Raw genomic sequence first — 72,089 nt, 5'->3', positions numbered from 1 at the left:
TTATGTCCACCTATAACAACAACAACAAAAAAGATTATCAGCACAACTTTGAGAGATGTCACTGAAATTTATTTAGTATAATCACTTCAGAGCCAAGCTTAATACTATTCAACCTTATGAAAAATAATTAAAAAAAATTATTGGCATTGCTCTCCACAGTTCCCCAAATCCAGGTATGAACTTGTAGGAAAGTTCTAGAATAGGCTGAAAAATTAGTTATTAAATTTAACAAAATTACTATAACTTTAAATGAAAGCTAAGGGTAGGGGGTTGGGTAAAAGAGAGAGGGAAAAAGAAAGAAAGTATAGAAAAAGAATAATACACACCAAGGTAGTAAGGAAAAATAGATGGATGGTAGGTATTTGAGCTAGTAGCAGATAATATAGAAAGGCTAATGGGGTGTAACAGGAGCAAGAAAAAACTAGAGCTAGGAAAACTGACATACAAAAATCCATTCTAATTAATGCTTTACACCACCATTATATTCAAATGGGTTGAAGGTACAGTGTTAGTTATTAAGGTAACAACTATCAATCAATATAAAAATGATATATATATAATAGAAGTTGACATTTGAGTTGTTTATAATAAACCATGTCAAGGTGAACAAAATTCTTGTTGAATCTTGGTTTGGATTTCATTGGGGTTTGAATGTTTAGCAGATGATCATCATTCTTTGGCTGTGGATCCCTCCAGAGTTGCTGGAGCACAGGAACCACTTTCCTGGTTGCTATGGAGCTTCCACCAGCCAGTTCTGCTTTGCCAGTTTAGGGGTCTACAGCTGACTGCTCAGAGGGTACAGTGTTGTGTCTTGTTTTTTTTTTTTTTTTTTTTTTTTTCCTATTTTGTGCAGGAGTTCAGGATGCAGGCTCTGGAGTTTCCCTGTGATTGCTGTGGGCCACTGTGTATCTGCCCCCTACAGGATCCTTTTCATGTAGTGCAGAGCCTCATGGCTGTCTGTAAGCACAGGTCTTCTGGTTGTGGGTTTTGCACAGGTGTCCTATAGTGTATAAGCATTCTCCTGCCAACACCACTCTTTCTGGGGTACTGTAGTAAAGGGACTCAGGTGGTTCACTTGGGTTTTAGTTTCTACTGCTTCAGATTGTTAACAGTGAGTGCAGTTGACTATGACTGATGAAAGGTCCAGCCAGTGTCCATGGGTCAGGCTGGGAGCAATCACTCCCTGCTGCCTTGGATCAGCCAATTTTCCACCTGAATGACCTCTCTCTGGCTATGGTCGCAGGTGTCTTCCACTTATGTTTCCTGGGGTACTCAGGGAACTTCTCCTAGCAGCCTTCTACCATTGGCTGCTACCATCTGGTAACTGGATCTCTATGCCACTGGATATTCAGGCAGCCTCCCTCTAGTATAAGCTCTACGATCAAGAGGACAGTTCCTAGGCTTCACTTGGTGCCTTCCCCAATGTCAGTGGTCATGGCTGGCAAGGTCTAGATGGATATGCTTTCTTCTACTCAGGACCAAAGCAGTCTTGCCACTCTTCTTTGATCCTATGGAGACTGCACAGAGTGCTGAGCTAAGTGCATTTCCCTGCATGGATCTGCTCCATCCTACTCTCCTCCTTCCCCATGAGGGCCAGAGGGTTCCATCAATTTGGGGCTAGTATTAATCCCTCAAAAACTTCTTTCTAGTTAGATTCTAAAGGTATCCCATTGCAGGGGACTTCCCTCTGGTTTAATTTTCAGCTGTCTAGAAGTGGGAAGATACCATGTTAATTTAAGGGGGTGACTATTTTGCTGAGGACTCCACAAGATGGTTGTGAACCCCAGCACAGCTTTTCTTTCATGATTTGGTTTTAAGCTGCTTCAAAGATATTGCTGTTCCCATCATGCTTTAAATTTTATCTTGCCTTTCTAAATGTTTTAAAGTGGATGAGCATAAGAGTTTTTCTCTACCCCCATTTTGTTCTTCCTCTCTTCCCCTACCCTGGCTCAGTTTCTGGGTTAGGGAACCCTGAATTTATTTTCTACTCTGGTAACCAATCTTCAAGTCTCTACAGGTCTCAGACTTTGTAATATTGAGTCTTCAAGCATTTATTTTGTTACTCACTTCTCAATTCTTCTTTTCCTTCACTACCCCCTTTCTGGTTGTAAGCAGATCAGGAATCATTGCTTACCTCCCTTCTGCCATCTTCTCTACCCTCCTAATGCAGATCCTGTTTGAAAACCTCCAAAGATTAGCCCCATCCTCATGGGGTAGGGATTATTGTAATTGGATAGCACAGTAGCTAGCAAGTTCTTGCATTGAATCAAAATCTGCTTTCTTAACTTCCAGCTTTTTTCCCAGTCCTGGCCTCTGGAGCAACATAGAATTAGTATGCTTTTTTTTTCCATGACAATCCTTCACATATTTGAAAGCAGATATTATGCCTTTCCTTATTCTTCCCCTCCCAAGTTACTTGAATAATTTATTAAATTTTATAGCATCTCTAATTCACCATGACATTTGCCTTTTATTATGTTCTAATTGACCAATGTCTCTTTTAAAAATCTAGCATCCAGAATTTAATATTATAGATGTGGTTTAACTAGCCAGAACTACAACAGAATTGTCATGGATAGTGATTTTGGGGTAGTAATTTATTAGGAAAAGATTCATCCTTCAGATAGACTAAGTCCCTTAAAAGAGAAGCTGGGAGCTGAGTGCAGTAGCGCGTGCCTGTAATCCCAGTGACTTGGGAGGCTGAGGTAGGAGGATCGAGAGTTCAAAGCCAGCCTTAGCAATTTAGCAAGGCACTAAGCAACTCAGTGAGACCCTGTCTCTAAATAAAATACAGAAACCCCTGAGTTCAATCCCCAGTACTGAGAGAGAGAGAAAAAGAGAGAGAGAGAGAGAGAGAGAGAGAGAGAGGTTGGAAATATAGTTCAGTGATAGAGCACTTGCCTATCGTGCATGAGGTCCTTGGTTTAATCCCCAGAACAAGTGCATGCTCCTTAAAAGAAGGGCACTTACATGAAAACACTTGGTAAACTGTGAAGTACTTTATAAATGAAACAATTTTTGATATACTCTTTTAAGCCTTTAACTACAACCAATAATGAAAGAATATATTTTTTTACACTTCTTTTACAGCATTTTATGAAATAGTGATTTCAACCTTTGTGTTCTCAGAGTTAACAAAAAAGCTAGTATTTTTTCCCTTCATAAATGTATAAAAATTCTTTTAATCTCAGCCATTATGCAGAATTACTGGGTTCTCTGAGTTGAATAAATTTTAAAAAATCTAGTAGTTTTTGTGACTTTCTTAAAAAAAGAAATGATGTCATTTTAAATCTGTATATATTTGTTTAATGTTCCTACTGGCAATATTTTAAAAGGTAGAATCATTTTCAAAGTAGAACTTTAAATATGTAAAGTTTATTTAATTTTAATGTATGCTTTATACTTTTCTGATTTTAACCAATTTTGGATAGAATGAGAACCTGACCTGAGTATTGTTTTGTATTCATTAATTAATATTGTTATGTGTTCATTTATTTTCAATTGCTTGAGTATTTACTATGTGTTAAGGACTTGGAAAAGACATCTGAGTAATCATTTATCCTTTTTCTTTCACTAACTTTAGAAGAGTCTTTGAAAAGAATACTTTTTTTTTCTAATGTGCTTGGCATGTAATTATATGCTGAATATTCTTAGTAAGGATTACAGCATTCTAACTATAGGTTATAGTTGGTGAATAGAAATATAATAAGTATAATCATAAAATATAAATATGATGCCCAATGGATAACAGTAACAAATGAGAGCCCAACATCTATTTTCCACTTCTATAATAAAATTCTCAAGGCTAAATATTTATAAAGAAAAGAGGCTTAATTAGCTCACAGTTTTACAGGTTAATGCTCAAGATTCCTTGGCTCCATTGCTCAACTTCTGGTCAAAACTTTGTAATGTTTGGCATCATGGCAGATGTATGTATGAGAAGGAGAGACCACATTGCAAGACAAGAAGCCAGAAAGAGGGCGGTGGGTCAGGCTCACTCTTTAATCACAATCTTCTCATGACAACTATCCAGGGTCCCAGGAGGACTATATCAATTCCTCCCAAAGGCAACACTCTTAGTGACCTAATTACTACCCACTAAACTCAACTCTGAAATGTTCCATACCACCTCACAAAACTATCACACTGAGGACCAAGTTTCCTACACATGAATCCTTGAGAGACACCCAAACCATATCAAAACCATACTATAGTAGATTCTTAATCAATGTCTGCCACATTAATACTGCATATTAAAGGAGTATTACTCCTACCCTTGGCTTTGAATCTGGTGTTATAGTTAAAGGTTTAATCCTATAGATTTATGTGTCATTGTTCAAATAAATGAGACACTTTGGCACTGTAGTATTTAAAGAACTCATATCTCCTTTTTAGGGACATTATTGGTTAAAAGAAAATTCTATATTTTCTAAACCATGACAGTATTGTGGTGATTCTGATTTGATGTGTAACATGTCAAATCTGTAACATGTCAACACTGAAGAACATAAATTACTTTAAAATACATATATATTTAGGATAAAAAGTAGTTGTTTAGCATTCTCTATACTATAAATTATTAAAAATCACAGTATATCACTTCCAATAATTACAGTACTCTGTTATGTATTTAGAAAAACTAGAAAAATTTGAACCAGTCATTTGTTGGCAAACTTTAAAAAATTATGCAATCTAAACTTTATTATTTTTGTTCTTGCTACAAATCTTGGCAACTGAGACCATATAAATTGGAGAGTACCTGCTTTATAAAATTAGAATTGGAGTCACATAATTTATATTAATACTACTAGGTCCATAATTTATTTCTACTAGATTTACTTTATTTTTAATAGTTTTTTTATTTTTTTATTGTTGGTCGTTCAAAACATTACATAGTTCTTAATATATCATATTTCACAGTTTGATTCAAGTGGGTTATGAACTCCCATTTTTACCCCGTATACAGATTGCTGTATCACATCAGTTACACTTCCATTGATTTACATATTGCCATTCTAGTGTCTGATGTATTCTGCTGTCTATCCTACTCTCTACTATCCCCCCTCCCCTCCCCTCCCCTCCCCTCCCCATTTCTCTCTCTACCCCCTCTACTGTAAATCATTTCTTCCACTCGTATTATTCTTCTCTTACCCCTCATTTCCTCTTATATGTAATTTTGTAAAACCCTGAGGATCACCTTCCATTTCCATGTGATTTCCCTTCTCACTCCCTTTCCCTCCCACCTCTCATCCCTGTTTAATGTTAATCTTCTTCTCAAGCTCTTCGTCCCTACCCTGTCCTTGGTTACTCCCCTTAAAATTGTAAAACAAATAGGTAAATCTTTGTAAAGAAAGACTGCTTTCTTTTTATATTTTGTAAACTTAATCTTCCTAAACTAGTTATTATTTGGTTAATCATACAATTTATAGCATAGATAGGCTGAAGAGTTATAAAAATTCTAGTAGCGTCTAGTGGTTATTGTTTTTGGCTATGTGAATATGTGGGCTTTTATATCAATATTAGTTAGTGTTTCCCAAACTTTAAGTATTTTCCTCCAGCAAAGAACTGTCTCTTTTCTGAGAAGGGAGAAAAAAACTTTGCTTATAAAATGAGGCTATTTTGCATATTAATTAGGGAGTCTTTGAACTCTAAGAATAAAATTCCTTAATGCTTTGGGTATGGAACAATTATACATTCAAGGACATTAATTTTATGCTAATAATGTGACAGGCTTTACATTTTCTTTGTTTTGTTTATATTTCCTAAAGATAATTTAATGCAAATAATCCATCCATATACTGCATAGAGCGTGTCGGATGGTTTCCCTATAGTTAAGATTGTATCAGAACTCCTATTATAAATCTCTATTACCCATGGTTTATAATTTAATTGAAAAAACTGCAGGCAGAAATTCTACACTTAGAGTTTCAGGCTAAAAGCAATATTTCTCTTTTAAAAATTGCCTCCTCTATTTAATTTCATAGATAATGGAAATATAAGAAGGATCATCCTGGAGCTGATTTTGAACAAAGCCAAACAGATTATTGTCTATAACTAAAATCATTTCTAAGCAAAAAGTAGTTGATATCTTATCATTAGCCTAACACTACAATGTTTAATGAAATAAAAAAAACCAATTGAATCCGTTTATCATTTTTCTACACACAAAAAAATCTACACTTATAAGGAGAACAAGAAAATTTATATTTGATAGTATTATCTGAGGCATTAGGTTTTTGTTTGATTCCCAAGTACATACTTTACTTCTTTCAGTGAAACTGAGTTAAAGCTGTGGGATCTGCTTTTTGTCAAACTGAGAAAGGAAGAGGGCATGGGGTAGAGAGATGTGTGCTCCAGAATTCTTTACTTTATCTGCCATGTAAGTCTTCATCTTAAGTTTATGCTTCAATTACCTTGACAGGATTCAGGGGTTAATTAACAGGCATAGCAGTTTCAGCAGGCTTATACAGTAGAATTGAGATCAGTTTTGAGACACATGGTGGTTTTGTCATCAGCTTTTGAACCCAAATCCTGTAGTGTAGAAAGGTTAACTTGCCAGGAAATATGCAATCTCCAATCAAGACTTTACCATAGTTTTATCAAGCCCAATGAGAAAGAAATTGTGAGTTAGAACAAGATATACTACATTTCCCTCAACCTATCAACCTTTTCTTATTTAATTCTTACTTGTAGTGCTTCATGTGAAAAAAAATGCCATGATTTCTTAGCCCTAAGTAGCCATGGAAACTTATTTAAAAATAGTCTGGCTCTGTCTATAAAATGTATTATGTTTCTAAATCAGTTGTCTTTGACATCCTAAGATACATTATTGAGGACAGTAATATAAGCACATCTCTTACAACACTTTGCCATTTACAAAGGGCTTTAATGCATATAATATACACAACTGTTCAGATGGTAGAGAAAGTCAAGGCTTAGATACTAAGTAACTTGCTAAAGATCATGCAGCTCACATGTTGTGGCAACACTCACATTTTGTCTTTGATCTAGGGGTTCTTCTCCAATAGCCCAGTAGCTCTTTAATTTTTGTGGGATAGCTCATATTTTTAACTTTGAGGAATAGGGTCTATTGATATCCTATTAGTTCATTTATCTTTTAACAAAATACCTTAGGTTGGGAAATTTATTAAAAGTAGGTATTTATTTGTTATGATGGCTAGTCTAAGTTCAAGACACTGACAGATTTGGTGTCTGATAAGGGCTCACTATCTGTTTCCAAGATGGTACTTTGGTACTGCATCCTCCAAAAGGGCAGGAGTGCTGTGTCCTTACATGGCAGAAGGGCTGAAAGGCCAGGCAAGTCTCCAAAATCTCTTTTTAAAGGGTGTTATTCCCACTTATTGGGGCAGGGCCCTCATGACTTAATGACTTCCCCAAACAGTCCACTATTAATACAATCAAATGAGGATTAAGTTTCTACATAAATTTTGGAGGGAACAAACATTTAAATCATAGCAGATACCATGATGAGAATGTTTTGCATTACTTGACACCTGTTGTCAAGCCTATAAGGGAATTTATAAAACTTCCATTCCCATTTCTTAAAATATTCCATATAGCTTAGATTCATAAATAAAGAACTTAGAGTCTAAATAAGATTCCTATTGTACCTCCAAACTACAAAATATATCGGTGATAAAATAAAAGGAAGTCATGGATCTATTGTTCCATTTCTCTGCTTAAGAATTATTCTTAATGTCAATGTTTTGATTATATCAGAAACATTGCTTGAGTATAAAGGGCATGAGAAAAGATTGTACGAAGTAATGTGATTATTCAGTCTTAAGAGATTTTTTTAGAAAACAGTAGGTAATTAGTCTCCAAGAATGTTTTAAGGGTATGACTGGTATACCGAAACGGGGAATATACTAGAAAAACCTCCAGGCCAACTTTGAATTTGGAAGTCCATATTTTTTGTGTACAGTGAAAAGGAGACTATCTTTTCATATTTACAAAGTGATTCAATTTTTTTAGTTTGTATCATAAAGAACTTTAATAAGTTGCTATTTACTTCTACCTTTTTTTTTGGTACTGGGGATTGAATCTAGGGGTACTTTAACACTGAACTATATCCCCAGTCCTTTTTACTTTTTATTTTGAAACCAGGCCTCAGAGAGATGTGAAGACTGGCCTTGAACATGAGCTCCTTCTGTCTCCCCATCCTCTGTTGCTGGGATTACAGGCAGGGGCCACTGCATCCAACTTTTTGTGGCTTTTGAATAGTATAAATTTAGGATGCAATGCAGGTTTTACTTCTTAACTTTTTATTCCAAAAGATGTTTTCCTGATTTAGTGGGTATTGTGAATAATGTGTGATATTGAATTCAGGCACTCAACTTAATAACATTTCATATAACCTGATGGTTAGTCCATGCACCCATGAGACTCAATAATCCCATTCTCTTCTCCTATCTTGTCCCAAGTAAATGTTATTATTTGGTGCATTTTAAATCTTCTCTATTTCTTCTTTCCTCAAAGTTGAACGTGATCATCCTTTTCTATTTACTTGCTCTGAAATACTCTTGTTCAAGGCCACTTGAGACCTCTTAAAGGCAGTATCCAATGCAAAATTTTTAGACAATGTATGGAGAGGCAGTGAGATGTATTTGAAAGATAATGTATATTTGGATTTAGACTAGGGATAAGCAATTTTTTTTTTCTCAGCAAAAGATCAGGTAGTAAATATTTCAGTCACTGTGATCCGCATGATCTCTATGGCAGTACTCTTGCCACTGTAGCACTAAGGCACCTGTAGACAATATGGGAACAAATGAACATGACTCTGTTCCAATGAAATGTTATTTATGGACACTGAAGTTTGAATTTCACATAAATAGTTGTTTGAACAATATGAAATGTAAAACCATTCTCATCTTGTGGGCCATAGATATATGTAAGATGAGTAGGATTTGGCCTCTGGATTTTAGTTTGCAGGTTCTCTGCTGCAAGCAGACCTGGTTTTACATGGCAGGTCTCTGAATTATTGGTTTAGTGTTCTTGGATAGTTATTTTACTTTTCTAAGTTTCATTTTTGTTAGTATAATGGAATTGCATCTGCTTCATGAAGTATTTGTGAGGGTTAACTTTGATAACATGTGGAAAACATGTAGCAGAGTAATTGTTGATAGTGTATACTTTGTAAATGGTAACTATAAAGGCAATACAAATTTTCAATCTTTAATGATTAATTTACCTGACAGTTCTTCCTCAGTCAACATTGTTGGTTTTTTTTCTCTCAAAATGGAAACATCTTTCGTAAGATTAAAAGTAATACATATGAGTGTAGCTCAATGGTATAGTGCTTGTCTGAGTCCCTGGATTGGCCTCCAGAACTACCCCCCACCCCAGAGGTAATACATGTTTTTTCAAAAATTAAGAAAATATGAAATGCAAAGATAATAAGAATAATCCCTTCTATAATATCATCTCAGGTAAGACCATCATCTCTCTCATTTTCTATAAGAAAGCTGAGACTCAGATTGCTTAAAGTTACCATTTACATTGCATTCATTTCTCTTTTTGGGGGATTGTACTTTCTTTACTTCAAACATTTGGTTGTGGTGGGTGGGCAACCAAAATTCTCACATCTCTCCCCTAGTGTGGATGTGTGTTTCAGAAGGGGCCAATCACTGTGCCCTGTCCCTCTGGCTTGCTGTATAATTTGTTCATGATTGACCATGGGGTCCAGTCCTATCCATTGGGCATTTTCTGGGATACTTTAAATTGTAGCACCAGAGAAACTCTTTCCTGTTTTGCCATGAGCTTAAAGAATATAAATTCAGTATTACCCACAGCCACAGAAGGAACTTGTGGGAACAGCTGGCCTGAGAGAATGAAGCCAACATGAAGAGGCAGCACTGAGACTTTGGGAAAGGAGAAAAGGCCAGTGGGTGGAGGAATCCTGGCAGGTGAAGGGAGGCAGTCAGCCCTCAGCAACCTCATAAGAAAAGCCAGGAGAAGAAAGAACCTGATGATATTTGAATCCCTGCATTTGCACATTGCTTAAGGCAATAAATGGCTTCCCCTTGGTCTTTTTCCTTCCTTGCCCTATTTTTTTTTTTTTTTTTGCAGTCCAAAGAATATTGACTGAATAAATAGAAATAGGATGAAAACCCAGATCTGGCTGACCCTAAAGCCTTGAGCTTCCTTCCCAATCCTTTTTAGAGACAAGCATTACTAATGGTTTGATATTTGTCTTTTATTATTTTATATAACTAAACAAATATTATGGTATATGTGAATTGATAAATTCGTGATTTATTGCCAATGATCATCCAATTGGCTTTATTAGTTATAATTAACTAACATATGCTGGGTATCTTCTATTGCTCCCCATGCTCTTTTTCACCCATACCCCTCTCAACCCGGTTTTGTGCTCTGAGAGGCTGGCTTGTTTCTCCTGGCTTTTCTTGTGAGGTTGCTGAGGGCTGACTGCCTCCCTTCACCTGTCATGATTCCTTAAAGCTGAACCTCTGCTCAGCTTCACCCTTCAGCTTGCAGCCCCAGGGACTGTGCTATCCCATGTAGGCTCCCTCCCTCATGCCTATACTCTTTTAAATAAGTCTTTTTAAATGCTCTTCAAATTACCCAATTTGAATATGCTCTTTGTTTCCTGTTTGGACTTTGAGTAATTCTATCTGTATAAATGTATCTTTTCCCTCTACATTTCATGTCAAGATACAGCATTACCCATGTTTTTAATAATTTCAATTCTCATAAGGGGAAAATGACATCTCACTTTAATTTATATTTCTTTGATTATTATTGAGCTTGAACATCTGTTCATATGTTAATTGGCTATTTGCATATTTCTGTTAATTGCTTGTTAATATTCTTTGCCCATTTTTCTTTTGGGTGATCTCTCTCTTTCTCTTTTTAATTCTGGTTATGAGCAGAATTTTTTTTTCTATTAGATTTCCCAACTGATTGTTGTTAGTCTAAATGAAAATTATTGATTTTGTATTTTGCTGTATACTCTGAACTCTTTAATAAATTTTGCTTGATTCTCTTGGATTTCCTTTTATCATTTTCAAAGAATGATGATGCTGTCTCTTCCTTTCCAATTTATGCCACATTTCTTTATCTTGTTTTACTGCTTTGGTCAGATCTTTCAAAACATGATTGGACAATAGGGATATTACTAGGAATCACTGGACAATAGTAGTGTTAGTGGGAATCTTTGTTTCACTCCTGATTAAGTCAGTTTTTCCCAGGGTATGAATCTCAGAACACTGCCACAGAGACCTATCCCTTGAGAAATGTGTAAGGAAAAAAAAAAAGAATAAAAGAAAAGAAGCATTGCACACTCTTAGAGAGTCCCAGTGCACGTGAACATTTTAAAGTCTCTGAAGCTTTCTTTTGTTTTTGTTTTCTTATTCCTTGCCTAATATAGCTCTGAATTCAATAATTTGCACAGATTCTGGAGGGCTGAAATATAACAAAATATTTTGCAATAAAATAGCTAAATCACTGTGGCTTTATGTATAAACTGACTAAATTAACCTAGGGTTTATTAATTATGCCTAATTTCAGTGCTTTTTATTATAGAATCATAAGCCACTACATTTTGTATTTCAAAGATTGTATACATCATCAAAAGAAACAATGAGATGAAAAAACTAACTTAAATGAAGGATATGTTTCAGGAAACTATACTGTTCTCATTATTTTTTTCCCCTCAGCTTTTACACACACACACACACACACACACACACACACACACACACACACTAAATAAACAAATAAGCAAACAAAACCAAACAAAAACCCCATCAACCTAGGCTACCATTTTCTTACATATACACACTTCCTTTTTACCCTCTTCCTCTCCCTCTTTTCCTTTCTTTCAGTTCATGCTTAGTTATTTCCAGAAAAATATTTCTTCATTGTTGCTCTTTTTCTATCCCAATTATAAGTTAAAGGGTATTCTAATCATTGCTGATAAAAAGACAGTTAATTATAGGTTATACCTGCAGCAGCAGACAGAAAAGGCATTTATTTATTTTTTGTTGTCTGAAATTTATTTTTAAAAATTTAATATATATTTATTGTTAATGGACACATAATAATTGTCCATATTTATGGAGTACAAGGTAATATTTCAATACATGTATACAATGTGTAATGATCAGATCAGAGTAATTGACATCTGTATCACCTCAGATATTAATAATTTCTTTGTGTTGAGAACATTCAGAATCATCTCTACTAGCAATTTTGAAATATACAATTAGTTGCTATTAACCAAGATTACCTACTTGCTGTAGAATATCAGATGTTATTTCTTCGATTCACCTGTACCCTGTACCTGTTAACCACTCTCTCTCTGTCTACCCTTACCCTCTCATTTTTCAGTCTCCGGTAGCCACTATTCTACTTTACTTCTATAGATCAACTTTTTAGCTTTTTATATACAAGTGAGAGCATTCAGTACTTGTCTTTTGGAGGTACTCATTTACAAACCTACCATAATTATACAATTAATACATGTTAGTATGTATTTGCTCAAAGTTAGGGCCTAACCTAGAACTGGGGGCAACAGAACAGCCTCAAGACCTTGAAAGAGCTCAGAAGTCCTCTCCAGAATGTTCACAAATATCTGATCTACATTTGCTTTATCTTCTAATTTAATCCATTATTCCTAAAGCATTTAAGAATAATAAATTTTCTTTTAGTTAATTTGACTTTCCATTTTCTTTAATTACTAGTATTGAAACAGTTTTGCTATACAGAACTGGTGGCAACAGCCTCCAAAGACCTTGTAAAAGTTCAGAAGTCCCTTCCAGAGTGTTCACAAATGTCTCATCTACATTTGCTTTCTCTTCCAATTAAATTCATTATTCTCAGGGCATTTAGGAATAATAAACTTTTATTCAATTTGACTTTCCATTTTCTTTAATTGCTAGTATTGAAACAGTTTTGCTTTCTGATATATTTCATTGTGAATCTTTTAGCTATGCTATAAGGCTAAATTAAACTTTTATAGATTTATTTTTTTAAGTTAAACCTAATACCCACTTATTGCTTCTAGGGAAAAATTCATCTTAAGTTTCAAAAAATTGACATGTAAATAAGCTCTTGGAAAACAGCTCACTTATGAATCGACAATTTCTTATATGGTGAATAAAAAGAAATATCAAAAAGTGGACTCACATATTTACAGAATTTTTTTAGTTCAAATTTCTGTGTGTGAATTTAAATCATATTTCTGTGTGTGAATTTAAATCACATTTCTAGGCTAATGTAGCATTACAGAGATTTATTCGTGCCTGAAATTAATTGTTATCATTTTAGTCACATGTTTCTATTTTTCGTTTTATTTAAAATTTTTTTTTGAAACTGGACTTAAGTTGAATAAAATGGTATACTAGAATTATTTTGCTTTGGACAGGGTTGGGAGTGGCATCTGGCAAAATGCCTCTTTCATTAAGTAGAATAAAAAGAAAATTCATTATTGCTAAAGAATTCAGGGATTTAACTTATTAGAAGTAGTCAAGCAGTCTGGTACAAAAACACATATTGCATTATGAACCACAGCATTGCTAGGTTTGTAACGGAAAAGCTGCTAAATATATTTTGAACATCACAAAGACTGTGTTTCTTGCCTGGAGCATGCTCTTTGTTGTATCCTTCATCTCATATTCTTATCTTATTCATGAAGAATAGTGAATCTCAATAAAATCTATGGATTGTATTATGTTTAAAGGCTCTTTACTGAACCAATATGTTCACAGATAAGATCAATAATATATGTGTAAACCTTGGAAATTTAGATTGGAGAGGAAGCTGCCTAATAAAGCTGAATTTTATACAACATATACCAGCCTTTTAAATTTTATATTCAGATCCCAAAGGACCAGAAGACAAACTGAACACATCTGCAATCTTCTGGATTAAACTCTGATGGTTTTATGCAAAAACTCTGAATGCACTTAAGCTTTATGTATTGTAAAGGCATTGCATAATTGTTGCTCATTTCATTTCTCTGTTAAGAGCTTTTGTCTAATGTCAAGATTTTGAATTAAAAGTTCTATGTTTACACCTATTTAGTTGGACCATTAGTTCAAGATGCATACTAAGGAAGTGCTATGGTTCTAAAGTGTGTTTCATTCAGTGTTTTCTTTTTTTTTTTTTTTTGGAATTGGTATCTAATGCTGTATTTGTAAGGCCATCAGTTATCAAACCATGTAAGTGCTAAATTCCTTTTGAAGCTTTCAAGAGGTATTTTAATTAAGTTTTCAAAATTGCTTTTGGATCATACTCACAATTCTTTAGTGCTTTATTTCCATTAACAAAATAGTAATTAAAATTAAATTTTAAAAGAAATAACCACAGTAGGTCATACTTTTATTAACTTGAGATAGATAATGAACCTGTCCTATATAAAGACTGAACTAAATCTGCTGAGAGGCTGGGGATAGTGTATTTTAATTAAGGTAATCCTTATTTGCATCTAACAAACAGCATTGCTACTTAGAAATTTAAGACCTTAGTGATGCATATTAGTACATTACGTCGACAAATCTAATAGAGATTTAATACTTGTGTTTTAAGGAGCAATTTGTCATAAATTAAGAGTATTTGCATAGTAAATTTTAAGGATGTTATTCTTCACAGAGTTTTCTATAATTAAGGAACACATTAAACATTAAAATTTTATAATTTTTGTAGTGCTAGGAATGCTTGCTTTGTTATTAAACTGAGCCTCAGTTTCATCTATGCATAACCCTATGGAAAAGTCCAACTTTAATATAGATATAATGAATGTACTAGCGCTAAGGTTTTTTCCTCTTAAATCTGAGTGATGGCTTGTGTGTTTAAAGAATCCTTTAGCATGCAAAATGCAACTCTGAAGACATCTATTCAGTCGGATGGAGAGTATTTAATCATTTAAAAAGTAGGCCAATGAGACTTAACCCCAACCACAGAGCTAAATAGTTATGAGCTGCATCATATATAAATTGAGAGTTCACTAATTGGAGATATAGATAGAATCTTTCTTTAGTCAACTAAGTGTTTACAGAATTAATATATACTTTAGTTATAGAGTAACAGAATTAAATAACCCATTTTAATTAAAAATGACAACTTTATTTTCAAGTTTCCTTTAATTTTGATGGCTAATAAGATAATTTTAACATGTGCATGTTATTGATCCAGAGAGAATGATTTTATGAAATAGAGCTTATTATAAGTCTCAATAGCAGAGTTCACCTGTGGGCATGGGGATTTTTGACTTGTAAATATCTGTCATTTTGACATTTTTACCTGGGAGTGACTTGAGGTAAAAATAAATTTATACCATATTCTGTTTACCTTAGATTATTGTGGGTATTATCTTCTCCCATAAAGTCACAAAACCCCCTTGCTTTTCTGATACAGAGGAAACATCTAGAAAGTTGCCTCCTCTATCCAGAGAGTTTATTGGCTCCTCTAACTTGTAATAGTTGAAAAGAGTTTCCTCTTGACAGGGGACACAAGTATTTATTCAATATTCATTTAATGAATGGGATGTTTCAAAGGACTCATTCAGATTTTGCAGGTATAGCCATTATATGTCTAGTAATTTTTAAATTGGAAATTATATCAATTCTAATAATGATTATGAAATATTTAGGTACTTAGTTATATCATGTGTTGGAAGTAGTAAAGAAAGTGTGATTTCAAGTTGTTCTTATGATTGACAAATTTTCATGCTATTGATTTATTTTTATTACTCTCACATGATTGTCTATAAGAGTCTGATAGTTATAATGTACTAAAACTAGTTATATTTAAGAAATAATCATATTAAAAGGTGATATTTGAATTCTCTCTTCAGTAGGAGGGTGAACTGAAGTGGAAATTACAGGTATCTGAGGACCTTCAACTCTGGGTTAAAATTTCAATATTGTGATAACTGGGTGATCTCCGGTCTTAAATTTTACATTTGTACATAAAAAGTAATTTTGTGAGGTTAGTTATTGGTTCCCTCTTTCCTCATCTATAAGAGGATATATTAATATGGACTATCTCATGATTTCAGGGGCAAGATTTATGGCAGCTACTCTTTCCTTCTCTGTCTTGTTTTCACTCTTCACTATCCCTTACTATTATTTAAAAGCTGAAGAGCTAAAGCAAAGAAGTTAAAATGATTGATTTTAGGGGAACACACTAAGTAGTTAAAAAATAAAAATGAATTGCAGACAGAGATCAACTCATCTGAGCCATCAGTCATTGGAATTCAAGTATTCCTGTATGGGTCTGAGCCCTGAGTTATATGACTAGAATTTATAATTGCCTAATTACCCATTATGTCAAAGAATTTAAAACTCAATATCTTAGATTAGGACTACTTTCAGGATATTTTGTTGTTTAGGTTGTGGTGTTTTAGATGTTTAAAAATCTTGGCAATTGAAAACTGGTGAACTAATATGCTGGATTGTGGGTGATCAATTCTGCCTTCCATTAGAGCCGTCAGAGCTAAAATTAGCATCTAATCTCAACATTTATTCAGCACTTTCTATTTGTCAAACACTGAGAACATTGTTTTTATTAACTCATTTGGTTTTCACATTTGTCTTACTACCATATCCACTTTACTTATGAGAACATTGAGGCACTGAAGAAGATAATTGTCCACACAAGGAAGTCATAGAATTGGAAGGCTAATGTAGGTAATCTGATGTCATAGTCCAAGCTGTTAACTACGTTGCTCCCATTTATAATTTTGTGCACCGTTTAAGAAGAATTGGTCCAAAGATAAGTAAGGGGCCCAGATCTTTCCTTTGGTATTTATTTTTTTCCCTTTGCAGTAGCTCACATAGGACTAATGGGAAAGAATATGAGAAGAGCACAAAAAGAGAGAATAGTCATGCCCTAGGGGCTTTGGAGTCAGTTACATGACTTTGGCAGAAACTCTGAAACTTGTATGACTTTAGGTGAGTTGCTGATGCTCTCTCAATGTCCTGCTCAGTGAGGTGCTGATGTTGATACATATATCATCATCTACTTCAAGGATTGTTGGTCCATGTCACTTACTAGCAGATGTGTGTTTTAGAGTAAGAGCTTTAAACACTGTAGCAATTACTATAATTTGTCCACTTATTTTTTCCTTAGAGAAGTAAGAAATCTCAATAGTACTGATTTATCTAGAGTGCTACCATTCAAAAGTTAAGACTTGCTTCATTTTTGATAATCTTGGTGGCCTACAATGTCTCTTGTTTCTATGATATGGGTTTTATAGTTGAGTTTTTAAGTACGTATAACTTTTTTTCCCCTGGTGTATACATTTTCCTTCATGATAAAATGGTAAACACCTATCTGCATGATGCTGGAGGCTCATGGTATAAATCCAAAATATTTTATGAGACACTTATTTGCCATTAATCTCTATGATAGGACTTTGCGGGAATTAGTGATTAAGTTGATTTTGGAATGACAGTCATAATATTCTATGTTTTCATTTGGAAAGAGGGGAGGGAGTTCATTTCTTCAGTATGTATTTGTGTAGTATCTACTGTGTGCCAGGTAGTGTGCCAGGGTAGAATGAATACATTTCATTTGAAATGATCACTGAGCAATCAGTGGAGGCTATCTGCAGTACTCTGTCAAGATGGATTATGATCCTGAGCCAGCAGAAAAGAGTATTAGGGGTTGGGAGAGAGAGTAAAAAAGTGGACTATGTATTTGCTGTTTATGATGTGTCTACAACAAAATAGCCAAAATCCCAAATTAAATCATGTTCAATTTGAATCTCACTGTATTTATAAAGTCATTTGAAAATGTTGACCATTTTGAACTTTTCTCTCTTATGTTATAAATTTATGTTTTGCAATATACTGCTAATATATTATGTGATTTTTTATATATATTTACTTCACCTACAACACCATTTTATAGTTTCTTGGTATGACTGGTGTATAGGTGTTTATTTTCAAAGAGAAGTTATTAATTATATTCAGATGTATAACAAGGACATTATTCCTGCCCTTTAGGAGTTTAGAGTTTAAAATAGCACTAACACCAAAACATTCTATAAATATCAAACAGGTATATAATTTGAATAAAACATCTTGTATTTCTAGAAATGTCACTTGCCTACCTTAATCAGCATGTGTGCTAGTAATTTTTGCATCTGTTTCTACAAGAGCAGAAAGAATTAATGATTCAATTATGATGGGGAAAGAGCAAATATGTCACAAAACCATACAGTTCTTTAATTTGCTTTTTTCAATATCTCTTATTACTGTTATGCTCTTTATCTATGATTGCAGCTCTAAAATATTAACCTTTAAGGAATTCATTGCACAGTTGGTTTGCAGCACTGTGATCTGTCAAATTATAGCATTCTGAATGTTTATAAGTTTTGGGGAGTCCCCAATGAGTCTACAGAAATTCCCTGAAGAGAAAGAAAAATTAAAATCATTGTTTTCCCCTTCTGCCTTTGTTCACGGAGAGACAGATCTGTTTGTCAAGAATGAAAATACGAAGGTGAGGGATCAGGAGGTTAGGGGACCAGGTAGCTCATTTCTGCTGTGTTGAATACTAGCAGGAGTAGAACCGTTGGTCACCATGAGGTGTCTCAGCATCTGAGGAGAATTTGTGTGAACTGTCAATTGAAAGCACTGACAGTGTTCCATTAGTAATGAATTATGGGAGTAATTTCATTAATTTCTTCACCTCAGTCAGTACATATTAGTGTAAGTTACTCAACCAAACATCAAGAGAACCATTTCATTTTAACCTTTTGTCTTTTACCATGTAACCAGAAACAGAGAAAAAAATAAATTAATATAGCATTCCTTTAAAAAATTACTGGAGATAAGAAATGGACATAATTTTTCCTGTTTTTAATTTAATAGCAGGTTTATAGTTTTATGCAAAACCATTCACATTACATTTGACCCTCTGGGAGCTGCTTTTTTTTCCTGTGGATATAATTTTGAGTCTTTAATAATCTGTTGTTAAATCCAGTCTCAGTTTGATTAATGAATTGTGATGAACCAGTGCATTAATTTGCAGGTTTGGTCTAATGCCCTACAAGGCTTCTTTGTTGCAGATGTTGTTAATGCTAAACTCTTCAGGAGGAGCCATTGGATGGCACTGTGTCCCAAATTATAGATGAGCTACACATTTGTAAGTTCCAATGATGTAGCTCTAGAAGTGACTGTGAAGCAATATTATCAAAAGAGAAAAATCCCAATTTAGCCTAGTGTCCTAGAACAGGGAGCTATGGGCTCCTAAGAGAGTCTCTGGATGGAATTCAGGGAGTTTGTGAATTTAGATAGAAGGAAAAAAAATATTTATTTTGATTAACCTTTAACTGAAATTAAACATTCCATTCAATTTTAAATGTAGTGATTAGGCCACAGAATCATTAGCTATATCTGTGACTTTGTCATTGCTAGACAACACACTATGATTTGCAAGTACCTTAACACATCATTTATGTTCATCACTACCTATAAACTATAGCAGTCATTAGGACAACTGCCTGTCTTGTTATTTAATGTAACAAAGAAATACGTATATTACTATATCACTAATTTAAAAAATAGGGACATTATTGGTTTCATGTGTAATCTTATTGTAAACATTTAAAAACATAATACTGAGAAGAGGTCTATGGCTCCCAAATGGTAAAGGATCCCTTTGCAAAGCTGCCATTGTTTCCTCAGGCTCTGTTTCCAGGAACATGTCCAAGGTTTAAGTATGTCACTGCTGTGGCCAGATGACAGCAGAGACTGAGTTGTGCTAACATTATCAACGTGTAACTGCTCCCCTCCCCACCTCTCTCTTCCTAAGCTTCTGGAAGCTGTGAACTGTTTCTTATTCACTGATATTTCCCAAGCACATTTTATAACATTTGACACAGAGGAGGCACTTAGTAAATAATGAACAAATGATAGCTTTAAGAGGAAATAATTTTTTTTTTGCTTCATTTGAATGAAGCTCATTTTTAAAATCATCTTTTAAGATTTAATAAAATCTGGTATCCACATTCTAAGTCATTTATTGCATTGTAAAAGATATTTACAAGGCATTAGAAATGTTTATAGGAACTGATAGTAACCAGTTTATTGTCCAACAGCTCAGTTTATCAGGCCACCCTTGTCTCTCATAACTGATTTATTTCAAAACATGGTTATAATTAAACAAAGAGAACTGGAATTCTCCAGAAGCAAATAAATATAGCTGCAGAGAGATAGGAGAATTAGATTAAGAAGATTAGCATGTGTATTGGGAGTGTGGAATGTGTTTGTGTGTCTCTGTGTAAAAAGACCCAACCTGGTGAGTCTTAGGGCTGTAAGTTGCCTTAGAGATTATTTTTCAATTTAATTTAACAAGTATTGAAACTGGAGCACAAAGAGGTTAAATGACCAGTGACCTCCTAATTGCTAAATCCAATAAACCCTTCTCAGGCCTTATCTTATTTGACCACACTATTGCATTTTATGTTGTTTACCTTTTCTTTTTTCTCAAAGCTTGGGTATAGGCTATTTCTGCCACTCAGAATTCCCTCCTCCCTGGGCTCCTTTCTATCCCTGTCCTATCCTCTCCGAGGAGAGCTCACTTTTAAGCACTTCTGCTCTCTGCCTACAGCTTCGTTGTAATTGAGTATTTCTCAGTGCTTTTTCATTGTTGCTAACCTAATTTTTGTTTTTAGATATTTTCCTCCTTAATTTTGCTTATTCTTTCCCTTGTCAGATCTTCTGGTGGAATTTTAATATCACAAATGTAGTGCCTGTTTATGTACTATGGCCTTTTGGGGGAAGGGGACCACTACAATAACTAAGACTTTTTTGAACAAATTTTGCCTTAGTAAAAAACCCAAACATCACTAGATTTCCCCATCCTGTAGACTCAAAGGTTATAAAGGATTCAAATCTCTATGCATTTTGCTAAGAGAATATTCCAGTCTTTTCTGTGGGATTTGCTCCCACCCTAGTTCCTCAGGGGATTTACTTCTTTTTATGAAATTATTTTTTTTCTGTCTTTTTTCTACCTATAGGAGAGCTAGGAACACAGGCACTACCCTGAAGATGAGATAGAATAAAGCTTTCCTTCATTTTGCCCTTGGTCATGAAGGTCAAGCCTGGCAAAGGGCTGCTGGTGAGTAGGTGAATCTCAGAACCCTCTGTGGCTCTCACAGCTGCTTGGTGGGATGAGGATGATAGTGGTTAAGGCTGCTCTTGTTTTTGGTGGTAGTAGGTGCCTGTGTTTGCTGGCCCTGGCTTAGATATTTGGTAGAGTGTCTGCTTAGCCAAGTGGGTTCTGCAGCACCATTTGTGGCGATGTAACTTCTTCAGTTCTCATCTCACACAGGCTGTGTTCTCTAGGCACAGTCAAGTTACCAGGTCAATTTAGTATTTTTTTGTACCCTAGTACCTCACTGGTTTTTAGGCTTGGATCATGTTGTTACATCTTCTTGAAATGCCCTTTCTTCTTCTTTTCAACTCTCAGTTGCAATATCAGGTTTTTTTTTTTTTTTTTCATGAAGCTTCTCAGATGCCCCTTCAGAATCTTCAAGTAATCCCTCGTGTGGTGTTTGCTCGTAGGTGTTCTGGATTCCTAGAGTTTTTATACACAGACTATTTATTTGTCTGTATATACCATTGTACTATAAGCTCCTTGAAGACACAAGACCCAAAGGTCTGTCAGATTTAGGATGAAAAATATGAGATATCCAGTTAAATTTGATTTTAAGATAAGCAACAGATAATTTTTATTCTACCTTGTAATTGAATATGAGTTATACATACTTGAATATTTGAATATTGGGCAACTTTTCGTAAAAATTCTTCATTTTTTAATATGTCATTAAAAGCTTATCTGATTCTCTAGTATTTTATTTGACAATCTTTAGGACATGCTGTGTATTGTGTTCTTAGAGCTCACCACATTTCTGCTCATCCAAGAGGCACTCCATAAATATTTAGAGGAATTTACTATAGATTCTGGTGACATAGCAGCAGTGACAAAAAACACAAACAAGAACAGAAAACAAAGAAAGTCTTTGTATTTTTGGAGATTTTATTAAAAAGGATGAACATAGATAATAAATAAGTAAAATACATAGTATGTCAATATTGATAAGAGCTAAGGAAGAAAATAAAACAAAAAAGGTAACATATCAAACATGAAACCATTTTTTCTCTCTATGAACTTGATCTTTGTTTAGTTGTTTTCATCTCAGCTGACAGCAAGTCCGTTTTTCCATTTGCTTGGATCAAAATCCTGGAAGTCACCCTTTTTTTCTCTTATCTAATATGTTAGGAAATATTATTTTTCCTACCTTCAGAATACATCCGGAATCTGACCACTTGTCACTTCCTCCACTAATACATCCTTGGTTCAAGCCACCATGATCCCTGACTGGATTATGGCAATAGTGTTAAGATGGAGTCCTTTTTTCTGCCCTTGTCCTTCTTTATCCACTTTCAATACAGCAACTGGAACAAATCTTTTAAAATAGAACTCAGATCATGTCATTCCTTTCTTCAAAATGTTCCAATGACTCCTCCCTTTTCTCATTCTAAAAGTCAAGTCCCTTAAAATGGTTTTCATTGTTCTTCATGATCTGGTACCGCCTTCCCATTCCCTCTCCTTCCCCCACTTTTCCCTCTCTGACCAAATCTCCAATGACTTTTTTCTTTTGGGGTAACTGATTATCTTGGTTTGCCCTGGGTCCTAAGTTTGGCACTGAAAATCATACATCTCAGGAAAATCCTGAGTCCCAGGTAAAGTTGGACTATTGCTACCCTGCACACTTATTTAGCTATACACGCCTTTTTAATGTTCCTTAGGTCAGACACACTCCAGCCTTTGGCCTTTGGCCTTTGGCCTTTGGACTTGTTCTCCATGTTTAGAATGCACTTTCCTCTCAGGTGCATGGCAGATGTCATACTCACTGAAGTTTGCCCTGAATATCCTATTTTAAATTACAACTCTCTTCTCATTGCCTCTGAACAGTGATAATAACACTCCTAAACTTGATGCAGTTTTTTTCTAATATACTTTCAATATGCTATATAATTAATGCTTTTATGATTATTGCTTGCTTCTCTCTGCTAGAATGTAAGCCCCACAAATCCATGAATCTTTGTTTTATTTGCTCTTTTTTCCTGAGCACCAAAATATCTGGCTCAATGGTGTTGAATTAATATTTGGAGAATTGGAGTTGCAGGTTGTTGTGGGTGGAGGAAATTGTAATGATAGATAATGCTTAGGGAAGAAGGTGACATTTTAAAGGCCTTCTGTGTAAACCTAGGGTAGGAAACATCCAGATAGTGGGGTAAGTGCAAATGTTATTTACCTGGCATGTTCTGAGAGAGCAAGGAGACAGTAAGGCAGGAGCTGAGTGAACAAGAGGTGGATGGTAGGAGGTGAAGTAGGAGATGGAATGGTAGTTCAGATCCCCTACAGGCCAAGTCATAACAATTATTTGGCTTTTATTGTGAGTGAAATGAGAAGGCAGTTAAACAATTTTGTTGAGATTGGTGATATGGTTTGATTAAACTTTAATAGTTCAACCTGGTGACAATGTTGACAGCATACTATATGAACCAAGGGCAGAAGCAGGGAATCTAGTCATGAAACTCTGAAATAAAGAAACATATGCTGTTGGTTTCGATAAGAAGAGTAACGGGGGAAGTAGTTAGAAATAACCAGAGCCTAGATAAATTATGTGTTAAAATCAACAGGAAATGCTGATAATCTTCATGTAGAAATGAGAAAAAAGTCAGAAATAAGTTCTAGTTTTTTAGGTTAAACTTCAAGTATAGCACACACAGAAAAAGTTCCCAGATCACAAATATACAGATTGGTGAATTTTTCACAAAGCAAAAACACTAATGAAACCACCCCCGCAGCAAGACACAGAGCAGAATCAGTTCCCAGGAGGCCCTGACTGTGCTGCCTTTCACTGGTGAGCCTCTTCCCAGAAGTAGCCATCACCACTGGCTCTTCCTACTATGCCCACTTACCCTGTATTCTCTCTGATATGTCATGTTTTCATTATCACTAAGTTCAAAATATTTTTAATTTTCATTGTGATTTGTTTTCATCTTTGACTAACTTCTCAATATTTGGGGGACGTTCTAGTTATCATTTTGTTTTCTTAGAGAATCTTTAAACAAATTTATTTTATCTATTAACCTTTCACTATGTATTTTTTAAATTTGTTCTAATTGATTATACATTAGAATGTATTTTGACATATTATACATATATGGAATATAACTTCTCGTTCTTTTGGTTGTATATGATGTAGAATTACATTGGTCATATAATTATATATGCATATAGATAAGTAATGTCAGATTCATTCTGCTATCTTTCCTATTCTCATTCCCCTTCCCTTCCTAACATTCCCCTCATTCTAATCCAAAGTACTTCTAGTATTCCCTAACATCCACCCTCCCTATTGTGAAATTAGCATCTGCATATCAGAGAAAACATTCAGTCTTTTTCTTTCTGGGATTGGCTTATTTCACCTAGCATGATACTCTCTAGTTCCACCCATTTACTGGCAAATGCCATAATTTTTTTTAATGGCTGAGTAATATTCACTGTGTGTGTGTGTGTGTGTGTGTGTGTGTGTACATATACATATATGCCACATTTTCTTTATCTATTCATCTGTTGAATGGCATCTAGATGGTTCCATAGTTTAGCTATTGTGAATTAAGCTGCTATAAACATTGATGTGGCTTTGTCACTGTAGTATGCTGATTTTGAGTCATTTGGGTATAAACAGAGGAGGGGGACAACTGGGTCAAATGGTGGATACATTACAAGTTTTCTGAGGAATCTCCGTACTGCTTTCCATAGTGGTTGCACCACTAGTTTTCATTTTGTTACTGATTTTTTGCTGAATTGACTGGGGTCAGAGAACATATTAATGGCTTCAATATTTTGAAATTTTGGGAGATTGGGGACTTATTTTATGGCTCAGCTTATGGTTAGTTTTGGTAAATGTCTCATGTTGCCTTATTAGATACAGAATTTTCTATGTATCTGTAAGTTTATTAATTATATCCTTTAGTCTGCTTGATTAATAATGATTGAGGAAATGTGTTAAAATTTCCCACTATCAATGTAGATTTAATTCTTTGTGCTTTTAGTTCTGTCAATTTTTGCTTTACATTTTTAAAGTTATAGTGAATTTCTGGTATACTAACTTTTAAACATCATTATGAAATGTCCTTTATGTTTTATAAGTGTTTACATTTCTTTTCTTCCATTCTTTAAATATCATCTTTCTATGTCTTTATAGTTAAGTTGGGCAACCTGGTTGAATTGTTACTTTTTCATCTAGTTGAACAAATTTTGACTTTCCACTGAAGCGTGTAGTCCACTTACATTTAATATAGTTATTGATGTCATTTGAAATTATATTTACTGAATATTAATATTTATTTAATAGAGTCTAATATAAATTAGTAATTTTATCTTTTCTCAGACAATGCTAGGATATGTGCACACATTAAATCCTCTTATGCCCTTTGATTGTTTGTATTATTGTTGTCATACCTTTTAATTATACATATATTTATTTATTTTTTAAAAATTTTAAATACGTTGATGGACCTTTCTTTTATTCATTTATTTATATGCAGTGCTGAGAATTGAACCCAGTGCCTCATACATGCTAGGCAAGTGCTCTACCACTGAGACACAACCCCAGCCCCTATACATGTATTTTAAATTCCATAAAATATTATTGTTTCTTTATATCCAATTTATACCTATATTCATATATACCTTTCTATAGATCTTAATTCCTTCCTGCATTTCTGTCTTTCCTTCTGGGGTTCCTTTCCTCCTTTCTAAGAACTGCCTTTATGTTTATTTTAGTATGAATTTGATGACAACAATATCTTTTTTTTTAAATGCCTTTATATTTGAAGGATATTTTCACTGGAGATAAAGTGCACAGTTGTCAACAATTTCTTTCAGCACTTTTAAGATGCCATTCTGTTTTTTTTTTTCTTTCTGGCTTCTATGATTTCTGTTGAGAACTTAGGTGGAGCTCCTTTATACTCTCTTATCTGGCTGTTGTAATGGTTCATACTTAGTCATTTGGAAATTTTACTATAACATGACTAGTAACATTTATCCTGTTTTGGGATGAAGCTCTTTCAACTATTTTGGAAAATTCTCAGATGTTATATCTTCATACATACATGGCTCTTCCTCCATTTCCTTTCTAGTTTGCTTCTGGGGCTCCAGGTACACTTGCATTAGGTTTTCTCCATCTTCCAAATGTCTCTTGTACTCTTTTCTACATTTTGTTCTTTTTTATTCTTTGTGCTTTGGTCTGTGTATTTTTACTACACTATCTTACAGTACTAATCCTTTTCTTATGTTTAATCTGTTATTAAATTAATTTGTTAAATTCTTTAACACACATGCACACACACACACACACACACACACACACATATATATATATATGTTCTAAAATTTACACTTTTTAAGAAAGATTCCATCTCTCTCATGAAACTATCTTGTCATCTATTTGAACACATTACTCCACACTTGATAATTCCATTATTGGGATCATCTGTGGTCCCATTCCTATTGTGATTTTCTCTTTTTGTCCTTTTTCTTGGTATGTCTGACTTTTATAAATTGAATGCCAGGCATTTGTACACAAAATTATAGAGGCTTTTAGATGATCTTGTAGAGATAAAAGAGAGGCTATCTTCTTGTAGAGGTTTCACTTTGTACAATGGAAGGCAGCCAGAATGGGGCCAAGAAACTCAATCTAACCTGTGAATGAGTGAAGTAGGCTAGTTTTCAGAATTCATAAGGTTTTAGGGTCCTTCGCTTGGTTCAACTTGCATTTCTATTCATAAATTCTTTAATTTATAACTCAGAGAAAATAATAATATTTTCCACTCAGGATGGTTAAGAAGATTAAGTGACTTAATATATAAAATGTTCTTATGTTCATACCTGACCCATAGTAAGTAGTCAATAGTGTTTGCTAGTGTAGCTATTAATTTTTGCCTGCTTAGACAAAAAGTCAAGACCAAAATCTTGTCCTTCCATTCCTGAATGTAGCAAATTTTAACTAGAGTGACCACTGATGGAATTCAATATATGGATAAAGATTAGACATTGGAGGAGGATAGAATCAGGAAGTAGGGTGAAATTATGAGATTTAGAAACTCTTGGTCTTATTGATAATAGAGTCAAAGAGGTAATGCATGCACCTTGGTGCTGGTCTATGATTATCCTAGATAATTTCTTACATGTAATTCAGTCAACTTCCAAGCTACTAGGTGGAGTTTAAGAGTGCAAATCTTCCACTAGGGAAAGGGTCTGAGGATCAATCAGTTTCTTCCTTGTGGGCACTGGGATGGCTTGGTAAGCAAGGCTCAAGAATTGGGAGTGAATAGCCTCTAGCACTGTTTATCGCAGGTTTTGTTTTTGCTTCCTTTTAGAGTGGTGCATTCTTGATCTATGCTTCAGAAAAGACGCCCTATCAATCCAAGAATCAGACATAATTTCATTAGAGAAGTTCTGAACTAATATTCGTTCTTATTCTTATGAGAATCATTCTAGTAGGACCATTTTGATCGGATTCAAGGTACATGATTATGCCACCGACACTGTACATGAAGCAATTTGTGTTTTGACTGGTGATAAATTGATAATCACCTCCTCTGCTAAGCCAGTCCACAGAGAGGCAGTTAATATTGTGAAAGTTCAATAAAGTCGGCTGTCAATGCGATAGATATTGCAGGTGAACTCCTTGATCTCTCATTGTAATCCTTTGAATCTCTGTTATCCATCACTCTATAATACATTTGTTTAGCAGGGAAATAGGCTTCTAAAATCTCACCATCAAAGTAAGCCTCAACAATAACATTTCTAAATCTGACACAGAAGTCTCAAAAACACTGCCAGAACACTATTTAGCTATCAAATTTAGTGAGGTGATGTAAATTTACAGAAGGTTGGCAAGAGATTGAAAAGTGCTCTTCTTTGTTTTCTTGGACAATAAAAAAGTTTTAGAAGCACATTCTGCTCCACTCCCCTTTCTAATCAGGCATTTAAGTAGTGGGTTTTGAGACTAAGCTCCCTCCTTTTTAGGTCAAAATGGAGACTTAAAAAGTTTATGAGATTTTTGTTATTGATAAATCTTAAATGGTGCAAAGTGGAATAACAATTAGATCATAGAAGGTACAATTTTATTTTCACAAATGGAAGCAAAAGGGCTGTGTGGGTATAGCCTAGTTATAGAGAGCTTGTCTAAAATACCTAAGGCTCTGGGTTCAATCCCCGCTGCTGCAAAAATGAAAGCACACAACATTGATAGACTTTTTTTTTTAAATTTATTTATTTGTTTGTTTATTTGTTTATTTATTTATTTATCGTAAACTTGGTTTCATTGTCAAAATGAGTTATCACCTTGGTAATTTCTACAAAGACCAAACTCAAGAGTAAAGCCAGTCATGGATTCAGTTAGCATTTCCAGGGTGTCACCCTTTATGAAGAAGACATTTGCTCTTTCCCTGGCATATTTTGAATTTATATGAACATTCTAATGAATGATCTTATTGTGTGTGGTTCAATCTCCTGAGGGAAGAGTTTTCTTCTATTTAATCTCAGGAAATAGGATCAGCTCTGCCAAGGTATTATAGAGCCTTAGGAAACACTTCCTGTATTTAAATTAAGAGCTGAGAAGTTGCTTAAAGGGGTCTTACTAATTAGAATTTCAGTGAAGCAAGCTTGGGAAGATTTCAGACTGTATCTGAATCCTCTTCTCTTCTACTCCTGGTGGGAATTTTGAAGGGATTTTGCATAGTTCCCCTAGGCGGTCAATTACAGACCTTCTTTTTCCCAGTAATTTTTGAATTCATTATTCTCAAATATCAAAATGCATAAAGGAAAATATATTCTTTAAGCTATGGTAAAAAGACACAGTGATTCAACCAAAGGTTTTGTACAATTTAGAAAAAATTTTAGTTTTCCTCATCTTTATTCAGAATTGCCTTGGGAGAAGTATGAAATCAAGACCTTCTGAGGAATTACTACTTTTCATGACAGTAAGCTCCTTGAGGGCAAGGACATGGGGGTTACATCCTAACTTTTCTCAGAGAACCAGTCACAGTATTTTTGTACAAAATATATGTTCAATAAATGTGTGATTAAATTTACTGATGTATAATTTCTCAAAAAATTACTTCTCAGGTACCCCAGAATATTCTGATAACTCCGAAAAAAATGAGTCATTACAGGATGTGTTTTAAGGACCCTTTAGGTTATTTTATTTTCAATTTATTTTTCATACCAATAGGACTTTTCTTCTGTCAGGAAGATGATGTTAAGGAACAGAACATTTGCTTTGATTTTTGACCCTACCCTAATTTAATAAAACTGCTGGGAAGCAGGGGAGCTAAGAATAATATTTCAAACAATTTTTTATATGGTTCATTATTATTTCCAAAAAATTGTATCTAACATTGTAATTAAAGAAAATTTTCATAGACATACTGTTAGTATTGAATAATATTTTTAATCTTAGTATTAAACAGTAGGTTGGAATGTTCAGAAGAGCCATAGTAATAACAATTAACATTTGTTAAATTCTTAAACACGCTATATATTTTTTTTTTTCACTACAAAGAACTCATTTGATCTTTTCAAGCAATGTTGAATTTGACACCATGAGTGACATTTTATATATGGAGTAGTCAAGGCTCAAAGTTTTCATTTGGGTAAATTATACTTTAGACAGTACTAATGTGAACAATCTATTTTTTTTTGCATTTGTCTCCTGCCTAACTTCCCTCCCCTCTTTTTAGTATGATAAAGTATACCTAACATAAAGCTTGTCATTTAAAAAAATTTAAGTACACAATTCAGTAGAATTAAGTATTCTCCCGTCACTGGGGTACCATCAGCAGCACCATAGAGCCATTTTCATCCTCCCATGCTGAAACCATATCACCATATGCCTATCCTACCATAAGTCTCAGTACTCTTCCTTCACAGTCTCTGTTTTCTGTTTTTCTGCTTTCACCATCCTAATTTCTGTTTCTATGAATTTGACCACTCTGTGTACCAGGTGAATTATGTTGTTAATTGCTGGGAATATTGTCTTCCAGAACTGGATCACATTTTCCATTTTTTAACCCAATAATTTGCTTCTTTAAAGGTGACCTTTTAGGCCCAGCATAATTTCTTTCAGTCCTAGGTATGTATGCCTAAGTTAATTTTCAAAGTCCCAGATTTTAGATTTTTTTAATAGCATTTTATCAGATTTTTCCAAGAACTTGCTGGAAAATTTTGTGCCCTATCCATCTTCTATTTCCAACCCACACATAGTACTCTGTTCCAGGACTTCTTTGGTCATTGGATTCTGATGAATTTGAAGAACTTACCAAGGTACTTCATGTTATTAAATGCTCCCAGTGAGTCTTCATGTTTTATGTGAAATTCCATTAATTTGTAACTCAGTGTCATTGTGGTCAGACTAGCCGAGTCCACAGGGCAGCCAGAGGAATTTTCAGCAAGAAGGAAGCTAGAACACTCAGAAAAGAACATATAACCAATATTGTTATTTGCTACCTAGAAGATGTGCTTAAAGAGATTTAAAGTCATTTCAAACCCTTTTCATATAAAAAAGCTGACAGATAAATTTACTGGATTTGGAAAAGAAATATGGCTTCTTCAGTCATGAACATGTAGTGACAAGGTATGACCAGATAAGCAGGAGAGCAGAGGAAATCAGTTCTCTTGCTTGTTATTGTGTAGACCTGATGTATGGTGAGCTTCCCATGAATACTCGTTGAGTGAATCAACAAAACTGTTGTTAAGGAAGATTTTGCAAGACACCATACAAAAATATCAGAAACAGCCTCTCAAAAGAATTTCAACTCTGAATTTACTTGGGCACTTCAAGGGGCAATGGAGACAATTAGTAACCAAATGCTTGTTCTCTCAAAGATTCCCTGTGTCCTTTTAATAATATACTTTATAATATAAAAAAAGCAGATGAAAACTTTTTTGTTTATGTACCCCCTATTCTCAATAATACACCATGTGAGGACAATGGGATAATGTTAGCTGAGTAGTTTTGATTTCTTATCTTTAAAGAAATGGGGTTTTAACAGGTGAGTCTTGAAATCTATTTGAGTTATAATTTTGGATTTTCCCCTTTCTTTCTCCTCTATTCTTGTAATCCATTCCCACTAACTAGGTTTTATATGTGATTTTAAAGTAAGTTGCAAAAAGGAATATAGAAAGAAAACAAGGCAGTCTAGTGAAGTATGAAGGGGCAGTTGAAGAAAGACTGAATCCCTGACCCCTTATTTTGAAGAGTTTAACAGTATAAAGAATGGATTCTCCAACAAGACAGACAGCATTGCTTTTCCTTTGTACAGTGAGATAGGAGATAATGGTCTTGGACAGGTCTCTGAGGGTCTCATCTCTGGAAATCTCTGGGCAGGAGGACCTGCTTCAGCTGCTTCCTGTTCCCCACTCTGACCCTGGTACCTCACAAAGTAGCCACCCACTGCTCCCTTTTTCGTCCTTTAGAAAGAGGTCAACAGGCTTTCATAACCCCTCAGCTAATATTTGTCTTTATTTCTATAGGTCAAGCAAGGATTTAATTCTGTTCTAGAAATAACCTTATTTTGGTACAAGCAGCTGTTGAGTTAGTATGGTGGTGAAGAAGGGTTATAAAGTTTATTTTCTTATATTTTCATGTTATAAAAGCAACCTACAGTATAATTATTCCATATATCAGTTCTAAAGTTAATAAAGTTAGTCTTTCTGAGTTTGGGGGCATTATTTTTCAGTGAGTTCTGGAACATGTGGAAAAACTAATGTAAGATCTGGAAAGTAATTCTTTTAAAGATTAAGAATAGCACCTTGTTATATCTTAGGAACTTTGTGGATTAAAAATATATTTAAAAATTCACTTAAAATATAAATTAGCTTTAATCTTCTGGTGAGTTGGGAAAATCACACCTTCAATAATAATTATCTTTACTTGCAAACTAGATATGATTGAATACTACTTGGGGTAACATCATAAAAATTATAACTGGGGATCCAAATAAGTGCTCAGGTAACTAACTCAGGGGTTGGCTTGTAGATGGTGTTCAATAACTATTGAATGAATAAAACTGAAGAAACTGCTGAGTGTTTTTAATGAGGTTTTTGATGCTAGCTGGATAAGACATGGCAAAAGCAAAAGTTACTTCGTAGAGAAAACCATGGCATAGAGGACACTTGGAATTGACATGTGTTGAACTAAGGGTCATAGATCAGTTCAGACTCTGGTACAAACCTTGTGTCTGTGGACAAGTCATTTTACCTTTGTGAATATCAGTTTCCTTTCTGTAAAACGAACAGGTTGTTAGTAGCTTTAAACTGTGGTTTTCTTGTTTCAAACTCAGTCTGAAGAAGAAATTCAGTATGCACAATAGGTAAAGGAAGAATGATCCTGGTGGGTTGAATCTGGAGAGAGGTGGGCAGTCTGAATTCCTGCATTCTCTGCCACCCCTCAGTCCCCACGGCACAGTTTGAAAGTGACTGGACTTAATGATCTGTTAGGTTCCTCTCCAGCTGTGACATTCAAGGGCAGTGTTAATAATCAGTGCTACAAGGAGCTATCTGGAGGCCAGTGGAGGGTACTTGAGGACACATTTTGAGAAGTACTTCTTTAGAGTGTCATCTTCTCCCCTCAAACCTGCTCTGGCTCCTGTACTCTCCAACCCAGCAGATGATGCCACAATCTATGTTGTCTCTTATGCCTGAAACCTGGGAATTATACAAAACTCCTCCTTTATAATTCAAATCCAAAAAGTCACCAACTCTTCTCAGCTTAGACCTCTGAATATTTCTTAACTTCTCAGCTTAAATTTATTCTTCTCCAGCTCCATTTCCATCAGCAGAACTCAGGCCCTTCTTTTTCTCTTGGACAATCACACAAATTCCTGGATCTGTCTTCTGACCTTCAGTTACTTCTCCACATGGTCACTCCATTGCATAGTGTCTTTTAATTGTTCTTCATGGCTTAGACAAATCTAGTGTCCCTAGGAGGGCCAAGAAGGCTTTCCGTAGCCACTTTTCTTATCCACTTCTCCAGCCTCTCCATCTGTCATGGGCCATCTTCTAATATATGCTCTGGTAAAAATTAAGCTGCTTGTAATTCTTTGAATATATAGTTTTTTGGCTGAGTAAACCTTATTCAAAATGCCTGAGACCAGAAGTGTTTCAGATTTTGGAGTTTTTAAATTTTTTTTGATTTTGGAATATTTGTATAGACTTTCCATATTTTGAAATATCCAAAATTCAACATGTTTTAAAGTCTGGAACTTTTTGAGTATCTTGTTGGTGCTCAAAAGGTTTCTGATTCAAGGGCACTTTGGATTCTGGATTTTTGTATTTAGGAGGCTCAATCTGTACTTTGTAGTTTGATGCCTTTTCCCTTTGGGTCATAATGGTTTTCCTCCATAATTCCCCCTCTCCTTCTTTACTGTAGCTATTTTTTTAATTTTTAAGACTCAGTACAAGAATCATCCTTATAGAAATTCTTTGATGACCCCAGGCTGAGCCAAGGGCTGTCTCTCTTAGGATTGCACATTGCTACCACATTATATTGAAATTATCCTTTGCATCTATCACCTACACTAAATTGTAACTCATTGGATACCAAATTTTATTTCTTTCATTCCTCTTACTCCCTAGTGCTAGGTACCCACTGGCTCTCAGTAAGTGGCTCATCATGGGATTCTCTGTCTTAACACATCATTGATTCAGTTTCACATGAGATCAGTCAAGAGATCAAAGTAGCCTTGAGGGCAAGTGAAAAGTGAAGTAGAACACTTTCAGAATTTAAAAATCACTTTTGCACATAAAATAGTATTTATTCTATTCTAGTATTTATTATAAAAGTATTTACGTTTTAAAAATATGATTTTCTTTTCCTCTTAACAAACAGCATCATTTAAGAAAAGTCAAAATACACAAGTGAGGGACATTGCATAAATGCACTGAAGTAAACCTGTGGGTCTTTTGAGTAAATCCCAGTTGTTCTTTTGTCCTAACAAGGGCCTCATGGAGGGTGAATGCCTGCTGTGCCCCCAATGCTGGGCACACTTGAAACCCTCAGTCAATAAAGCAATCTTCTTGGTGTCATTCCCCTTCTTCTTGCCTGGTGCCAGTAATACCTGTAGCCTACATGGTACTTTGTGTATGGGGGAAGGCAACCCATCTGGGTGATCCTGCCCCAGGACTACAGAGCTTGGCAAGAAGACTGTGCCCTCGTGAAAAGAAAAAGTTGACTGTTTTCTGGGCAGACAACATCCAAGGGAGTGAAGTTGAATTTGAGCCACTCTGCCAGGCACCTTAGTGAAGTATACAAACTTACACAGACTAATGTAAACAAAGAGCCACATGTTTCTTCCTTGCCCCAAAAGTGTAATATGTGGCTGTCAACAAAACAGGAGAAGGAATGGTCATAGTTTCTTTGAAGAGCTTTTGGTGCTTTTAAGTAAGCCTAGCTTGCCATTCTAATACGGCCAGACAGTGCAATGCTTTGGTGCTTTCTGACCTCTGACCTGGAGAAATCCCTTCTTTGTCACTTTGTATAGCTCATTTTGCTAAGTGACAAAGCTGAATCTATCACAACATGAGCTAAACAAAATGGTGATCGCCTGCTCATAAGCGTAGTGCCTCTTTCTGTTGACGCGTTCTGTGGTTAGCATTATTCATGAGCAGTTAATTATTGGTCTTCATGCATAAAATGAATATCATATTTGAGACAGATGTTTGTTTCATATATATTTTTTTCAAAACTCTAGCTACTGAAATTGGCTGAAATTACTATCACAAATCACTGCATTTGTACATTTGGGGTCTTGTTCTGGCCCCTGAGCTGTAGGAACAGTGCACTGTTGTGGTCATATACATGCACATTGAACATACTTTTTCTGTTTTTTGACAGGATGGATGGAGTTACTTGAACTACTGTGCTCAGGTTGAAACAACTGCTGAGTTCCACCAGGGGCTGCTGTTGAACTTCTAAAAAAGATCATATTTTGGAGGAGAAGGTGGGGGAGTGGTGGATGGGGAGGGAGGAATTGGAATGGGGGAAGAGGAATGGAAAAAAAAATCTTGGATGAAAACCTGACATTTCTGTCTGAGGTGAAGCATGCTTTGCTGATACCACACATGGAATGTTTCGGAAGTGTCAGTAATAAATACTTCTATCAGAAATCTTCATATTCTATATCTCTACTTATCATACCCCAAGGAGAGTCATACAAAGACATAGCTGTCAGGGTCTAATTTTGGATCTGAAAACTATGGCGGTTGTCAGGCATCTTTTCCCACGTGTGATATTTATCTTCTCTCGAAAACAAACTGAGTGCAGGGTGTTTAATTAATTTCCAAGTGTCTCCCATGGTAATTTTCCCTCTAATATATTAATACGATGATTTAAACCTTCATGCAGAGGCAGACTTTTGGTTGAAAATCACTAAAGGCTTAGGTGGTGTTTAGTGTTATCAATAAGCTACACGTTCGTTGGTTTACAAGGAATCAATAAAGTTGCCCTTTCCTCATTTTTATTTTTAGAGGCATCAATGGGATTTTATCTCTTTTAAGTATATTAAGGAAATCATGGGTGAGCTGATTTTCTTATTTTTCTTCTTGGAGGCAGTTTTTAGGCTGTTTGTCTTATTGCTTGTATGGAAGACTTACTGTAAGAAAAGTTCTTGATTTGGGAGGAGTGAATTTTTTTTTTCTTTAAGTATTCCTCTTCAGAAAAACTTGAGTTTTTAGTTTTATTTTTATAAAGACGCTATAAATAGACCACCAAAGCAACTGGGGGAGACAGCAAGTGAACTCACCCTCTCTGTCAAGATTTCTTTCAATAGAAAATATGGAATAAAAAGCATAACATAATAAAAATTGTAAGGGTAGTAGTAAGTTGGAGTTATAATGTACATTTCTTGAATAGCAGATTTTAAAAACAAATGGACATGTGTTAATTAGGGAGATTTAGCCATCTCACAATGTGTGTGTGTGTGTGTGTGTGTGTGTGTATATATATATATATATATATAATGTTGTTTTGGACATTACAAATATTACATATATATACATTACATATATACATATGATATTACCTGACAATTAAAAAAATAAATAAGTCTGAGCAGGGAACAAGAACCTGAATGACAATGATGTTTTCCACAATAAGAAGTCACATTTGGTTTAGTTTTTAAAATTTATTTACTTTTATATTTGGCAATGCTTATGTCTTTGTTTAATATTATTATACTCTCAGCTAAAAGGTTGCCTCAAATTTCATAAAGATTTTTTTTTCTGCATTCACCTTTAAGATATTTGATTACTGGGGTGATAGGGCAGTCCTTGAAATATTTATCTTTCTCTGAAAGAGACATTAAAACATCACTGGAACATCATGGAAAGAAATGGTAAATTCCTAGAATCTTAGGCTCTTAATTATTAGCACTTAAAGATTATATTTCGTAGATATAGGAATCTCCTTCACACAGGTCTGGAGATTACATATGTCATTTTCTTTTCTGTATGAGGATTTCTTTCTTTTTTCTCCAACCCTCAACATCTGTCATTCAAATTTTTTCCTAGATCCATTAGGAAAATTTAATAACCAAATATCTATCTAGTGACAAACGAATTTTTAAAGTTCAGCTGCTCTGTGTTAGTCATTTGTATTTCCCCCTGTCCTGCCTGTTGTATGTAAGCACCACAAAAATCAACCTTTTAAACATAGATTGTTTCTGACAGCTTTTATTTTATGTGATTTCCAGGGGTTGGTATAAAAATGCTTCTTAATTGAAATAGTTCTCCTTTTTTGTTTTTTATTTTATTGTCCTTTACTTCTTGACATCTTGTACATTAAATCAGAGGCTGTTTTAGAGACATGAAATGACAGCTTCTTCAGAGCCCGATTCTGGATCCTGATAGATCTGCACTTCTCAAAGCCGGCAAGTTGCTCTCACCAGCCTGGGAGAAGCCTCCTGCTTGATGGGCGCGTCACCTAGAAACACAACATAAACTGCAGGTTAATCACCGAGGACCGGCTTGTGTCAATTCCGCGCCGCCCTGCGTCCTATGCACAAGGAATAAAGCCAAGAACTATTTTTTTTTCTTTGCTATTTAATTTAACAGAATCTGGGCTCAACTTTAGTTTAAAATTATATTTCCTCTCGGCCAGGATAGAAAGGCCACTCGTACAATTCAGTAGTGCGTTGTGAAGAAAAATCAAAGCATCCTCATGGAATATTTCCCCCATTGTATCTTCCCCTGATGAGAGAACACAGAAAGCGAAGGCGGTGAGACACAGGCGTGCACAGACAACCCATTTGTTACACTGAGATTCTGAGGGGAATGCTATTTGTGTTGCTCTGATGTTTTGGAGTTAGAAAAGGGTTATTTGGGAAAAAAAATGTATTTATATCAGTCAGTAGAAATAAAAATGAGACAGGATGCAAAAATATGATAGCACAGTAATGAACAGCGCAACAGATCAGACCCGTCCTCGTTAGAGGTAGAAAGCAAACATTTTATAATGGGAACGGTAACAAGATGAGTATTCTACATTTGTTTTTCAGTTCTACCTAACTCTTTGTAACTTTACAATGTAAGATTCAGAAATTGGAGCCAATTACCATAATATGTGGTGGTTTGGTGGGAGCATGTTCTACATCAGACAGTTAAAAGGTTTTATTGCTATTAGGAGCATGTTAATGCCCTTGATAATGTCTCTACTTGCTTTGTAATGTCTCTTGTTGAAGTATAGAATTCTTTTATCTTCTTATTACATTATGCAAAAACTTGAATTGAAAAGATATTTGCAGGAACATTTAAAGTAGTGCATCAATCAGCTTCAAAGAAGAGAAAATGTTCTCAGAATAGCTTATAAAAGGATAACTGTCAGTTTTATTTTGGATGAACAAAGGCGGCAACGTAAAAAGCACTTTATTGTAAAAGCATACTGTGCAATTCAATAAATATGCCATATAAATATAAAAGAGAAGAAAGTTCATAATTATCTTATGACTTAAATGTAATTTAAGTAATACTTTTAAAATGCATCTAGTGGTGAAGTACTCTTTTTTTTCTACCAGGTACCGAGTTCTAGCCTCCAAGTCCCCATTAGGTGATAACTTAACTCTCTCTCTGATAACGTAAGGATTTGAATGGATCAGTCGTGGTCCTGTTTTTAATATATCTTAGAAAGGTACAGAATGGAGTATATATGGAAAGCATTAGCAAAAATTTTAACAACCACTTAATAGGTACAAGCTTTTCAAAATGATTTGTTCTTATCTGCACAATACTCAATTGTTTCTCATTCAGTCAGAGCTGCTGTAAGACAATTTTGAATTCGAATGTAACTGTATTGTGACTTGAGATAGCATTTCCAAGTGTTTTATGTTTGTTAGGAAAATCCATTAGCAGGATAATTTCTGGACTTTAAAAATCAGGGTGCTTTGTTACTTTTATATAAGGACACTTACAATATATTTTCTTGCCTTAGAAAGATGTTTTTTAAACTGTAAATGCTAACTATATAACCTTATTTTTCAAATATGTTTCCTAGGTTATAAACTTTAACCTGACAAATGCTGCAGAAATGAGTCTTTTTGATGTTTTAAAAATTGAATATGCGAATTATCTATTTAAAGGAAATATTCAGATCCAACACAAGGAAACATAATGTAAATTTTCAGAATAGAAAGAAAACATCTATTGAACTGCATTTAGGCATGAACAGGTAGCTCCCTGAATGTGGAAGCCACTGGGTAAATATTTGTTGATTAAGTTTAGAATAGAAAAAGAAAAATATCCTATTCAGTTAAAATCTGTCTTTTGTTTTGTGACCTGAGAAAGAGATGCTAGTCCCTTACTAAATATGGGAATATATTTTTTTTCCCTCCCAGACTCAGGTATTTTCAAGATTCAAAAATTTATTTTGAAATCAAATCACCGGGCTAATTCTCTCTTTCATACCACTGAGACTTATAAAATTATCTTAATGCTGTAACATTTCTAAGGAAAAAAACTTCATTTGTTTTAAAACTACAAATATGGCACCTTGGAATATGGAATTCATAACTTTATTTGGGGCATCATTTTGTTGGTATCTTATTTCTCATGGCTATTGTACATGATGCCCAATTCATTAATTTTCTCCTCATTTCTGTGGGTCACCTGCAGATTCTTTGTAGGAGCAGTACCCAATTGCTACTCTCTGAGATACCCCATCTTCTCATTGCTCCTTTCTCTTGGCCTGCTTGGGAACACTCTCATTTTGAAAGTACAAGGAAGATTATCTCATAAAAGAAATTTAATAACAACAGAACTTCTGAGATTTCAAAAACGTAGAATTCTTAAGTTATTGAACTATGGGAAAAGCTATAATTTATAACCAGCAAGTTAGTATGTTGTACACATCTGTGTACTGTTTCAGAAAATAAAGGTTGTTACCATAGCAACTGCCACATAATATGGAACATACGTTATTTGTGAGATGCCAGGCTTCGTGTTAAAAAAAGAAGAAGAAGAAAAGAAGAAGAAGAAGAAGAAGAAGAAGAAGAAGAAGAAGAAGAAGAAGAAGAAGAAGAAGAAGAAGAAGAAACCAAAACAAAACAGAAAAAAAAACCCCTCCCTCCTTGTAGCTGCTCCCTGATGTTTCAAGGATTTCTATCTTTTCTTTAGTATCATAAAGGATTTTCTTCTTCAGTGTCCTGCTATTTTAAATATTTTTTCTTATTCCCATTTCCTCAGACTTTCAGAGTTTTTAAGTGAAATTGATAAGTTTGCATAGTACTGCTATGATCTGATGACCTCTGCCAAGATGTTTTTTCATTTAGCCTTATTTGGTTAATTTTTAAGGAATTGTAGCTAATATTTTAGATTTGGCAACATGGATATGGTAAGGACACATCTAATTACTGTGAATACAACAGGTAAATGTACCTGATAACATTCATTTGTTGGCTATTTGAGGATTTTACAATTTTGCATTGTATGACCATTTTGGTATTTTAACACTTTTTTTTTAAAATAGCAATATCATTTAGAAAGTATGGATATATTCAGTATATGCCATTTCACCCTTGAAAATGTGTATGCCATATTTAATTTCATTTGATCATTGTTTACATGGTATTCAAATGTCTTATGATGTCAAAAAATTTAACTCCTTAAAGAGAGTAGATAGATTTCCAGTCTTTCTTGGCAACTGGTATACCAAACAATAAATTGACAAATAATTCTGATGTGTCAATTTTAATGAACTTCTGTTATTTGCATAGGTAGTAAAATGAATCAATAAAAGGAAGAAGGTAATGGAAAATACCATAGGAGCCACTCAACATGGTGGGGACAAGGGATCAGAACATCCCGCGGTTTAAAGTAAGAGTGTAGAAGCAGCTTGGCAGTGGAACAACAGTTCTGACTCTTGTTGGGTCCACTTTGTGTGGCAGAGATTTTTGAAATGCAGACACATTTGATGTAACAGAATTTTTCATGCATGGTGACTTGGTAGTCCAGATTCAACATATAATTTCTGTCCTTGACATATTTTATTGGGTTAGATGTTTCCTGGGAAGCAGCATCTGTGTTTTCCTTTGCATGGACAGGATACTGGGTACTGGTTCTTAGAGAAAACTACCTCTGTGTCTTCAGAACTGTTCTGTGTCATAAAAATGTAATCTATATTAATCCTAAAAACAAAACACTTCTGATTAAGACTGGCAGAATGAAAAATACTCCTCCTTTCTTAAAAATAATAATCAATAAACATTTATTAAATATCCACCATGTGCCAGGCACAGTTTTGAGGATATAAAGATGGATAAGAGAGTTTCTCTGTGTCCAGGGAAGTTATAATCAGGTATGGAAGCACATCTCTTGCTCATATAGTGATTGTATCCTATCACCTGGTTTTCCATAGGCCTCAACAGTCAACAACAAAAATAACAGTAATCATAGCCAACATTTATGAAACCCTTTTCTTTTTTTTTTCCTCATGGTGCTGGGGATTGAACCCAGGGCCTTGTGCATGTGAGGCCAGCAATCTACCAACTGAGCTGTATCCCTAGCCCCAGAACACTTGTTTTGATGGGTACCTCATATACCTTTTGCAATTTAATCCACACAACAATGCTATGAGGCTTTACTGACAAGAAAGTCAGTCTTGAAGAGCTCAAGTAACTTGTCTAATATTACATAGGGGATTGATAGTCTCATGCTTGCTACACCTAAAATAATACATCTTGACTACTTATCCCATCCATGCTGCAACTTTCTTCATTCTCAGCACCTTCATCTCCTACTGGGCTCAGCAACAGCTGCCTAATTGTCTTCTCAGCTCTACTTTGTCCCCATAGTCTATCTCTTCAAAGTTCCTAGAGTGGCCTTGTAAAAACATAGGTCATGTGTCTTTCCTGCTCAGAACCCTTCCAGTGGCTTCTCATTACACTTAGAATACAGTGCTTATTATATATAGAGAATATATAGATTATACAGCTTAAAAGGCCCTGCAGAGTTGCCATCTCCAGTAGCAGAGTTGTTGTCTCCAGTAGCCCTTAAACTTCAGTGCTTGTTGCTCTCATCTAAGCTACTTCACTATGCTTTAGACCAGGGATCAACACACCTTTTTTTTTTTTTAAAGGGAAAGACTGTAAATATTTTTGGCTTGGCAAGCCATACAGTCATTATTGCAACTATTGAACTCTACTATTAGAGCAGAAAAGCAGCCACAGGTATTGAATTAACAAATGCAAGAGGTTGTGTCCCAATAAAACCTCCTTTACATAAATAGGCCGCAGGTGGATTTGTTCTGCAGGTTTGCACTCCTTGTTTTTAGACTTACTATCCTTGCTTTTGTTCCTTTGAGGCCCCCAACGTTGGTTTGGATGCCATATTTAAGTGGTCCTATTCTACTCCATCTCTATGCATCATCTCCTGTTTTATTGTTTTCATAGCTCTAAGGGCAAAAGCTAACTTGCTTACTCTCTGTGTCCCCTACTGTAAGGCAAGCTCTGTGTGAGGAGCACTCTTTCATCTTGCTCACTGTACTATTTCTACCAACCAGGGCAGACACTATGCACAGAGCAGATGCTCAGTATACAGTTGCATCTAAATAGAATACAAGCCCTGTCTGAAACCATAGCTTGTGCTTTTAGAGATTTCTCAAATCCCCTTCTGTAAAAGTGAGGTCATACCAGCATTTCTTTGAGGGCATTACCACATTGGACTCACAAAGTCCCACCGTGGTGTAGTTCTTGTTGACTCAGGTTTTTTTTCCCATGGGCATGTGAGTAAGGCTGATATCTTACCTGATGCTGGTCACTGTGTATTGTCCCTCTTACACTATCTGTCACTGCCATTGCTGACACTGCTACCAAGTCTACTGGGTGTCAACACTTCCTTTAGGATCCTCTGTCATTTCTAATCTAGGTTCTGCACTCAGTGGACACCTTAGACGTCTTGTAACACCACTTCTGGGAACCGCATAGCCCATTTGGCATGGCCATTGCTTCTGCTGGGCACTACAGAGCCACTGCTAAGAGTCACTCCAAACACCATTGTCAAGCACCCAAACTTTCTGCTGGGATTGTCATTGTCTTTAGTCTCTCCTGATGTCGCCACTTCAAAGAACCAAGCTGCCTCCGGTCAATGTGGAGTGGGGAAGAAAACATTCTCCTGAGTTTTTTCTCAATATAGTGGTTCTGACTTAGTACTGCGTGTGTCCCTACATTGTTGAGTTTTCATCAATCAATCTTCACTTGCCATCATCTCTCTTCCTAAGTATGACAGCTGAACTTAAATGGTATTTATTGTGTGTCTGGCACCACTGGGAGAACTTTATGTATATTAACTTCTCACAACAGACCCATGAGGCAAGAATATCAGTATCTTCATCTCCAGTGGGGCCAGAGAGGTTAACTGATTCACTTAAGGCCAACAGTAAGTGACAGACTTGACTGCAATTCAAGCTACTGGTTGTGTGGTTCATACAAGTCTATAAAAACCTAGGCATGTGTCCTTGGGCAAAGCTGGAGGTAGATGCAAGGGGTTGATGCCCCACTATACTCCTGATGTCTCTCCTGGCTCTCATTACACAGTTACCTCCCTCAGTACCCCATGTGCAGTGCTTCATTGATTCATAACCACTGGTTTGCTAGATGTATGTGATTATGTGTGACCTTAGGTTTTAGTTAGGACAGTTCTCTCCATACCCTTCCCAGAGGAAGGTACTCAGATAGATGCTTGAACTGTATAACACAATGAAACTCAGGAAGGAAGTGAAATTTGGATTGCATTCTGCAAGATGCACATGGTTTTGCCAGTTGGGTACTTTGGAAAAGGACACAAACAGACCAAGAGTCCACTATAAACTGCATGTCATACAAGACAGGCAACTGGCCAAGGCATGTGAGAGCTAAGGCTGAGAAAGGAGGATGGGCAGGATCTTGAAGAGCCTTAATATGTGGCAAAGAGTTTGAACTTGATTTTGTGGCAAAGAGAGGGCTGGAGAGGTGGGGGAACTAGCAACAGCTTTAGCACATTAGAGCTAGACATAGAAGAATGCTCTAATATTCCTTTTTTAAAATGAAAGTTTTCAATCTTTGGTTCAAAGCATACTTGATGTCTGCTTTGCCAGTGCATACTCTGTAGACTAACCTCTTGGAATATTAATCAGAACAAGATGCCACCTTCATGGTTCTAATGTGAATTAGTTATTTACAATGCCTCTTCCAAAACAGTTCCCTTTTCTTCACTCATGATAAAGTTTCCCTGCTCCCACCCCTGCTCTGGCAGAAATGAAGGTGATTCCTTCAAATTGGTCTAATGGAGCAGCCCCAAGAAGTTCTAGAACTGCTGCTCTAGAGGATCCTACCCAGGCAGATGATGTCATACCTGATTGTCTTGAGTAACTATCCAGGTTAACTAGACTTTCGGGATCCTATGATAAATCTACCAGCCACCACCCAGCTGTGAGAAATGAAACCAATCCTTAGTCTAGGAAGTCACCTGCCAAGCATGGTCATCGCTAACGACTCTCCAGTTTTCATGTAAACTTAATTAAGCTGTTATTTACATTTCACTTGACTTACTCTCATGACTCCCTTCTAACTTGAAGACTAATGAAGTTCTTGTGACATCACAATGCTCCAACTGAAGTATGTCTTTCCTTTGGGAATTAAATACTGGTTTCAAATTAATGAGTCTCTTTTACCCGAACTACTTTGGAATGTTACCAGCTCTGTCTGATTTTAGACTTATCTGATGCTTGTCAGAACAGAGGTCTTAGTTCTTTGGAAAGTTTATATATAACTATGGAGGGAGAGCTAATCTCGTCAATCTGTTTCAGTGTGTCTGGTCATTCCACCTGCTTCCCCGGTCTGCCCAGGGAGTGTGAGATTGGGAACAATTCCCAAGGCAGAACAGTGGTGTCCTACTCCCCAAAGAAGAGTGGCATGTAATTTAATGAGCCTTTTGAGGAATTATGAAGAAATGCATAAAGAAACATTCACCACTTTTATAACTTGTTCCCTGTTTTCCCAGGGTCAATCTGGGTACATGATTTTTTTCCCCCTATGATTTTCTAAGTTTTAAAACAGGATCCTTTTTCTCAAAGTCTTCAATGATTGCTATATATAAACCAGATAAAAATGGAACTTTTGTGGTCAACGGGGGTTGTGAATCCTGAAGAGTTTTTACCTGATGTTCCTTTTCCTAACCCTACCATGCTCTTACCCCCCCCCCCCGCCACCCCACAGCTTTAGGGAATTTGATATTAAATTTCCTGCTCCATGCCATCCATTAATTCTGACATAAGCTTTAAAAGTCATAGCTTATAAGAACAAAGATACAAAGAAACATTTAAAGATTGGTCAATTTTGCCTAAATAGTGAATTGCTCTAGACTTCCCCTAATTACCACTGGAAATGTCCTGACCTCAGGATAGTATAAAAAACATCAAAATACGGTGGCTCTCAAAAGCATCCTGTTTGAGGGGCTTCTTTATCTCTTTCCATTTCTTCAACTCCCCAAATCATTCTTGGAATGTGTTACTCTTTCCTCAAGAGGGAAAAAGGATCCTTTTGCATTAGCATTCATTATTGCTTGATTTTAAATGGTACTGAGAGCTGTCTATCCCAGGACTGCAAGTAAACAATAGCTGACTCACAACCACTTTTAGCCTAATTCTAACCTTTAAGGAGAATCAGGAATATAAATATTTGAAGTAACCCACACATTTAAAACTCATAAGAGAAAATAAGAAACATTATGTAATAAAGAAATATCAGAAAGCAGACTTCTGTGTAATTATGTTCAGCTCAGTTGATCAAAGATGGGTGGAAGAGGAAAGAAAGAAATGTGAGGGACAGTTTGCCAATTCATGCACCCTTGTTTGTTTCTACTTGCAGTATCTCTCATTTGTGAGGACCCTCACTGGATGGTCAGCATCCCTTCATTCATACCCTGACACCACCTGCTGAGCCACTAGAACAACCTGCATCTCTATAATGTGGCTGAGGCTCTCCTTAAACCCCGGGCCATGGGAGGTTTGCTTAGAGAAGTCCTCATCTTCCAGAGAGTACCCACTCTAAATCCATCTCTGCATTCAAGGAATGTTCCTGTGCTGTGGTGCTTTTACTCTTTTCAAGAAATGTTTTCTATGAATCAAGGAGAAAAATTAAAAATTAAAAATATTTGACTCTATCTTGGGTTTTAATTATTTTTTCAACAGTTTTTGAGAAGTACTTTTTCCCTTATGAACTTGGCCCTGATAGAGAAATGACTATTTAGGACATTGTTTCCTAAGCTTTAGACATTCACACACCTCTTTCATAACCCTTGCATACCATCTGTGGTGCTTTTCCCAATATTTTTCTTTAAATCAACTTAAAATGGGAAAGCCTCATCATAAGTCATAAAAGCACAAGTGTGCTATATTTTTTAAAAAATAAACAGATAATAATTAAAATATTGGGGAATGTGGCAACTAAAATTATCTCACCAGTGGTAAATGTTCCACTGTTTGGGAAACTAATTTTAAAACATGGTCCTCTTCTGGTTTATGACTTTGAATACAAACTTAGGGTTGCATGACTATTATTCAGTATATATCCAAGAGGAAAAAATGGGAAAGAAGTAGCCTGGGAGGTTGAAAGGAACTTATACAGGCCGTAGGATAAAGTTTATTAAAAAGTAGATTTTTTTCCAATATAAATTACATGTATATGTATTTATCATATATGTATTTTATATTTATATATTATTGACATATTATCTATCTATCTATCTACCTATATTATATTTATATCTGGTTTTGTGCAATGAATTATTATTTGTTATCCTAAGTCTATTGTCCAAAAGACGACAATCCATGAGGCATTATATAGGTAGTTTTCACATTAGTTTCAGCAAATAATCATTCTAGATAGCATTTCCTGAAGGTGTGGTGATCCTCTCATTTCCCTATATTTATTATTTCTTAAATAAACAAGGCTTCTGTGATAAAAAAGATCACATTACATAATAATACTCTCAATCAACTGAGCACCTTTGTGGTTTCTCAGGAAAAAGATAAATAAGATTATATTATTACTTTATGGATTTCTGTTTGCCATAGAATTTCCTTTTCAGATTCCAGAATAAATAGAACAAAGGATCAGTTTTTATAATTCATTTCTTTTCTCTAAGAGTATCTTCTGGTATCTCATTATTTGGAGATAGCTCTGCAAAGAAGGATTAAGAAAACAGAAAGGCATAGTTAATTGTGTAATTCATAGTAATAGTAATTTTAATGTTTTTTTTTCTGTGAAAGACTGAATGGAAACATTTTCTCTTTTCCTCTCTTTTTTCTAAACTCATCGATGCACACAATGCATGTTCCACAATAGTCACAGTTATCATGGCTTTGGGGAAGCAGGGTTTCAAGTAAACATGCTGTACAGAGTGTTTTATGAAAATTTTGACTTTCATGTTTGAGGATAATAAAAGGATTTCTTTGCTTCATAGAAAAGACCTGGCCCAGGGACACCTAGCTGAGACTGTCTCTGGGAAGAATGACATGCCTTCAGCATGAAGAAACTATAAGAAAAAGACATGTAATTAAGCGGGGGGTGGGGTGGGGGTGAGAGTGGGGGTGGGAGGGGGATGTGGGGGGGAACCAGAAACTGAGCCATTAAAGAGACTGTGATATGAGGAAAACATTGTACTGGAGATGTGACCGAAGATCTCAGATCTGAGAGCTGAAAGGGAATGAAACTAGTTAAAATTCCACTGCTCGTTCACTCCATAGAGAAATAACATTCCCGTGTGTTGCCACTTGCCACTTCATTTTTAGAAACAATTAAAAGATGCAAATATTTATAAATCACTGTGTATGTTGTAATCCTATTTTGAAAACAAACATTGCCTTGCACTTTAAGTTCTCAATGCTGGTTGCTGTTGGAATTCAGGGGTTAAAGCAAGCCCTTAAAAATGAGCTCACTACTGCTACCCAGACAAAGAGATGCAACTCCGAGAGAGTGTGTTCTGTTTGCCTGCAAGCTGTTGCCTATGCCAAATGAGCATTTTAAAAACCATTCAAATTAAGTTGAAAATTTGTAATTATATTTTCCCTTTTAATTGTAACTTATGCAAATGTTATATTCCAGCTGTACAAATAATTTTCACTTCAGACTACAACATTCACATTAAATCTAGCATGTAACACCCTAATACAAGATTCTTCCCAAGCTGTAGTTGCAGATTTAGAAGGCTGGAGTTGGCTCGGTTAGTTATGGCTTCTGTTTGCTGTACCCTGCAGTTAAGTATAGATCGAAAAGTGGCAATAGAGAAGGGAGACACCTTTGCTATAATTTGCTGTAGACAATTTATGAATAGGACACAGAATGACAAAGAAACAAACAAACAAAAAAAGGTACAAGGACTAAGAAACCTGGATGTTTGGTAAAGTAGACATTGTATCTTTGCTGTAATTGATGAATTCAGCTTCCAGTGCATTAGTTACAGGAAGGTGATGTATGTGACTCATTTGTTAATTGTCATGCATTTTAAACCACTTAGTGCAAACAGAAATTGAATATTTTCTATTTTCAATGAAAATTTCACTTGGAGAAATTGTATATAAAACCATTAGAATTTTTAACCATTAATTTCAAATACATACATACACATATTATTTAAAGAATCACAAATGTCTAAGAAATAAAGCAGTAAAGGAAAAAAAACCTCATGTAAATGCAGCATATTGTTCTGATACTTAAAGGGGTCTTTTTGCATAAATCTTGGAAGGTTTTTCACATTCTTAGGAGGGAAACATGGGGCACCTTGGTTAACTTCAATTCAGTTGACTGCTGATCAGCTTTTTGTGTTCAACAGTATCCTGGAAGCAATGGAAGAGACCAGAGAAGAAAGTCTATTCAAATAATTCATCACCTTTGTCTATTAACTAGACACACTCATACAATAAGATGGACTATAAGAAAACAACTGTTTGTGTTTATAGATCTAGCAGAGAGGTCAAGAATTTTCTTCTCAGTTGTGCAAACTGAGATTTAGTGTGGCTTAGTGACTCATTGAAGGCTGCAAATCCAATAGTGAACTTGTTTGAAAACATGTTCACTAGGTGGTCTAGCTTCTTTTGTGCTTACATTCATTAAAGCATTTGTCAACAGGAAGCTGCATGAGTAAAAGATTCTATTTCTTCAATGTGGCTTCTTCTTATATTTTCCCACGAAATAAACTTTGACTCAGTTGCAAAAGCATGTAGGTGTTTTAACACTTGCATAGGTTCTGGGTAGATATTGGAAGAGTTGGTTGATCTCCAATTAGCTCTAATTAGTTAAAATTGATCTTTAAACTCTAGAAAACTCAAGACAAAGATCCCAGAGCCCTGAAAAGTATGCTGGAAATCCATAGGCTTCAGGTCAAAGAGCAAATGACGAAAAGTCCAGATTGATTTTTTTAGTGAAAGGGCAAGGAGGTGCTAAAAAATAACGGCCATGAACAAAACCTCTAGTAGTGTGTGAGTTGTCATCTTGGGAATACTCATGGCCTGAGCCCTCTTTATTACTGCTCTTGGCACATTCTATTATACAAGTAACTATGACAATGCCATATTCCCTTTACTTGTAGGAGAGTCTGGGTACTCACATAGGGCAACAAAGGTTGACGGTGTTAGGATTAGTGTGCTGCTCTGTGTGCAGTGATTTCCTATAGGGGGATGCCTATTTCTTATTTTTTTAAAAAAATATTTTTAGAGAGAGAGAGAGAGAGAGAATTTTTTAATATTTATTTTTTAGTTTTCGGCAGACACAACATCTTTGTTTGTATGTGGTGCTGAGAATCGAACCCGGGCTGCACGCATGCCAGGCGAGCGCGCTACTACTTGAGCCACATCCCCAGCCCAGATACCTATTTCTTTGTAAACTCATTTCTTCTTTCACTGGCCGCTATATTCATTGACTCATTCATCATGTATGTTGGGGCACTTACTAGGTGCTAGGCAATATTATATTTAATACTGGGAAAACAGATAAACAAAGACAAAAATAAATCATGTATTTAATGAATATTCATTCTATATAAAAGCTGTGGTTTAATGGAACCAGAGATCCTTGACTTCTGGTCTCAGCCCTCATCCAGGAGGTCAGGTGTGCTACCTGGGTGCAAAGCTGGATTTGTTGGCTGAAATCACTTGTGTGTCTCATCTAGACATTATGAGCATAGATTTATAGAAGTAGACTCTTTCCCTCTTTGTGTCTTACAAGAAGGGCAAGCATACACCACTGAAGACATAGTGCATTGTCCATGGTGAGGCTGTGGTCAGAAAATGGATTCTGGTGTGGGCACATGGGGTTTGTATCCTGGCCCCACTATATGCTAGATGATTCTAATAAGCTAATTGAGTTCTAATAAAACTCATTGAGTTTTCTTATTAGTAAAATGAGTGCAATCTGGAAAGTCTGCTTTAAGATTAAATTTAAGTAAATACAGGTCCTCTTCTACTTACAGGGAGGTTACATTCAGGTAAACACATCATAAACTGAAAAATGTAATAAATAGCATTTAATACACCTAACTTACTGAATGTCTCAACTTTAGCAACACGGGACACTGTAGCATAGCGTGTTCACCATCACACTTGCATGGCTGAGGGAGTTGCAGCTCACCATCCCAACCCAACACCTGAAGACAGCACCTACCACCCATCAACAGTCTGGGGAAATGTCAAAATCCAAAAACTGATGCATGGTTTCTACCAAACACCCCTTGTGTTTTTGTACCTTTGTAAAGTTGAAAAACCATTATATCTACCCATGATAAATCAGGGACCATGTCAATGCTTAGCACCCACTAAGGCCTGACAAATGATGGCTATTAGTAACATTTGTCCAACATCTGTTGTTCTCTCAATACCTGTTTCCGTTTGCAAGTGATACCTCTTTCTTGACATGTATGACCTCGCCCCCACCTGATGTGTCCAGGACATCCTTTTGTATTGAGCAGACATCTGCAGTTGGCGCTCATCCCTCACTTCATTTGATACGCTGTGATTTTTGAATTTTCTAATCGTGCCAGTGACAGAGGCTCCTGAGCTTATCTCTGGATTCTTTCAGGGGGCGCCTCCTGAGGTGCAGCCAAGCTGGCTCCTCTTCCCCCCAGGAGAGTGATTCTGGGATATAAATGGCATCAGAGTTCCTTGGCCCTTTCTTCTGATCTCGGCCCCCACCTTCAGTCTCTGTTTTCCTTTCTCTTTCCCATCTACTCTTGAGACATTTACAAATATGCATTAGCTCCATGGTTCCTGACTAGGACATTATCTTTATTAACACTTGCAGTTTTTGTGGATTATAGATCTTTTCATGACCTCTTTAGTGCCCTGGGGTTTGCTGCTGCCATTTATTTGTATAGTCTTCCACATTGATGTAAAGCAGATAAATTGAGAAATCTGCTCAGCATTACTGTCCTGGAGATACTGGGAAACAAGCATTTCCACAGTTAATTGTGGTGTGTGTGTGTGTGTGTGTGTGTGTGTGTGTGTGTGTGTGTGTGTGTTAATCGTAGCCTAATAAATTGCCTTAAAAAAATCTCTTCAAATTTGCTCTTGGAAAAGTCTCAGAATGTCATCATGTTGGCTTCACATGTGGGCAGCTTCTGACCCTCAGAATATATGCTAAAAAGGAACAAGGGATCAAATTGTGTGGGGGAGGTTAAGATTTTTTTTTCTATTTTAGAAGTAGGATACATTCTTTTAAGTCTTGGAAACACATTAGGCATTTAGGGTAAGGAAAATCCCCACACAATATTGTAGCACCTTGGTGGACTAGAACCCACAACATAACATTTCATCCATCCTGCTGATTCCCTTTCTCTGAGAGACAGACCTGTCCAGAGCTTTGCAGTCTACAGGGTATGTAAGAATCATTGGAGTGTTTATTACAATGCTTGTTTCCAGACTCCAACATCCAGGGGTTCTGATTCCCTGGGCAAGTGGGTCCTGGGACCCTGAATCCAGAACCGCCACACTACCCAGAGACTGCTTCATTCTCTCCTTTGGTTTCTATTCTGGCCTTTGCCCATGCTTCCAGGCTTGGCTAAGGAAAGCTGGTGCAAGAGGAGGTGCCTGGCAAAACAGATGCAGCTGTGTCAGAGCTGTTTATTCAGAGCTCACAGGGCTGCCTAACACACGGTGCCATGAGGTTGTTGTTCAGGGAGACACCTATGATTCCATTAATTATTCAGGGATCCAAAGTAGCCACCATTAATGAATTTGAATGTATTACAATGATCCTAATCAGAGTAACAGATGCAAAATGACAATATGATACACACAATTTTCCCCCAGCGAGTTGCAAACTATTAAGGTCTGTTGCAGTCAATGAATCCAGATGCTTCCACACACTTACTGACCATGAAAGATCCTGGTTTCATTACATGAAAGAAAATAAGTTCATCCTGTCATCTTGCAGAGTTAAAGTGGGATCCAATTCAGCAGCTGGCAAGGCATCATAAGTTGGTTTGCAATAATCCTGCTTCCGTTTCAGGATTGACTGAGTGGAAGAATTCTATTGCATCTGGGCTTATCATTCCCTTTACATTATTTTTATGCTTTCCCAGATGAGATGATTTGCTCCTGCTAAGAAAGCCTCAAATGGACTAAAGAAGTTTTATACACAAACCATTTGAGAAAAAAAGTGAACTATTTTTATGGAGGGTAAATTCATTAAAATCAGAGTAACAAAACTAAAGTCAACCATGATAAAATGGGAGCCATAAAGGCTCTCAAGAGTATATTCCTTAAAATATTGTCAGATTCCTGATATGAATGAGGCTATACATGGCTGCGTCTCCCCCACTTCTTGTCCTAGAAATTACACAAAAGAAAAAAGAAAAACACATAAAGCAAACCAAAGAGTTTCTTCATTTTCGAAAACAAGATGAAACAAAACCAGGAGGCAGATATAAACCATAGACTCTGTAACACCTGTGAAGGCTGCCAAGAGATGCTGAAATTGTGCAGTAGCTGCACAGGAGGAAACAAAAGAGAAGCAGCGCAGAGAGAGCCCAGGAATGGCAGATCACAAAAAGTGCAGCAAAAATGCTTATCCTGAAGGTGAAGGGCTCACTTGCCGTGCGAAAGTTAACAAAGTTGTTCAGGAGCTGAACAATTGGCAAGGCTGGTGTGGACAGGCTTTTCTCCTGGTTTGACTTTGAGAAATACAGAAGGCTGAACAAAAAAAAAAAAATCTGAAGATGAGCTGTGTTTGAGGAAGAAGTCCATTTCCTGCAAAGGAGGGAATGGAGCCACCTGTCCCTCCCAAGTAAAATACCTCTTGAAAATAGATGGTTTAGAATAATGTAGCTCATTCAATGATATTATATATATATATATATATATATATATATATATATATATATATATATAATTTTTTTTATAAGATACTAGTAGGAACATCATATGGGAAAAATGGTGACATGAGCAGCAGTACTAACCAGCAGATGAAGAACATTCATAAGCAGATGAAGATAAGGTCCTTTAAAATTTACCTTGAATTAAAATAAAAATACACTCAGTGAAACAATCATCTCGATGAAGAAAGACCTCAAAGCAAACGTGTTCAAACAGGGACAAGAGGTAAGGATTTAATAGGAAATATGAAGCATAAGCTGAAATAAGGGGAATAAATAAATCATGGTATATAGACCAAATTGGAAAAAATGTGAAGGAAAGAGATGCCAGTAACAGAAATAATGAACATAAAAGACAAGAAAATGAGAGATTGGATACATTCAATTGAAGTTTTAGAAGAAAAATATGGACAATGGAAGAAAACCCAAATGTTTAAAGATATAATACAGGAAAATTTTTTGATAGTAAAATATGTGATTTTATCTGCTGAAAGGGCAATGTGTATGCCCAGGAAAATTGACCTAGACTGTCACCATCAAGAAATATCCTACTGAAATTATTGGACTCTAAAACATAAGGAAGAGTTCTTTGGGCAATAAAAGCATGAAGTAAACTTAAAAGAAGAGTAATCAGGATTTTCATATCCACGGTGACATTCAACACAAGCAGGTAGAGTAGAAATACTTACCAAATTCCACCTTCTCTGGGCGATCTCTGGACCACTGTAGCCATGAGCTTATTCTGACCAACAAATCAAGAGAGAAGTACTGCCAATCATGGGATGGCTTGTTTAACTGTTGCAAAAGAACCAACAGTAAGCTTTTTCTTTTTCTTTATGGGACTAAAATCTTTTATTAGGAAAAATTTCAAAATAGAAAAGTAAAGAGAATAATGAACTCACATGTATCCATTATTCAGCTTCAACAATCATCATGGCCAGTGGTAACTCACCTATCATTCTCTTCCCGTTTTCCAATTGAATAATAATAAATCATATCATTTCATCCATAACTATTCAATATGTATCTTGAAAGCAGAGGAAATATTTTTAAAACCACAATACTAGTGCCATTATCATACCTAAAAATAAATTATAGTAATTCTTAACTATTATCAAATATCCAGTGTTTAATCATTCTGTGATTATATCATAAACATTTTTTGATAGTTGATTTGTTTAATTGAGCTCCAAATAAGCGCCATACATTGCAGTTGATAATATCTTTGAGTTTCTATTAATGAATATGTTTTTTCCTTCTTTCTTTTGAATTTTATTCTTAACTATGGTTAAATACACATAACAAAATGTGCAGTCTTCGTTATCTTTAAGTGTACAATTCACTATACCATATTCACTATATATTGTGCAACCAATATATCTTTTAAGGGAAAAACTTATATTCATTAAATGACAACTCTCCATTCCTCCCTTCTTTCATCCCCATTCTACTTTCTGTCTCTGAATATGGTTAATCTGGGAAACCTATATAAATGGAATCACATAGTATTTGTCTTTTTGTGATGGTATCAATTTTCTTAGGGTAATATTTTCAAGGTGCATCCAGCCTGTAACTTGTGTTAGAATTTTCTTCCTTTTTAAGGCTGAATAATATTCTACTGCATGGATAACATATCACATTTTGATTGTTCATCCATCCACTGATGATTGCTTGAGTTACTGTCTTTTAGCTATCATGAATAATGCTACTATGGATGTGAATGTACAAATAAATCTTCAAACCCTGAGTATATTTCCAAAAGCAAAATTGTTGGATCATATGACAGTTTGTTTTGAATGTTTGAGGAACACCATACTGTTTATCACAGTGCCTACACCATTTTACAATTCCACCAATAGTTCACAAGAGTTCTAACAGATCCACATTCTTTTCAACACTTGTTATTTTCTTTCTCCCTTCTTTTTTTTTTTTCCCCCATGGGTCTATAGGCTTGTTTTATTGGTTTTCTTAGACATTGCTGGTAAATCCCTTTCCACCAAATGGGGAAGCCATTTCACATGAACGCTAATTTTTGAACTTTTTGACACACTAATTCCTAGGAATTCTATCCTAAGAAAGTAATCCTAAAAATGACAACAAAAGCTCAATGCTCAATTATATTCTATATAACATTATTGTAATGGGGAGCATAAGCAACCTAATTTTACCTGCATATGGGTTAGGCAAATATTTAGATTCCTTGCCTTCCACTTGTTTTTTCTGGCTGTGAGGAAGAAAGAATTATGTGCTCACTGTAAGGATGTGGAAGCCTGGGTCAGGAAAGCTGCCCAAACCACACTGCCTTGGGGCCTCTGTCCCTTCTCTGGGGTCTTCCTACAGGTCTTACCTCAGGACTGTTCTGTTTTCTCCTGACTGCCTTCATGTGACAGGCACCCAAATTCCAGTGCCCCTTTCTTCCTTGTGGACAAAATTGCTTACCTTTGCCCCAGACCCTTACTAGAATTGGCAGCCAGGCTGTGGGAGGTGCCGATTCTCCATTCTGTTTTTTTCTCCTCTGTCAGTAGCTCTGGGACAGAGACATTACAGGGACACTGCTACATCGATGTTCATAGCAGCACAATTCACGATAGCAAGATTGTGGAACCAACCTAGATACCCTTCAATAGATGAATGGATAAAAAAAATGTGGCATTTATACACAATGGAGTATTACTCTGCATTAAAAAATGACAAAATCATAGAATTTGGAGGGAAATGGATGGCATTAGAGCAGATTATGCTAAGTGAACCTAGCCAATCCTTAAAAAACAAATGCCAAATGACTTCTTTGATATAAGGGGAGTAACCAAGGACAGGGTAGGGACGAAGAGCTTGAGAAGAAGATTAACATTAAACAGGGATGAGAGGTGGGAGGGAAAGGGAGTGAGAAGGGAAATCGCATGGAAATGGAAGGTGATCCTCAGGGTTATACAAAATTACATATAAGAGGAAAGGAGGGGTAAGAGAAGGATAATACAAGTGGAAGAAATGATTTACAGTAGAGGGGGTAGAGAGAGAAAAGGGGAGGGGAGGGGAGGGGAGGGGAAGGGGGATAGTAGAGAATAGGATAGACAGCAGTATACATCAGTCACTAGAATGGCAATATGTAAATCAATGGAAGTGTAACTGATGTGATACAGCAATCTGTATACGGGGTAAAAATGGGAGTTCATAACCCACTTGAATCAAACTGTGAAATATGATATATTAAGAACTATGTAATGGGGCTGGGGATGTGGCTCAAGCGGTAGCGCGCTCGCCTGGCATGCGTGCGGCCCGGGTTCGGTCCTCAGCACCACATGCCAACAAAGATGTTGTGTCCGCCGAGAACTAAAAAAAAATAAATATTAAAAATTCTCTCTCTCTCTCTCTCTCTCTCTCTCTCCTCTCTCACTCTCTCTTTAAAAAAAAAAGAACTATGTAATGTTTTGAACGACCAACAATAAAAAAAAAACAATCAATAAGCAGAAGCAATATAAAAACTACAGAATTTTACTGAGATTTTAAAGGAAATCTTTCTCCCTTCTTTCCTTTCACAAAAGCCATTCTAATGATGCCTGGTGGTATATGGACATGGTTTTTATTTGTATTTCCCTAATGATTAGTTATGTTTTGACTATTGTTTCATATATGTATCGGTCATTTATAGATCATCTTTGGAGAAATGTCCATCCAAGATCCTTTCCCATTTTTAATTAAAAAATTTTAAAAAATTATTATTGGGGCTGGGTGGTACAGCACTTGCCTCACATGCGTAAGGCCCTGGGTTCGATCCTCAGCACCACATAAAAAATAAACAAAATAAAAATAAAGATATTTTTAAAAAATTATTATTGTTGTTGAGTTGTATCAGTCATTCGATTCTGGATAGTAACTTCTCAGCAAAAATATTATGATTTGAAAATGTTTTCTTCCATTTCATGGGTTGGTTGTCTTCACTCCAATTGTGTCATTTGATGCACAAACATTTTTAATTCTGTTTTTGTCCAGTTTATATATTTTCTCTTTTATTGCTTGTGCTTAGAAGAGATAATTGACCAATTCAATGTCATAAAGCTTTTTATCCTATGGTTTCTCTAAGTGTTTTAAGTTTTCACTATTATACTTGGGTTTTTGGTCCATTTTTAGTTAATTCTTGCACATGGCTTAAGATAAGGGACCAACTGCATTTCAATATGACCATGAGTTTAAATGCATTTAAAAGTGGAACCAAGATTAAGACAATTAGGGTGACACAAGAGAAAGCAGACACTACATGCTTGACAATGGAAGAATAATACAACTAACTATAATGGAGAAAAGATGCAAAGAAGGTAGAATAGGTTTCTGTGTCCTCATTGGTAATAGCTATTCACTGGTGACAATTGAAGCAATAAAAGTGAAATGTTTACTTAGAAGTACAAGATAATATACTGTTGTGTGGTGTATTTGTGTGGGGAAAGAGAGAGAAGCGGGTGGATAGGGGAAGAAAAAAAGGGGAAGGAAGTGAAGGAGGAGGAAGAAAAGGAGAAAGAGAGAAACTAACAGGGACTGTTTAAAAACAGATTGAGGGGCTGGGGATGTGACTCAGAGGTAAAGTGTGTGTGTGTGTGAAGCCCTGGGATCAATCCCTAGAACTGCAAAGTAAGTAACTAAATAAAAATAGAAGACAGAGGGTCGTTTAGAAAGCCATAAACATGAACATAACCACTAGAATAAAATCCAAGTTTTTCAAATAGAAGAATAACTATACCCACATAAACACACATCCCTCCATCTCTTCCTTTGCTTTCTCAAAGTTGATCAATAATAAAAAACTAGACTTAAAAAGACAACATGTAAAATAACACAAAATAATACAAGCAAGCTGAACAAAATATATCGGTCACATTAAATGTTATATAAAGGAGCTTGACAAATATTAAATGAGGAAGATTTTTAAATTGGATTCTAAAGAAAAATCCTAACTCTATGCCATATTCAAAAGATAGACTTAAAATGATACAGAAAAATTGAAAATAACAGAGTGAGCAAAAGAGGCAAATGTAAACTTGTAAAGTTGAATTCAGTTTGAAAACGTTAAATGAGACTGACAAAGGCATCTAAAAATATTTAGCCTGATTATTTATTGCATCATAGCTAACTGTCCTAAACTTAGTGGAGTAAACTAATGACTATTATATCAAATTTTTGGATATTATGGAAATAAAGATAGAAGTATAGCAGAGATGGGCTGTCTCTGCTACAAAACATCTGAAGCCTCATCTGGGAAGATATGCATGATTAGGCACCTGAAGCATCTCCAGAATTTTCTCTCACATGGCTGGTAGGTCAGTTGGGATAACTGAAGTTTGGATCCAGCGGAGATTGTCAACCAAAACCCCTGAGCATGATCTGTCCATGTAGCGTGGACTCCCTCACAGTGTGGTGGCTTCAGGATTGTAGGACTTATCTTGCCACTCCAATAGCAAGTATCACCAGAGAACATGGAGGAGGCTACCTGGTCTTTGATGACTGTCTTAGTTAGTTTGAGCTGCTATAACAAAATACTGGAAACTGGATGGTTTAAAAAGAACAGAAATTTATTTCTCACAGTTCTGGAGGCAGGAAAGTTCAAGATGGTGACACTTCTGGACTGGATATTTGGCTAAGGAAATATCTAATCAAAGTGTGCAGGAGCAGCCTGGTTCTTCTTATAAAATTTGGGAAGAGAGAAATGATTTAAAGACAGTTGTTAATTGTTGAGCAGAATACCATATACTGGTTTTCAGTCCCAGAGGAACAAAACACTCCATCAGTTATCAATTCTGGGAAAGGATTTTAATTACTTCTGCCTCTTGCATCTTGGTGTTGAAATTTCTGAGGAAAGCACAATGCAGTCTAGCACTGGATGTAGCTAAGGTTTTTGCATACATAGAAAAGATAGAGCAATATCAGCTTCAATGGTGTATAGTTGTTCCCCGTGGCCATCAGGTCTCTCCTGGCAGCCAAAGCAAGGCAATTTGCTCATGCATAGCCATCATGTGCTGCAGAGAAAGGACTCCTTCTGTTGAGGAGTCTGAACTACTCCTAGGAGCAGGCCTGGGGGCCAACGATGTGTGTGCTGAAGTAGAACCAAGGAATATTCACTGAATCTGAACAAGAGAAAGATCCCAAACAAGGTAATATGCCTGACAAAACCCTTGTGGGCACTTTATCTCTTGGTAAGGAAGTGTTCCAGGCTCAAGGTCTATTTATTGTGTGAATAAGTGGGGGTTGCGTAGTCTTCTATGCATATAAGACTCTTTTCTATCATCAATCTGGATGGAAGCAGAATTTAAAATATTAACAGACTCTGCACATTGCAAAGAAGGAGAATGTGTGCTGGGAAAGAACACCAAGGGTGTGGTCAAACAAATATCTGTTGAGGAGGTCAGTCTACCTTCCAGAAAGTTCTACCTTCTGGAAAACACAAAACATGAACACAATTCAGCCAAGTTCCTTGCCGCATTTTGCTCTTCCTTATTTCCATCTGAGATGTCCTCCTCAGAATGATCTTTACTGTCCTTATTTCTACCAACATTCTACTCAGGATTGCGTAGATGCTCTCTATGATTTGAGATGTTTGAGCTTTCTTATTTTCTTCCTGGACTCTGACACAGTTGTCCTTAGTGGTGTCTTCATGGTAATGTAGGCTTTTCTAATATGCACATCAAAATTCTTTCAGCCTCTATCTATTACCTGACTCAAAAGCTGCTTCCACATTTTGGTATTTGTTATAGCAGCATTCCCCCATTTTGCTACCAGTTTTCAATTTCAGTACTTTCAGATTGCTATAACAAAATGCTATAAGCTGGGTGGCTTATAAACCACAGAAATTTATTTCACACACTTCTATGAAAGTATGGGAAGTTCTAGATTAAGGTTCTGGGATTCCTAACTGTCTGGTGAGGGCTCACTGATTCAGAGAAGTACACTCTTTTGGTGTCTTCACATGGTAGGTAAGATGATCTAACTAGCTCTCTTGGGCCTCTTTTATAAGACCATTAATGTCATTCATGGCGGCTCCACCCTCATGATTTAATCACTTCCCCAAATCCCTCTTTCCTAATACTGAGTTGAGGGCTAGGATTTCAATCTATGAATTTAGAGGGGACACAAGCTTTCAATGCATAGAGATGACCTGGCCTTGGAGTCATGTTGCATCACTTCTTGGCCACAGGTCTGCCAAGATTCAGAAGAGGAGGCGGAGACTCTGCTTCTCTAGGGGAGATGTGTCAGTGAGTCTGTGGACAAGTCTTGAATCCACCGCAAAAAAAAAAAAAAAAAGAAGCAGTTATGAATATCTAGGTATTCAATAAAATACGAGTAAATGAGTATTTCCTTAATATAATAAAATATATCCGTCTCAATAAAAAAGCTAGAATCAAGTTTAATGGAAAACAATAGACACATTTCTTTTAAAGATAAAAGAATTTAATATCCATGATCACTAATAGAATTTGACATTATTTGAAATGTACTAGCCAATATAGTTACCTGAAAGGAGATAGATCTAACATTATTGTTGATAATACAATATTTTGCCTGGAATGTCTAAGAGAGGTAGTTGAAAAAACATTACAATGGCAGATTTGGTAATTACTGTGAACAAATTAATACAAAGAAATTAATCGCTTTTATAAAAGACTTAAAGATAGGATGGAAGAAAATATCCTATGCATAGCAGCAACCCAGAATATTGAACACCTAAGAATCCATGCTAGAAGAAATGTAAAAGACTCATTAAAAAATAACAAAATAATATGCTCAGAGAACACAAAAGAAGTACATTGCAAAACCTGATGCAAATGGATAGAAATATTTAACATCATAGAATGGTCGCTTTTTTCCAAAGTTAATTCTAATAAAAATAAGAATTTTTTTTTTGGAAACTAGACAATTCAATTCCAAATTTCACATGGAAAAACAAAGAGAGCCAACAAAACAAGGTTGATGGAGAAATGAGACAAGTGGTATTTTGAAACTAAAGTAGATGAAAATTTTGGTAGGTAAATGAAGAGAGAGATGTGGGGGAGGGGAGGCATTTACAAAATAATATGTAAAATCTAGAAATTGACCCTTATACAGAAAACTAAATATAGACAGGAATTCAGCACATGGAGCAAGTGGACATACAAAAATTAGTGTAGGGCCACCTAAGTTGGATCTTTTTCTCAACCACTGTGGTGGAATACATTTCAGATGGAATAGAAATTTAGGTTAAAAAGGAAGTCATAAAAGTGCTAGAAGAAGCAGGGTGACCCAACAACACATACATCAAAGTAATCTTTAGTGTTACTGTGAATCATGATACTTTATTCATTTTATCTTATTTGGTTTGCTAAATTGCTTTATTGTAAGCTACTCAATGGGTGCAGTAGGGAGTCTTTCGCTACAGTTTGCAAACCCTGACTTGGGTATGAGCCTTGGAGATGCAGTGCCTGCTCATTCTGTTACTACTGCTATGGAATGTTTAGTAATGTGTGTAACCACATGTGTCTTTACCTCTTCTAAAACATGGGACACTAATTCATACCTATTTGCCTATTTTGTAGTTAAATTATATTAAATGAGACAATACATATAAATTGCCAAGAATATATGTTTCCTGCATCACTAAGTGGTCATAAACCCAAAGGAGCTAAACCTTCTTTTTGGTTGGGAAGATAAGTCCTTACATGACTCCAAGAGCTCTGGTGGGACAGATGCATCACTTGCTGGTGCATTAACCCTCCTTGAACTCCCTCTATTCCCAGGGCCAGGGGACCTCCACATGCATGCTCACTGAGCACATTCCTCCTCTGTAGGCTCAGCCCATGTACTCCCTATGGTTGTGTGACCTGACACTCACACTTCCTCTGCCACAAGAACACAGTGTGTGATGAGAATCAAAATTTGCAGTGCTCCTGGGCACAATTTGCTCTTATATTGTTTCTCAGCCCTCTTTTTGACAGTTGAAGAAATTTGGCTGTAGAAGAGCACTTCCTTGCCTCAGTACCCAGTCCAAATTATCAACCCCATACCAGTCATCTACACTGTATGGTCTTTTTCTAAAACCCTGTTTTCTTGTCTTCCCAAATGATTATAAACTTGCAGAGGTGATGTCTTTGGGACCATATCTCCAACAGTGCTCACTACACATTCATTCACCACATCTATAATATTTTTTCCTTTTGTAATACTCTTTATCCCCTTTCTGTTTTCCTGGACAATTTCTACTAATGTTTCATTTCTCTGTTAAAAAACCACTTTCCCTGGGTGCTTCTATCCTGAACTTTTAAGTAATTTCTTCTTCTTTTTTTCATCTTAAATATGTTTCAAACAATTATGGAATTACTCATTTAAATGTCTGTTAGGGGAGGAGTTATGCTGATGCATTGTAACCTAAGGTCAAACCACAGAGGTTTTGTGGTGTATTTGAGTGTTTTGGTGTATCTCTTGGCCCATGTACCAAACATTTGGAAGGATTTGGACAGATGAGATAGCTCATCACATATGTGACTTAAGTCAGCTACATAGAGTTTGGAGGAATGTGGATCATAAGCCTCACCTAGAAAGGCAGCTACTGCTTGGTATCAGAGAAGGCTACCCAGAGGAAGTAGACCCTGATTGCTAAAGCTTATAATTTTGGGTTAAAATTGAAACCTCCTGGGTTTTAACATAGGATGGATATATGAATGCATTTATAAACATATATACACATTTATTATTATTATTATTATTATTATTATTATTACCAGGGATTGGACCTGGGAACTTAACCACTGAGCCACATCCCCAGCCCTTTTTATTTTTGATTTTGAGATACGGTCTTGCTAAGTTACCTAGGGCCTTGCTAAGTTGCTGAGTCTGGCTTTGAACTTGTGATCCTCTTGCCTCAGCCTCCTGAGTAGCTGGGTTTACAGGTGTGCAACACCACACTTGGTTATGTATATTTATAGCATGTATTTATAAATAAATATTTATAATCTGGTATTTTCCATTTAATTGTGAACACCTTTTCCACTGAATTTTAGATGTGTTTTTAGTGCCATGATCTGTCAAGTGGGGATCATAAGATATTATATCACAGGATTGTTGTGAGGATTCAATCAAATTATGCATCCAAAGCCCAGGGAATCAAGCCGGGGCCTAGTGAGTGATCCATGAATGGGAGCCCCTCTTCTCCTGTATCTTTTTAACCTTCATGTCACAGATCCAGGGAATCAGTAGGCCTAGATGTGTCTAAAGAGTATGCATTTCCTGAAGAACACTGTGGGCTGTCAACAGATACTGGGATTGTTTCTAAGGACAAATAAATTAGAGAATGTAACATAAATCAATTAATGCATGTCTTTACTAAGAACTTCTTAGTGACTTTAACATGTTCATATACTTTGTGAATTTCTAAAAAGGGGTTGAGAGACACAAATTTAATTGACCCGAAATGACTGTCTCATGAAGCCTATTTTGTAAACTGCTGAATCCTAATGACTGGATCCACTGGAGAATTGTTTTCCTGGCATCTCAGAAGCAGCAGCCAGAGCCTGGGAGACAAGGTCCAGCCAAGAAGCCTGTGTTTCCAAACCGTGTGCCTCACCAGCTTCACCATGGGCTGGCATTAGTAGTTCTATGGAGGCAGCACCCAGGGCCCCCAAGAACTTCACTGATCATGTTGTGCTTTAGTAGCAAACCACAAGCAAATGCACCCACTGAATGGCAGTGAGTCAATGCTGGCTGAGGAAGCCACCCCTCTTGCTGGCGTTGATTTTTATCTTTAACTAGCTATTTTCCCAGAGGAACCAAAGGAGGCGATTTTATGTCTGTTGATTCCATTCTTGAGATCGTTATGTTGATTATGTGTATTCTCTTCTCTCGTGTAGATGTTTGAAATTTCTCTGGGAAACATTTTCTTCTGCCTAAGATTGCATAGAGCATCATTTTTAACACATAGTAAATGTTGCTGAGTAGAAAAATGCATGCATTACCACGCATTTTTTGCAAAGTAAGAGGTTTATATCTTTGTAATTATTTTCAATGTGTGTTTATTGATTTTTATAATACAGGGATATTAACTTGAAAGAGAACAAATTACATACAACAAATTAAGCACTTGCATGGATTAGAAAATCGAGGTAGTGCACTAGAGGCATGACTGATACGGGAGTGTTGCACGATAGAAGAACCGTGTGGTTTGTACTACATCTGGGAGGATTTCATCTAGCCACTTGTCTGAAATGATCTTTAACTGAAACACAGGTGCAAGATGCCATGAATTTATGGAATTAGAGGATTTTAGAACTGGTAGAGAACCTTCGATAAGGAAACTGAAGACAAAAAATATTAAGAATCACATTCAAGGTCACAATAGGCGGTGGCATGGTCACACCTAGAACATACCTGTACACCAGTCTGTACACCTATTCTGTATGCTAATCTTGGTGTGATATCCCAATTACACACTGTGTCTCCTTGAGTCTCTATGTCACCATTTACCACCTCTGTGACTATGGGCAAATAACACGCTTTGCTCATCCATAAGAATAACACCAGACTGATGAGATAATGTGCATAGGTATAGTGTTATAGGTCGAGCCACATAAATGATCACTAAATATCTCTTCATTCATTTGATATGTATGTACTGAGTTCCTATTTGTTTGAGAACAAATCTTTGAGAATAGTTTTTTCTTCCAGTATACATATTTGCTATAAGTAGTTAACATAATTTGTTAAGTATATTTTTATGTGTAGGCAAACTCTTCCATGTTTGAATTAAAAAAATCACAGAGGATATTTTCAGTAATTTCCAAATTCTAAACCCTGAAGGCTTGCACTATGATCTTATAGGACTAAGTTGCTATATAAACTAACTTAATGCTCTTAATACATTTATAAATGTTTTTCACAAAGGACAGTGGCAAGAGCTTCTTACTCTTTCACAGGGTGCAGTAAAGGCACTTTGCTCCAGGAAGGTGGACAGGCAGCCAGCCCAGGGGGTTTGGTGCTTTTGACTGATGGAGCAGCTGAAAGGGTTGGGACATCTCTTGCTTGTTCCATGCATCAGTCTTCTTTCAGTTTGTCTATTCATTCAGTTACTTTGTTTGATTTGTGTATGAGGGTTTTGGGCGAAGTACTTTCAAATGGCAGATAAAAATTCATCCAGATCCTGAAAGATTCAGTTCATGGTGTCCATTACCTGGTTTTGCTTCTCTCTGGGGATTGGAGTTGATCTCTGCACAAAGAGAAGTAATGAATAGTGATTCTGCATTGTATAATCACCAGTGCTGGGTACTGCTCCTTGCCCCCTGCCCCCTGCCCCCTGCCCCCTGCCCCCAAGATGACTTTAGATCTATGAGTAGCCTTAGATCTTTGGTGAGGATGGGAGGAGTAGGTATGGGAAGCAGCAGAGGATTTATTTGAATGTCCTCTGCAGCAGGACCTGATGTGTCTCTCAACTTTTGAACCTGACAGGTGGGTCCATGATATATCTAGGTTAGCTCTGGGCAGGAGAAGGCCTGCAAGAGATTTACATTCCTTAGAATTATCTTAGGTTTAGATTGAGAATTGGGCATTGCTGAGCAGACCACATCTGTGCTTCAAGGAAAGGCCATCTCTAGATATTTCTGATTTGTTTCTTATACCTTTCCTTTTGGTTGATTGCCTTTCTTTGTTCTATAGAAATAGTGTTCATTCCTAGAATACACTTTTTAAAATGTTGTTTTGTGCCAGTGTCAACTTTTCTATTAAATCGGACGGGTTTATTCTTCAATTCATGTTTGGAATCCTGGCGTTATATCAAAGTTTTCCACTTTCATGGAGAATCAATAATTATACATTGCTACTTGCTCTCCTCTGACCCTTGTATATGTCTCCTTCCACTTTATGTTTTCTAAATTTAATTGTGCTGCCTCTTAAATATTATGTTGGCAAACGTGATGCTTTTTACAGGTAGCCACCAAACTTATAGGTTATTTATTTTTTATAAGTTTATATTTTCTTTAAATTGCTTATTTGGAACTCAGAAAGCACTTTTCAAAAGACATAGTATAAGTATAGTTAGGTTCCTATACAATTCTTTTCATCCTTAATGCACCTGAAATGTTGTGCATTTATATTGAGAGGTGTAAATGAAAACAGTTGCTAAAATAGCAAAGAAGACTAAAAATGTGAAGATGGGAAAAGAAGCAAATATTTATTTATATTAAATGCTGGATTCTGGAAAGAGGGATTTAATTAGATGATAATTTTTAGAACTCTAGGGGAGTGCTTGAAAGGGTTTTTGGGATAATTAAAAGGGTTTGTTATATGGTTTCTTAATGCATTAGGTATTGTTTTTCTGTCTTTTTATATAAAAGTATACTGGTAGCATTATTCTTGCATAAGTTTAGCCACAACCATGGCAATTCTTTGACTTCATATATAAATTTAAGAGACAGGGATGACAGGAATGAAGAGAAGAATTGATGTCTAGCTCTGATGTCCCTGTAAAAGATATTCATCAGGAATTGGAAATGGAGCTGCTAAGGACTGAGTATCCTCCCTAAATTCATGTATTGAAGTTCTACCTCCAATGTGATAATATTTGGAGATATGGAACCTTTGGGAGACAATTAGGTTCATATGAGGTCCTGATGGTACAGCCCCCATGATTGGATAAGCACTCTTATAAGAAAAGGAAGAGGCACCAGGAGGGCTTTCTCTCTCTGCCACGTAAGGACACAGGGAGAAGGCAGCCATCTGCAAGTCAGGAAGAGGGTCTTCTCCATACCATAACCCAAACAGGCTGGCTCTTAGCCCTCTGGCCTAACTGGAAGAAATAAATTGTTGGAGACACCCAGTCCATGATACTTTATTGTAGCAGCACAAACAGACTAATACAACAGCCAATCTATGGAATTCTGTGAACTTCTCCGAAAGTGAAAAGTGTGGATTGTAGTGTGATTCCATTGAGTTTTCATTAACTAGTAAAAGGAAAGAACAGTGTACTGGGAAGTTGAAAGCAGGAGAAAGAAAATGATTTGGATGATCAGATTTAGGATATAGGCCAGTAGGGGAGAAAAAAGAGTCTGGAAGGGTTTATCCTAGGAAGAAGCAGAAGCAGGAGGAATTTCAGGCTTACTGTTAGACATTCATTTCTGGGACAGAGACTTATGTAGTCTTATGAACAAACCTGGCTTTCCTGAGATGTTCAGTTTTGGAATTTGAAGATTTATGGGTTTTTTTTTTCAAGTAAAACCTGTGACTTTTAAAATTTTTTGCTTCTTACATGAGGACATTGTGAAATATTTGTCAGTGCTCCTATAACAGGACACTGTAGGTTGTGTAATCTTTGGTTTAGTGGTATGCATTAGTTTCAGTTCATCTCTCTGAATAATTTTCACATTTGATGTTTATATAAAGCTTCACAAAAATCTTGTGTAATTGTCTGACAAACTAGCCTTGTGTTTACATTAAAAGAAAAAAAAAATCAAAGACCTGTAATTTTTTTTTTTTTTTTTGTAGTCCAATGTGAATATGTGGAATCTGGGCCAAGACACAGCTTCAATACTTCACTGGAACCCTCACCTCAGCTTTGAAACGGGGTGGGTGTGGATTTTTCCCCCCACAACATTTCACAGATGTTTCCAAAGTATTTTTGCTGCAGTAACTCGTAAGTGCTTTCCTCCATTTGTCTTCTGGGTTTTTTTCAGGATCAAGTGAGATGATTTTCATGCATGAGTCTTGTAAATGGCCAAGATCTATGCAAGTGTTTGTTAATTCTTCTCTCTGCACTGCTACTTAGCTACAATGGCTGTACTCAAACAAATGCATGGAGGGCAACTTCCAGGACCAAAAGCTAAAGCTCTGCACTCTTCCCTGCTACACTCCTGGGTTTACTTCTTAGTGAATGCTAAATGCATGTGGCAGGATCCTGACCCCAAATCATTACAATGGATAGACTGTGTGCGCAGAGCTTAAACTATACGTGCGCTTGCTACAACATGATGGATATAACTGCTTGCTGAGAATTTGATTTATTTTCCAATAGTTTAGCATCCCTCTGCTTTTATCTGATATGACTATTTTACAAGCGTGTGTACCAAGCATGGCTTCGAAATTGCAGGTTATGAAATACAGAAAATGGAACAATTGCCGTGCATAGCAGAAATCTTCCTGTTCAGTCTGTGTGCTGTATATTTTAAAGTAAGATGGACTGCTGAATGGTGATGGGACTTGCCTTGGGCTTCATCATTTTTTTACCCTACAGGTGAAAGGAAATGCAAGACTTTCTTCTTCATTTTCAACTTCATATTGTTAGTTGGTTTTTCACAGGCTGGTTTGCGATGATGGGTTTTCGCCTTATCATTTGTTGGCATAATAAAAATGACATGATGATGGGGAAGAGAGCAGTTCCCCTTTAGGACGGAACAGAGCTCCTGATGCTAGTGATGGAAATGTAGCAGGCCAATGGGGAGGCCTCCCCCTTTCCCATTTCACTTCAACCCAATCTCTATTTTTCAATAATACACTTGCTCGCTGAGTACAGCTCATCAGTAGCTCACTGCTATTATGTATATGCACACGTTTATGTATGGAGTGGACTGGACAGTTGACAGTCTGTGCAGCTGAGGTACCAGCATAGGAACATTGCTCCTAGAAGGTCAGCTTGCTTCGGGAGGTTGCATTTAATTCAGGGTTCCTTCCGGAAAGACCCCTCCTCCCCACAAAGTCATAATTGACTCAGGGCTGTGTGTAATTGGCATCTAACAGCAGAGCAAATTGAAGGCTGGTTCAACTCTAATAACACCTCTGCTCTGTTGGAGGTTGCCTTTAGCTCAGCTGGGTGGAAGGGATTTCCAGACAGTGTGGGACCCTGGTTTTTATCACTCTGAGTAGACCTAGGCAGGAGCCAAGTGTGACAGCCTTAATACTTAGGCTTGTGCAGCAGAGCGGGCACGTTAATGTGCAGTATAAAGAGGCTGCAGTGACTAAATGTGCGTTTACTCATTGGGCACTTTGGGGATGTCAGGCATACAGGACCTTCTACCTGGAAAATGTACTCAGCAACATATTAAAATTCTGGCCAAATACTCTGAATTAATCCTTTGATAGCTACCCCACTTTTATGGGTAGATAACTCTCAGTCAACTCATGCTCCTGGAATTTTCCAGTTTGGGGACATACTGTATGTGGCTCCACTGTTTACTTTGGATAATTAGTCATTGGAGAATTTAAAGTAAGTTAAGTCAAAACAAACAGAATTTAATAATTATCTCAGATGAGCACATGGTTTCCTGTTCTTTTGACAAGTGAAACTTCCATGGCTTCCCATACAGAATAAATGTTGAACATTTACTATGTTTCAGGTCCTGTGCAAAGTGCTCTGCACGGTACTCCTAATACTTCTAGGAGATAAATGCAGTGATTATTTTTATTTTGAAGTAGGTAAAGTAAGGTATAGAGAAGTTAAATGACTTCCTTCTTTCTGCCTTTCTTCTTCTCCCTCTCTTCTTCAACCTATCTTTCCTCTTGGTTTCTTTCTTTCCCTCCCTCGCTCCCTCCCTTTCCTTATGGTTTGCATGTGAGGTGTCCCCCAAAAGCTCATGTGCAAGACAATGCAAGAAGGTTTAGAGGATAAACGATTGGGTTATGAGAGCCTTAGCCCAATCAGTGAATTAATCCTTTTTTTTTTTTTTAAGAGAGAGAGAGGGGGAGAATTTTTTTAAAAATGTTTATTTACTTTTTTAGTTCTCAGCGAACACAACATCTTTGTTTGTATGTGGTGCTGAGGATCGAACCTGGGCCGCACGCATGCCAGGCAAGCGTGCTTCTTCTTGAGCCACATCCCCAGCCCTGAATTAATCCCTTGATGGGATTAACTGAGTGGTAAATGAAGGCAGGTAGGACATGGCTAGAGGGGGTGTGGTTTTGGGGCATATATTTTGCAAGTAGAGAGACTCTGTTTTCTGATCATCATGTGAGCTGCTCCCCTCTGCCAGACTCTTCTGCTATGACGTTGTGCCTCACATTGAGCCCCAAGGAATGGAGCTGGCTGTCTGTGGACTGGGACCTCTGAAACCGTGAGCTCCAAATAAACTTTTCCTCATCTATGATTGTTCTGGTCAGGTCTTTTAGTCATAGCACTGGAACAGCTAACTAAAACACTCTTTCCCTTTTTCTTTCTCTTCTCAGCATTGTTGTCCTTTTCTTCAATTAGCAGTGACTTGATGTCATTTGGAATTATCTCCCTCACATTGGGTGCAGCCTTGGTTGATTAGTCAGTCAAGGTGCTTCCCCCCACAAACTCTGCCCCCTACAGCCAGGCAATGACCCCATCTGGTCAGTCAGTTTTTATCCTGGGATACTTAATTCCTGAGCACAGTGGTATTGGATGGAAAAGCAGTCAGAGATGATTTACCTCAGCTGTACCCTGATAGGACATAAATTTTCTGCCACTGCCTTGAACCCTGGAGAAGCCTTTATCCCTGCTTCTTCTATATCTACTCTTATTCTTTCAATTCTGTGAGCCACACTAGAGCTTTTGATAAATTCCCTTTTTTGGTCAAGCTAGCCATTGTGGGCTTCAATAGTTTGTAACCAAATAATTTTTATCAGGTCTTCATCCCATAATGTAAGACAGTTTTTCCTGAATCACTTTGAGCATCTCTTTAATGGCTTTTACCTGCCTCTGGTGTCTAGAATCTTTGCCAAAATGGTGAACTCTATTTTCTATCCTGCAGGCTTTTATCTCTTAATAAGCATTCAACAAGTACATGATTGCCTTCCTCGAAGACAGGAACCATAACTTTTGATTTATTGTGGAGGTGGCTATTGGGCCATTTCCCAGGGAGTGCGGGGCTTGAAGTCCTCTTTAGGGAGACACAGCATCTGAGGCAAAAATTCGAGGTTTCTCTCTGCCTCCCTCAATTTCAGACAGTTTCAATCCTTACCATGTGTGAGGCCCTAGGTTTGATACCTAGCATTGAAAAATAAATACATAAATTAATTAAAAATAATAAGTAAAAAATAAATCAGGCTTATCACATTGCATCTTGATCTTTACTTTGGAGCTACTGTATGTAGGATTTTATTTTTGTTCCAGATGTTTATTGTTCTACAGTTCTGAATTTAAAATTCTGTTAATGAGCACAGCTGAACTTACTTATAGTTGTCAATAAAGAGAAAATTTAAAAGAATATTAGGTTTAGAAGATAAAAGGGCAACTGAGGAGAAAAAGAAAGTAGAACAACAAAAAGCCCACTTTTAAGTGTTAGATGAGTGAGGGTGAGCTGGAGGTGGCTGGGCACGGTGGGCTGGAAGGAAGATTAGTGAAGCTAGCCAATCCCTAAAAAACAAATACCAAATGTCTTCTTTGATATAATGAGAGCAACTGTGAACAGAGCAGGGAGGAAGAGTAGGAAGAAAAGAGTAACATTAAACAGAGACATGAGATGGGAGGGAAAGGGAGAGAAAAGGGAAATTGCATGGAAATGAAGGGAGACCCTCATTGCTATAGAAAATTACATATAAGAGGTTGTGAGGGGAATGGGAAAATAAACAAGGAGAGAAATGAATTAGAGTAGATGGGGTAGAGAGAGAAGATGGGAGGGGAGGGGAGGGGGGATAGTAGGGGATAGGAAAGGTAGCAGAATACAACAATTACTAATAGGGCATTATGTAAAATTGTGGATGTGTAACCGATGTGATTCTGCAATCTGCATTTTGGGTAAAATTGGGGGTTCATAACCCACTTCAATCTAATGTATGAAATATGATATGTCAAGAGCTATGTAATGTTGTGAACAACCAATAAAAAAAATATTGTAATAAAAAAAAATCATGTGGAACAGTAGGCTTGGGTGTGTGATTGTGATCCTCCATGAGAGACCTTCAGTCCTTGCTTACGGCTGGGAAGGTTACACTGTTGGATTCCTCTCTGCCATCTGGTTCTGCAGATCCTCTAAAACACTGATCAGGGGTCATTTGACAAATTCTAGGGTCAGCTGAAAATGAGAAAAGGCTGTCTGATTATCCATCTTTATTTTTTTTCTTTGCCAAATACCTCTTCACTTCTTTTCCGGTATTATATTACATTTTGGTAAATTTCTCTTTGATTCGGTTTGTGTGGTTCAGCCTAAAACCTCACTGTTAGCTCCTGG

The 72,089-nt window shown here is 36.3% G+C and overlaps 1 long non-coding RNA gene across 2 annotated transcripts; it reads left to right on the top strand.

The window, feature by feature from the left end:
• Positions 1 to 21,005: 21,005 nt before the first annotated feature.
• On the top strand, positions 21,006 to 45,677 carry LOC308656367. Of its 2 annotated transcripts, none has more exons than XR_014023709.1 (3): positions 21,006 to 21,114; positions 34,976 to 35,081; positions 45,471 to 45,677. It is a non-coding gene; the product is annotated as an uncharacterized lncRNA (long non-coding RNA). The 2 variants fall into 2 exon arrangements; XR_014023710.1 differs by lacking the exon at positions 45,471 to 45,677 and adding an exon at positions 36,928 to 38,363.
• The last annotated feature ends 26,412 nt before the right edge of the window (positions 45,678 to 72,089 follow it).

The sequence above is a fragment of the Spermophilus citellus genome (assembly GCF_964194105.1).
Source record: "Spermophilus citellus genome assembly, chromosome: 9".
NCBI classification, from domain to species: Eukaryota; Metazoa; Chordata; class Mammalia; order Rodentia; family Sciuridae; genus Spermophilus; species Spermophilus citellus.
The sequence above is the reverse complement of the archived record's forward strand: the minus strand, read 5'-3'. Positions and strand labels throughout refer to the sequence as shown.